General features: G+C 40.3%; 8 protein-coding genes across 12 annotated transcripts in view; 4 read left to right on the plus strand and 4 right to left on the minus strand.

Moving 5' to 3' along the window:
• The window catches only part of LOC127763809 (protein FAR1-RELATED SEQUENCE 6-like), a 4,757-nt gene extending 2,464 nt beyond the window's left edge, over nt 1-2,293 (plus strand). The window contains exons 3-8 of one of the 2 annotated variants that reach the window (XM_052288603.1): nt 1-877; nt 1,000-1,041; nt 1,148-1,261; nt 1,480-1,548; nt 1,633-1,804; nt 1,922-2,293. The exon at nt 1-877 is cut by the window's left edge and continues 1,151 nt beyond it. In XM_052288603.1, coding sequence (XP_052144563.1) covers nt 1-877; nt 1,000-1,041; nt 1,148-1,261; nt 1,480-1,548; nt 1,633-1,767 — 1,237 coding nt within the window. In that variant the 3' untranslated portion in view covers nt 1,768-1,804; nt 1,922-2,293. The remainder of the gene's footprint in view (nt 878-999; nt 1,042-1,147; nt 1,262-1,479; nt 1,549-1,632; nt 1,805-1,921) is intronic. The other variant, XM_052288604.1, reaches the window with a different exon arrangement.
• Nucleotides 2,294-4,242: 1,949 nt separating this feature from the next.
• LOC127762685 (uncharacterized) lies at nt 4,243-12,691 on the minus strand. 2 transcript variants are annotated; one of them, XM_052287153.1, is made up of 15 exons: nt 12,525-12,691; nt 10,961-11,622; nt 10,542-10,854; nt 10,103-10,249; nt 9,922-10,010; nt 9,739-9,831; nt 8,759-8,885; nt 8,009-8,073; nt 7,743-7,914; nt 6,539-6,757; nt 6,319-6,366; nt 6,056-6,202; nt 5,417-5,499; nt 4,826-4,941; nt 4,243-4,727 (listed from the first exon to the last, which is right to left on the minus strand). In XM_052287153.1, exons 2-15 carry the CDS (start codon nt 11,557-11,559, stop codon nt 4,642-4,644), a joined length of 2,304 nt encoding a protein of 767 aa, XP_052143113.1. In that variant the 5' UTR covers nt 11,560-11,622; nt 12,525-12,691; the 3' UTR covers nt 4,243-4,641. The 2 variants fall into 2 exon arrangements, with proteins under 2 accessions (XP_052143113.1, XP_052143114.1); XM_052287154.1 differs by lacking the exon at nt 12,525-12,691 and adding an exon at nt 12,378-12,515.
• Nucleotides 12,692-14,194: 1,503 nt separating this feature from the next.
• On the minus strand, nt 14,195-19,489 carry LOC127761060 (integrin-linked protein kinase 1-like). Its single transcript, XM_052285270.1, has 12 exons — nt 18,782-19,489; nt 18,427-18,501; nt 18,207-18,311; nt 17,765-17,847; nt 17,097-17,217; nt 16,739-16,818; nt 16,562-16,624; nt 16,340-16,455; nt 15,503-15,588; nt 15,186-15,310; nt 14,544-14,675; nt 14,195-14,422 (listed from the first exon to the last, which is right to left on the minus strand). Exons 1-12 carry the CDS (start codon nt 19,283-19,285, stop codon nt 14,401-14,403), a joined length of 1,512 nt encoding a protein of 503 aa, XP_052141230.1. The 5' UTR covers nt 19,286-19,489; the 3' UTR covers nt 14,195-14,400.
• A 4,171-nt stretch (nt 19,490-23,660) lies between these two features.
• Nucleotides 23,661-28,692, plus strand: LOC127762915 (acetolactate synthase small subunit 2, chloroplastic-like). 2 transcript variants are annotated; one of them, XM_052287447.1, is made up of 12 exons: nt 23,661-24,074; nt 24,198-24,420; nt 25,280-25,363; nt 25,479-25,547; nt 25,627-25,710; nt 25,796-25,954; nt 26,575-26,661; nt 27,045-27,149; nt 27,226-27,348; nt 27,427-27,579; nt 27,895-27,960; nt 28,386-28,692. In XM_052287447.1, exons 1-12 carry the CDS (start codon nt 23,857-23,859, stop codon nt 28,467-28,469), a joined length of 1,455 nt encoding a protein of 484 aa, XP_052143407.1. In that variant the 5' UTR covers nt 23,661-23,856; the 3' UTR covers nt 28,470-28,692. The 2 variants fall into 2 exon arrangements, with proteins under 2 accessions (XP_052143407.1, XP_052143408.1); XM_052287448.1 differs by having other exon boundaries at nt 23,663-24,074; nt 24,207-24,420.
• A 2,586-nt stretch (nt 28,693-31,278) lies between these two features.
• On the minus strand, nt 31,279-32,589 carry LOC127762916 (acetylajmalan esterase-like). Its single transcript, XM_052287449.1, has one exon. It carries the CDS (start codon nt 32,587-32,589, stop codon nt 31,378-31,380), a length of 1,212 nt encoding a protein of 403 aa, XP_052143409.1. The 3' UTR covers nt 31,279-31,377.
• A 264-nt stretch (nt 32,590-32,853) lies between these two features.
• LOC127761243 (outer envelope pore protein 37, chloroplastic-like) lies at nt 32,854-36,423 on the minus strand. The gene is made up of 6 exons (XM_052285509.1): nt 35,857-36,423; nt 35,512-35,601; nt 34,860-35,030; nt 34,683-34,777; nt 33,746-33,866; nt 32,854-33,187 (listed from the first exon to the last, which is right to left on the minus strand). The coding sequence occupies exons 1-6, from the start codon at nt 36,355-36,357 to the stop codon at nt 33,056-33,058; spliced, it is 1,110 nt and encodes a 369-aa protein (XP_052141469.1). The 5' UTR covers nt 36,358-36,423; the 3' UTR covers nt 32,854-33,055.
• A 5,111-nt stretch (nt 36,424-41,534) lies between these two features.
• Nucleotides 41,535-42,900, plus strand: LOC127764248 (uncharacterized). Its single transcript, XM_052289102.1, has 3 exons — nt 41,535-41,744; nt 41,947-42,069; nt 42,379-42,900. Exons 2-3 carry the CDS (start codon nt 41,976-41,978, stop codon nt 42,519-42,521), a joined length of 237 nt encoding a protein of 78 aa, XP_052145062.1. The 5' UTR covers nt 41,535-41,744; nt 41,947-41,975; the 3' UTR covers nt 42,522-42,900.
• Nucleotides 42,901-50,392: 7,492 nt separating this feature from the next.
• Nucleotides 50,393-54,507, plus strand: LOC127764437 (uncharacterized). Of its 2 annotated transcripts, none has more exons than XM_052289318.1 (6): nt 50,393-50,599; nt 51,852-51,883; nt 52,538-52,729; nt 53,549-53,599; nt 53,976-54,046; nt 54,131-54,507. In XM_052289318.1, the coding sequence occupies exons 1-6, from the start codon at nt 50,547-50,549 to the stop codon at nt 54,137-54,139; spliced, it is 408 nt and encodes a 135-aa protein (XP_052145278.1). In that variant the 5' UTR covers nt 50,393-50,546; the 3' UTR covers nt 54,140-54,507. The 2 variants fall into 2 exon arrangements, with proteins under 2 accessions (XP_052145278.1, XP_052145277.1); XM_052289317.1 differs by having other exon boundaries at nt 50,396-50,599; nt 54,136-54,507.
• Nucleotides 54,508-69,289: the final 14,782 nt, after the last annotated feature.

Here is a 69,289-nt window from a genome sequence, read left to right on the forward strand (position 1 = left end):
CTCATGGGTTCCTGTTTTTCTTAAAGAAACATTTTGGGCAGGAATGTCTGCTACACAAAGAAATGAAAATATCATTCCTTTCTTTGATGGATATGTAGATTTGAAAACCACATTGAAGCACTTTCTTGGGAAGTATGAGATGGCCTTGCAGAGCAAATATGAAAAGGAGGCCCAAGCAGATTTTGAGACATTCCATAAGCAGCGCCCACCTGTGTCAAAATTCTATATGGAAGAGCAACTGTCCAAGGTATACACCCATAACATCTTCAAGAAATTCCAAGATGAAATTGAAGCAATAATGTACTGCCATGTATCTTTCATTAATGTTGATGGCCTCATATCCACATTCGATGTCAAGGAATGGATTTTCCTTGAAGATGGTAAAAGGACTATGAGCAAGATCTTTACAGTGACAAATAACACAGATAAAAATGATTTAACTTGTATCTGTGGAGGTTTCCAGTTTAATGGAATATTGTGTAGGCATAGTCTCTCAGTCCTCAAGTTTCAACAGGTTCGTGAAATTCCTCCACACTATGTTCTTGATAGGTGGAAAAAGGATTTCAGACAGTTGCATGTGATGGGGCGTCCTTCAAGTGATGTTGTTCCAAACAATCGTGTGGATCGATTTGATTATTTGTCAATGAGATGTCTGCAGCTAGTTGATTCAGCAGTCCTATCAGATAAATATCGTCTTGCTTTGAGATTGGTGAGGGAGATGGAGAAGTTTATGTTAAACAGCAACACGCATGATGATACACAACCAAGGATCAAGTCTCGCATTCCTAAAGCAAATAAACCAAATACAGTGGTTGGTCAAAATCTGGTAAACGTTGGCACTTACAATGGAAATGATAGGCCCAAAGCAACAACAGAGGTATCTGTTCAACCTGTAGTTAACATTGTAAAGATGCCTATTATGTTGGAAGCATTATGGTAAATAACTATGAGAATAATCATCTTAACCCACTGCCTATCTGATTGATCTTTTTTTGCAAGATGCAGGCTTCTTCATTAACACAGGGATTGGATGTCCAGAAGGTACTACATTTAGCTATGGCATGAGTAAATTTTGGTGCATTATCCTCTTTATAGGTGACATTTGTTAATAAGGATATTGATTTCTATTTTTTTTTTTTAACTATAGGGAGGAGCAGAAAAGGGCATAGTTCCTGCTGGTTACATTGGACTGCCAGCTAATGTTCAGCAATTCGTAGGCAGTCAAACAGCGATTCGCCCAAGCATTGTGTATATGGTTCCGGTATGTCAAAGTTACAAATGACTATATCTGCTCAACTGTGCCTTGATAGTATCTACAGCACCAGAGGACCAAATTCTAGGATATTTGGTTGCTTTTCTTGCACAAACATATGTGGATTCATACAACTCATCTTTATTTGTTAATGCATAAGCCCCAAGTACTCATCATTTTTCAGGATATGTGCTGTGAAATTGATTCTTTCTTATTTAATTTTTCAGAGTGGTGTTGACCCACAGGCATTTGGAAATGGTGTTCTGATGCCTGTTGTGTACCAGCAGATGTTCCAGGTTTGTATATTTTTGTGTTAGGACTTGAGAAGTTAATCCGTTCGTCTTGTAGGATGATTTCACGTTTATCGCTGGTATATCTAGGTACCCCAGCAGCCAAATGGAACCATGCCAGATACTTCAGCAAATGGAAAAAGGAAGCGGCCTCGTGCCCAGAAGCCAACAGAGGCATCTGAACAGTCAAATGGAACCCCGGCAACAGGACCCACATCTGGGTAGATTGAACAGTTTCTCATTTAGTCAGAACTCAGAACAGGTTTTCTTGAATTCTCACCCCTGTTAACCTTCATTGTGCAATCGTTCATTGAGTTTGTTAGAATCTGATAACCACATTTGCCATAACGTTCACATATTCTCCATAACTGCATCCCAGGTCTTTGTAAATATGCAGAGGAAGTGAAGAGTTGCCTAGAGAACTTCAAACGGATGCTAGCACTAACAAAAGTACATCAAATCCATCTTGGCTGTGATCTGAAGCCTTTGTGCTGCAGAGATTGAGCACGGCCAAGCCCAAGCGCCATTCTTCATTTGGATCATCCTGGAGTGAAGTCCAGGGTTGAAAAATAGCCTTCACCTCATTTGACTTTAGTTGATTCCAGCAACATTAGCCGATAATGTTTTTGTGGCTCTGCCATGATATACAAGTTCTGAAATCTCGCTGTCGTTTCCATGGTAATATGTAAATGATTTTTTGATGGACTAACCTGGTCATTAAGACTTTAAGAGGCATTACTTGTTACCATCATTTGACTGGATTTTTTTAGTTCGGAGGCTTAAAGACTCCCTTAGCATCATGCTAGCCATCTCAAAATATAGCTAAGCTAAAAAGACATACTTCAAGAAAGTAGCCAAATCTCCTCTAGCTGGCCAAATTTAGTCGTCCTCCCTCGCTAGCCAGTAGCCACTCTTTCCAACAGAAAGAGGGGAGAGGTTGAGTGGTTGACATGCAGGTCCCACTTAGGGCATCCATGTGGATTTCATCTGGATTATTTGCAAACTGAGGGAGCGAGGTTATGATGCTTATGTTTTCAAGCTATGGGTCCCAACTTAATTCCCATATACTCGTATATCTCAAACATTGTGAAAGGTATCACCAGTGAAACTTTACCGAAACAAGTATGCCTCACCTTAATACCTTATGATCCCATTGGACTATATAAATCGGTAATGCCCTAAGGGCATGCGCAATGCTTATTGGCGAACGTGAATACGATAGACACCATAATTCTCTTAAAAATTTAAATAGATCTATTTTTTTTAAAAAAAGTTTTAATTTCGTAGTAATATGTAATTAATCATGCGCTACTGATCACCACGTTTTTCCGAGCCATACAGTCTAGCCAAACTGCGCAGTCGAGTCAGTCGAGCTAGCCCTAAACTTACGTGAGCACGGATGCCCATGCTCGAGAGAACATTTTCTGCCCATTACCCACGACGCAGACACGCAGTGATGGTCGGGTGCGACTGCGGCGGGTAGCCAAGGTTGTCAGGATTAGATATTATCATTTCGTTTAAATTAATATCGTATCGTAAAATCGTATCGTAGTATCGAGATACTATGAGATTTTTATTTTTAAGTTTAATTAATATTTATATTAATTATATATAGCCATTCTATATAAAATAAATATAGTAATGATATATGTCATGCAAATAGAGATATTTATCAAGAGAAACCATATTGGTTTTGATATATTTTACTGACTTTTATATAAATTTGATCATATTTATTTACATTATTTTCAAAACACGTTATTTAAAATAATATTTTGTAGTATCGTAGGGATTGTAGAATCGGGATACCACATAAGATTTCGTAGGATAATGTAGTAATGAATAGTAATATCAAGATACTATGAAGATTAGGATACTATGTGGGATCGGTATTGTTTCGACTTTTAGAATCGTAGTATCGTAAGATACTAGGATACAAATTGGAATACTAATGACCTTGCGGTTAGCGACAACGATTGCAGCATATCTAACCTATTCTATATCCAAATTCGTTGTACTAGAATATGTCACGTCCTAGTACTTATTGGTTTTTTTTTGACATGACACACCCTAGTGCAACAAATCTGGACATAGATTTATTATAGGATATATCACATTCTATTACTAGATTAGCTCCCTAATATAATAAATCTGGACATACTCTATCCGAATTTATTATATTAGAATATGTCACATTCTACTGGATTGACTTTTTTTTGGGACATATCACATCCTAATACTAAATTGACTTTTTTTTTTTGGAACAGGGAGTATGTCCAACAGGTGGAGATCTAACCGACGGCGCTGGGCAGCGGCTAGCGGCAATTCCGACTTACGTTAGACAAGGAGTGGTACCTGGTACAAGAAAAAAAAAATCACATCCTCCATGACAAATTTTAAAAGGCGCGTGAATTGGGTGACAATTTCTGAAAGACTGATGGCAAATAGTGAAATCCCTCTGCCAAATTTGCTTCAGCCATCTCTTGCTCCTACAAAGCAAAATGAGCTCAGCAGGAATTTTCTCAGCCTGTGAACCGAGATTTCTCCCAAATTAGAGTGAATCTCATGCTTCTCCGCCCAGCGCCTGCAAATGAACTACACACTAACCATGCATAGCCCAAACAAGGCCAACGGCCACAATTTGCACGTCCCGGCAGGGAGGGCGTCTTACAGTGTAATTTTAGACAATAGACAAAGTCATAAACTGAACCAAACATACATTTAACAGATACTCAGGGGTTCAAAATAGATCTAAAATATGGTGACTAGAGGGTAGCATCCAAATCCAGCCAATCCGTATTTCCACTTCCACAGCAACCAGTTGAAATTTCGGTTGCAATTTACCTGCCGATCTAGAGCGCTGAGCCTAACTATATGAAAGTCCACATCTTTACAGCAAGCTTCCCTGGCAAATCACGGGCCACTGATCAAAGTTTGCTACTCTGCTCAGAGAAGAGATGCACAAAAAATGGCCGCGTCGCTTTTGATTTACACACGACACAGCCATGAAGTAGCTGAGATACTAGAAAGGTTTCGCCTCGACTGAAATGATACGGTATCAATCTCAACAGGCCAAAAAGCTTCCAGACGCATTTCCATCTACTGCCGTCCTTCTTCCTCATCTTCATTGTTTTCATCTGTTTGTGATGCCAGCTTCACAATGTCTTCCACACGGATCTTCCCATCTGTAGCATATTAAAAAAGACAGAGGACCAGTTAGGAAACAGCACAAACAATTGTGCATGCACTATCATCAGCAGAACATAAAAACATCAGGGAGGACCTTTGTCTTTAGAGAGGTTGCTGACAAGCTCTTGGACGCCTTCCTTTCCTATTGTATCCTTCAGATAAGCTGCTGCTGACGCTACCTCCTCAGGAGTCACCTTGCCATCAAGATCCCTGCAAACAAAATCCACAAGTTGTTTGTAACTTCCAAGTGCAACCTGATGTCCTGGTCAATAACTCTTTACTACAAATCAAGTAAACATCAAGCTCCCACATTATCCAGGAGAAGCATCTGTGCAAACAGAACTTAATTTCAAAACATTTTTTGCTTAATGAGGGAAATACGTCTCATATATTCATTGTACTGAGGCACATGAATCGGCCAAATTATCCTACAACTATGATTTTCACACAGCTATAAACAGTTGAATTGGTTTATCTGAGTTGTAATTCACTTGTAAGGGCATGGCGGATAAATTATAATAACAGATGGTAGTAAGTATTCGTTCTCATAACAGGGAAAAAGGTGACAATAATAATTATTTTAGCAAGACAATATTAATGAAAATTCACTAGATGTGGAACAGCAAAACACACTAGTTGACTAGCATGACACAGAAAAAAATTCAGTACACAGCAAGGGACATACCTATCAAGAATTTGCCATCGGTTTCCAATTTGTGCATCCACGTCATCAATCTCCTTTTCTAATTTCTGGAGCATAGCATCAACCTAAAATACAGAACGATTGTCAACGACTAAACCGCAAATCATAAATATTATAGGACGTATTGATCAGCAATAGTAGTTCATTGGAGAAACATCTCCAGCATCAAAGGTGAAGTTCATACATAAGTCAATCAAGAAAGACAAAAGTACATAACATGTAACAAGTCAATCATGGCAATAAAAAAAACCAAGACTAGAAATTTCAGAATGAGTGCTGGCATATCATTCTTGAATCTGTATATCTGAAGTATAACACAGTTGATGTTAGCTATAGTGTTTTGTTCTCAAGCTGGCATATGAAGGGGGAATAAAATTATGCAGATTCCATCTATAGAGGAAAACTTATCAAAAAACAATAAATCAAAGTTTCAAGTGATCCTCTTTTTAGGATTTACACGAACTCCTTATATTTTCAAGCAGAGAGATTTACACGAACTACTTATATTTTAAAACAGAGATGAACCTAATATGCATGTTACCTGGAGGGGGGAAGGGGGGGGGGCATTTCAGTCACGGTGGTAAACTATGAATTTGCATGCAGGATGAAAAGTATCAGTACCTTCTCAATCAGCGCCGATGAGACCTTTTCTTCTTCATCAACCTCAGCAGCCTTGTCCGACTCTTCTCTAGCAGCCATGTAAGCTTTCTTAGCTTCCTCTTCACCTTCTGTACCCTCCTTTTCAAGCATAGAGTTATACAGTTCAATCTGCATTCAACAAAGACCAAGAGTTATTGAACCCTCCCAAGTATTTGCAACAAAAATGGAAGATAACTGCATGAACAATTGTCACTCTAATATCACTTTACAAGTTCATATTATACCTCTTTGTTGACAAGGCTGAGGAACTCTTGACGCTCCTTGCTAACAGACTGCAATATAAGGAAGTCAGAAATATGGCCTGTTGAATGCTCATAATTACAGTAAAAGAAATGCATAATTATTTTCTATCATATAAAAACAGTAGTGGTTCAATAGAATTATAAGGATACTAAAGTCAGTGTATAGTTACCAAAAGAAAGTATGGACTAACTAGGATCATACCGATGCAGATGCCAGTACAGCCAGTGCTCGACTAAAATTACAGAGCTTTTCCTTATCGTGCTGTTTTGCTTCTCTCAGTTCTTCTTCTTCCCTAGCAGTAGGACCAGTCATTTCCTTCAAAGCCAAATCTTCTTCAGCAGCCTTTGGTTCTTTGAGTTTGGCCTTTTCTTCTTTCTCTTGTTTCGCTTTTTCTTCTTTCTCTTTCTTCTTCTCTTCCTCCTGAATATTTTCATATCAAAAGCATTAACAATTCAATGTTAGCAATATTATCCTGAAGATAGAACAATTGGGCTACAGTTCAACCTAGGGATTTTAGAAGTATCACGCAGAACATAAAATAATTGGGATACTGTTTAGTCCTACTTCTAGCAGTATTTTGCTGAAATGAAAGTAATTTGTTTCAGAAAAAGGAAAAAGCATGTTCCTTCCACAATATTAAACTAAAGTTGACACATCAGATTACATCAACAGACTTATGTTCTTCTCAAGATAAGTGTAAATACAGCATATTATAGTTCTTACATCCAATGGATTAGCTGATAAACAGAAACTTAACAGTCTAAATTTGAGTAAAATTTGTAATGACTCCTCCAAACTTCTTAATATGGGCACATAAACAGAAACTTAACAGTCTAACTTTGGCACGTGTGAAAACACACGTCACACAAGAATCAGTTAATGCATCACAATTTAGATGCACTATCGTATATGTGTTGTTTTCTCCAATTACTCTTTTTTCAGTCATTCTTTTTTTTGTTCTTCACAAGGAAAAGTTTGAATAGTATAAACCATGTACTGTTTCTGATATATGCATTACCAAGAGGATATGGAAGATCCTATGAGGTTCAAGCATGAAACCTAGCAAGGGCACAATAGAACATGCAATACTAAATACTAATACGCCTAACATTCACACAAATAAGAATCTGAGAATGCAGAGTGCAGATGATCCATCAGTTGTCCTATAAATGGATGTGTTTCTGAACTAGGTCAAATACAATTTAATATAAATTAAGATATGGTACATAAAGATTAAACACAGGAAGCATTTTTAACAGAGGGCAGTTCTGCATCGGCTGATATTTGTACAATCAAAGTGATTTACTGATTTCATAAATGCCCCAAGAATAACTGTTTAATTTGCACAAGCAGAAGTGAAATATCTTATGTACATAAAGAAAGGACCATATTATGTATACATCACCTTGATAAGTTCTTCCTGCATCTCAAGGAATTCCAGTTTTCTCCTCCTCTCAGAAACCGAATCTTCAGATGGCAATACGGTCCCAACTGTATCCACGACTTCATCTGGTAGAGAAGATAAGGTTGCTACAACAGCCTCCTCAGGCTTCATTTTCCCAGATACGGTAAAAGCTCTAACATCACCAGATATGAGTTAGAACCAAGCACGAACAAATCAAACAGCAGTATCATAGCAAACGAGAAATATGTGATATCAATGTATGTTACCTTGAAAGTATGAGAAGAGAGGATGGCACAGCATGATTAAGTGAGAGATCCAACCAATCTCGGAGCTGGACAGGAAGCAAAATTACTAGTTTAGAAAAATATTCAGTTACAAGATAGCAGTTAGTTTTTTGTAACACACAACAGTAAGGTTAAAAGCTATGTCATCAAGTTTTTTATGTGCTCAATTCAAGGTGGAAATGCAGAAGCTAAGTGCTAGTTACAACTTTCCTTCATCTGCCTATCAGACCTAACAGAACATTACCCAAGAAGAAATAATCTAATGAGATCATATGTCTCAAACTAATAAGTAATAAACTAAAGAATGAGAAAGTAACAACTAGGACAAATAATTTTGCACAGAACAAACATATATTCTTTTGTAGAACAAAACTATAAGCCCGGCATGGAAATTGATGGATGGCTCTAATCTATGGAAACACAAAAATGAGTACGCCGCATCACTAGTCATTCTTGACACAAGAATCAAAGGTGTGTTAAAATGACCGAAGTTAAGCCTAGACATGTGCATGAGATATCATTATCACGGATATGTTGTTTGGACTAAATGGACAGTGGATGGAAGAAGGTGTGAACTAATTCGTCCCAAAAAGGAAGAATGGCATATAATGTGAGAAAGGAATGAATGCCAAGAGTGACGTATAGGCAGCGAGAGTAACAAATAATTCCAGCAAGTAAAAGAGTGAATAAATTGTGTGGATATGCATATAGCGGAAACAATGCAAAACCAACCTGTTGGCGCATTTCTTCTGTTGACAGCAAACCTAGGTGACCACGTTCACGACAGGCTTGCCGAAGTTCCTCTTCAGAGAGAGACTCAACACCCTCAGCTTGAATCATCTTATCGTCATTCTTAATGCTACATATAGAAGAATATAATTACAAACCAAAAATAAATAAACTCGGTCCCAAGGGGAAAGACCTCCCCCAGGGCATTTCAATACACCTGAAACCGGGGGCTGAGGAAGGCCACGAAAGCCAGTCCCCCCCCCCCCCCCCAACCCCCAACCAAAAAAAAAAAAAACTCAGGGAGACGCCCCCTATGGATCAGGAAGGTGGGCCCTCACTACAAACAATAACCAGATATTTCGCCCTACTATTATGGAAAATGCAAACGGCAGCAAAGTAAATAGCAAAACAACTAGTGCATTGAATAATAAGATACTGTTAAAATATCTTATCTGTACAGCAAATAATCATAGTTGTTAAACCTGAGAAACTGTTCGAGTCAAATGTATGCCACAGCCACTTAGGGTACATAGATCTTGAAAAATACAAACAAATACAAATTCTGGTGTTTACTAAGTTTCAGTTGCATATCCAGCAAAAAAAATTACTGTTTATTTTCTTTGCATATGAATTAGGTGCCGTAGACTTTTGCTTGAAATCACTCCTTTGTTTTACAATTTGCAGGCCACCCACCTCTGTTCTTATATTATGCAATTATGATAAGAGACTACAAGATTGCAAAAATCACTCAGTATTGCCATTTGATGGTTGTCTTCTAAGCTTTATGAGAGAAAGTACTAAGCAATAAGCTATCCCCAGGTATCCATCACTCGCTGTATTTCAAAATTGACCATTCCAAACTTCCAGTCATATTTATGTCAAACAGATTTAAGACACCAAATATGCAAATCTAATTGGCACTCCAGTTGTTAAGTTAAATATTTTCATACATGTCATATAATCTTCTCGACGCAAGTACTTACTCTTGCAGTTTTTTGCGAAGCATGAACCTCAAGTAGTGGTCAGTACCGAAAGGTCGAATACCCATATATTTGCACATGTTTACCAAGCGTGGTCTGCAGAAAAATTGAAAAAAGAAATATCAATCAGCAATCAGCTCTAGTGTAATGTGATGATGAACTTACAAGTATATTAAGAATGGTAACCTGCTCATGTTATCCAAAGTCAGCTCATCATTAAACAGTTTCGCGAAGTTCAAGATTTCATCATTTGAGACATGTTCACCTCTCCTAACCTAATTACAATTTAAAGTGAGTTATTCGACAAACAAATTCAGAAAATCGTCTAACCTTCTAGTGACAAACAACGCATGTATAGAACTTATACCTTGTTCAAAAATTCATCAAGATCTTCGGCTGTTTGTTTTATTTCTCCACTACGTGATGTTTGAACTTCCTTTGCCATTTCTTTTGCAGTATCTTGCAAAAACTTGGCATACTCCATTCTTGCTTTCAGTTTCCTTTTCAACGCTTCCTGCACAGATGAGTGAACTACATTCTTAAACCAATCGATTTGCACTGCAATAGTTTTTGTGGTTCCAGTATAGGTGGTACGAGGGGACACCAAATTAAACTCGAGATGCAAAAATCTCTCATTAGCAAACATGGAAGATGCATACAACCTCCTATTGACTTGTTACCATAATGATAGTACACATGCATTAGTAAAGTATCAGTAAGACAACACCAAGTAGAGAAAATCAAACGCCTAAACAATATTGATCACATTAGCATATTATGTAACTCAAGTTGTTACACTGACATACCTCTTCTTTCATCTTGTCTTGGAAAGTTGAGGGAAGCATATTTGGAAATAACTTGAGGAACACTGGAAGTAAGAACTCCATGAATGGAACAATGATGAACACAGCAAAAGGTACCAGCCTGAAGATATCTGCTGTCGTACGGGTCAGTTGTTGTCTCTCTCTTCTTGAAAGGTTCTTTCCACCAGCAAGTTTCACCAGTAATCTTGACGAAATCCTCACATCTGCCCAGAGTAGCTTTGTCCCTAACCAGTAATGCTGCAGCGTTGACACAAATTCATCCTTCCAGTGCTTCAGCTTTGCAGCCCAATCAGCTCTGAACACATAAAAAGAAACAAATGTTAATAAAAGAAAGGGAAAGGGGAAATTAATATTCTTGTCTTAAAATTATGGGCTGGAGGGCAAAGAGAAGGAAGTGAGACCTGCTCATCGAAGCAACAGCTCGGAGAGCAGGACCAATACCCAGAAGCCTCGCCCAGAATTTTCGTACAATTGATTGGCCAGCCTTTACAGATTCTTGTACCTGCTTGGCTTTGGCTTTAGCTTTTGCACTGCTTAGGCCTTCCACAGCCTGATCACATTCTTCTGGGGATGCCTCCTTTTTCCTTTTGTTCTGTTTCTGATCCTCACTCTGTTCATCTTCAATATCCAACTTAGGTTGCCCAGCTGTTGCAGTTGAGGCTGTGCGGACTGACTGCAGCAAATGTCTAGCACCCATAGGCAAACCAAATTCCTTCCTTCCAATTCCATAAGCAGGTAGAGAAATCCCATGGGCTGGGCGCCGCAGAAGCCCATTACCAAGGGCTAGTAGATCTCCCTTTATCAATTTCACACCATACTGCCCTTGCTCCCATTTGGAATCCCCAGAGCTTTGCTCAAGAAATCGCTGTCCGATTCTTGATTCATCCTCAGAACCAGATCTTCCATGTTGGAAGGTAGAGAAGGGGGACAATGAGAGGGTAGGTGCGTTAACATGATCGAAAAGATACTTCCTTCTTCTGATGACCGCCCTTGAAGCCATACTTAATTGCTTCACACCTTTCCAATTAGAAGGCCAAGGTCATGCCTTTTTGGGACAAAGACCCTGAAATAATCCAATTCAAGCATAAACGTGTGGATTATCCACAAAGGGAAAAAAGAAAGAAGCAGCACATATGAGTGAACAATATTCATTCCAAGAATTCTAGCTTAATGTTTAAACAAATTTTGCTACTTTCCCCCAAAGGCCCTACATTTGCTGGTTTCAACGATGAAATAAGGATTATCCAGAGTTCCCACAATACTGCACGTGGTGTGTTGAAGTGGGAGTTTAAATCAACAAGATAGCTATCACCAGAAATTCACTTCAAGCATCCAAGGGCATCTCAGCACAACACTAACATCGGTAGAAGTTTGCTAGAATCTAACAAATGTAAAGAATGGAATAGGAATCAATTCATTGAACCTAACAGATAAGAAAATTACTATCGCGAGCTGGAACTAGGGAACCAGCTACTCCCATGCTGCTAGAGTACAGATACAGGGAACCCAAGTAACACAGTAAATTAAAGACCACTCATTTCACAATTCCTGTGAAGGCAAATAATCGAGGGAAAGATACAGTTCTGGTAGCTACAGAGAACCAACAACCCAGAGACAATCCAAACACACGGCACTTAGGATCTACCAGTGTAGCGCTACAACATCATGGAAAAAAATAAAAAGAACTTTTAGGAAAAACACTAATTCGTTTGCATTGATCAACACTGACAAATCAATCCTAAGATGACCAGAGCCAAATCACCCAAAAGAAAAACAAAAAGAACGCGACACCGATGAGCAAAGAGCGAGCTCACCCACCCGGCTCCCGATCCACTCCACCCAACGACCTACTCGCGGCTCAAACGCGAATCCCCCAGCAGAGAAACCCAGGGGAAAGAAATCAAAGAAAAACACGCCCAGGGATCGTCTCGAGGTAAAGCGGGGGTGGAGAGTGAATCGGCTCACCGCCGGGCGAGAGGCGCGCCGCCGAGCCCGTCGAGCTGCTTGGATCGAGGAGGGGTTAGGGTTTTGGAGAGAGGAGGAGGAGAGAGAGGAGAAGAGGAGGGACGAGAGAGAAGAGCAGCCGCTGGGTATTTGGAGGGGAGAAGGGGAGACAAGCCGTGAGAAGAAAGAAAGAAAAAAGTGCAGCGGCCGAGAGAAGAGAAAAAATTCCGAGAAAATAGGGAGAGGGGGAAATAAAGTTTTCGCGGCGCGGCAGCGAATGACATGTGGGGGCTGTCTAAGATGCAGATTTAACATTTTTTTTCTAAAATTGTTGAATTTATTACATCCGTTAACTTCGTTGTGCACATGTTTCAGAAAAACCTTTCCTTGTCACATGTTTAACCATTTGTCTTATTAAAAAATTTAATTATAATTTATTTTGTTATAAGTTAATTTATCACTTAAAGTACTTTAAGTACGATTTATATATTATACATTTACATAAAATTTATGAATAAAATGAATGATCAAATATGTGTTTAAAAGTTAATGGCGTCATCTATTAAAAAAGAATAAATTATATATATATAGCTTGTCTTAAAATATTGGATAAATCAAATTTTTAAGTTTGGAATAATTAAAACTTTATTAATTATGTGGTATTTTTTTCTCATTTTACATATCCATATTTAGTTATGTCTGTCGAAGGAGAAGCCGATTCTAATGCGGAGAAAAGAATCGGCATGTTTCCATCGTTTGTCTTTCAGCTTATAAGCAGCTATCAAATTTTGAATTTAAATATTTAATTTTAGAGTTGGTATATTGGAGTTTTTTATTGCAGTTTATTTTTTATTATTGGTTTTTAAATCGCTAAGTACACATGTATAAAAGTTTTGCCCGTAATTTATTTTTCTAATAAGCCGTTTTATATCTTATCAAAGGTATCAGAATCTGCTAGGGTAGGCGCGTACTCCTTCCAGCAACTCGGTCACAATATTTTGCTCAGCTTGTGACCTGCAACTTGGAATTACAGTATAAGTTTTGAAAATTAAAATAACTGTAGAACTTGGAATTTGTTACGGTCTTACTATTTTTCCCCCGGTTTTATGCTCTGTATTTTGTATTTGATGAGGTGCCAATACGAGCAGCCTATTTGGTGGAGTATATGCTTCCGCTACCTTTTCTTTTTTAGCACACATTATTGATAGTACTCCCTCCGTCTCTAATATAAAAGATTACTTGCACTGTTTAAGCACTCGTCTTATTTAAAAAAATTTGAAATTATTATTTATTTTATTTATAATTTACTTTATTATCCAAAATACTTTAAGCACAACTTTTCATTTTTTTCACATTTTTTTAATAAGACAAGTGGTCAAACAATACGACTCCTAAGTAAAATATCAAAATCCATTATATGAGGGAGTAGATGATAACTCCTAAGGTATAATCCTCAAGTACTTCAGTATCTGCTTGCCCTCCTGCAATGGAGCTCATGGATATATCTAGTTTTTTTTTCCGCTGCAGAGTTACATGGTAATGTCCTCTTAACAATTTAAAAGAGGTTGATTAGACTTCTTTTTCAAACTTTTTACGATGTTATAGCTCACGAAATTTGTGTGGAAGTTTCAACAAATATAAAATGTAATTAATCGGCAAGGGGGGCTTTGAGGAAATGCTTGCGAGCAACGTTGAACGTTCGGAAAATTAACACATTATTCCAGTTAAAAATGATATAATTCATAAGAAAGTAAAAGCGGGCTGATTATAGTTACAAATATTTTTTGGAAATACAAAAACGTGAAAAATGACCACTATCTCCTCGACAACTCGATACAATTTTCACTTTTGTTTACTCACATATGCAAAAAGGGCGGAAATCTTGACGGCAACCAGGCTATCTCTCTGAAGCTTGTTTCCTGTATCAGGTGAAAACGTGAGAACCAGGCAGATTCTGATGGTAGAACAATCAGGGGAAATAAAAAAGTTCAAAATAGTTTGGAGATGAACTAAAGTTTGAGAGCTCGGAGAGCTGTATACCATGGTAACTTAAAAGTGTCTCTCCACCGAGTCTGCTTAGTAAAACTCGTGGATATCTTGTTCAGGCGTACGATTATCTCTTCGAACGTCGGCCTGACCGAAGGTGTTGGATCCCAGCACTCCTGTATAAGCCTGCATGCAACGAACCACCGTGAGAGGCAAATGGCATGAAGACAAAATGAAACATAGGCGGTTTTGCATTGAAAAGAACACCGTGCTTGATGATGTTTCAGGTGCTAAAGTCTAAACCTCCATAGTACAGCCGAGTTGCTAAGAAAAAAAGGTGAAGGAAGCAGCTTTTGCAAAGCGACATCGTTTGCCTTTTGGCTTATCGAACGGAACCAAAAATTTGATTTTTATAACCTAATTTTAAGTTGATTTTAAGATTTTTTATCATATTTATATTGGCTTGTAAATCGCTAAGAGAACATATATAAAAGCTTTACCCATAAATTAATTTTTGGATTGACAATAAGCCGTAAAACGACTTATCAGCGGAGTATAAGCCAAACGATTAAACTCGGTTGCGAATTTTGATCGAGCAGAAACAAAGCTCATTGCGAGACCACCAAGGTAATAATACAGTGCATAGAAATTACTTCTAATTACCAGTGGAAAAGCTTATAGTAAAGATTCACTCACTCTCTCAAATCATCAGGATAGTATTTGGGTTTGTTCTTGAACGGTGGTCTCATACCCTCCAAACAAATCATTTTCGCCGCCTCCTCCGGTGGTTTTGGGTGGAAAGCATGAGTTCCTTCAATCATCTGAATCATAAAAGTCCATGCAGAAAATGCCATTTTAAAAAGATGCCAGTTCAAGTAAATATCGGAGTCAAATCAAACCACCACTGTGGATTTTTTTTTTCTTCTCTTTCAATACATTCAACTGTGACAACTCTTTAGCATATAGGAGTACAAATTGATTCTGTTGCGTGTAAGATGAATGCTTTTACATACCTCATAAAGAATGAGACCAAATGCAAATACATCTACACTTCTGTCAAACGTTCCATTTCTGTACATCTCAGGAGCGGTGTATACACCTAGGCAAAATACGGTATGAAGATTGTTGAGTACAAGATAGAACACCAAGTGTTCAAGTGACTCTTTTGCACATAATAGAAGATAAAATACAAAACATGCACACAGCCCATAGTAAACCGATTCTATTACAGGCCATGGAAAGTTAGTTAAAATGATACAAAACAATACAGGGAGAAAAACATTCATAAGTCTTAACTTCACGTAAAGAACAGATGCAGCTGCAACGGGGCCAATAAAATTGACTAAAGGAATGTAGCTCTTTGGAGCAAAGGCCGGGATGTTACTCATTCCATTATCTAAAAAAAAAGAATATGTTCCGTCTAAAGGATTAACATCATAAATAACTTATAACCATTTAACCAGGTTTTAAAGTACATTTAATCGGTTATAAGCTTCATGCACGTATAAAGGGCCCCCTTTCTTTTTTCCAAAATGCATAAATGCATATATCCATTTCAACGATATTCCCTAATAAGCCGTTTGGCTTATTAGTGAATATGGGCAACTGATGAGGCTCTAGAAACCACATGTTATTTTAAAGAAGTATAGACCAATAAGTAACACGATTAGTCACTCCGCAATCAAATGTGCACTTTTGTACATCGCCTAGGAATTTTAAGTAGTACAATATATTGCCAATTTGCCATAGTTTCTGACACTAGAATATGCCCAATATGTATGAACTGAAGTCGATATAAACTGCCAATGAGCAATTTCAGGGTGTAGCATCAAAACAAGAGTTCAACATACTGTTAAATTTTGATGTCGTCTGATCCATTTGTGGATTATCTTCTGAGACTTTAATCAGACTACGTGAGCCAAAGCCTGCCACTTTAAGTTTCCCTTCATCATCCCGCACAATGCTTCTGCAACCTTACCAAAATATCATAACATACAGTGCACAAGTTGAAAGACAGTATGGTTCAAAACATTGAACCAACCCAATGATAAAATTAATTTAATTCAGCTTACTTTGTTGACAGATTGCCATGGATGATTGGCTCTGGCTTGCACTCGTGGAGATAATTTAATCCCCTAAATGAGAAAAAACGAATGCTCTCTCAATTTGTAGAAAAACATAAAATCAGGTTTCCAAAGCTAGCAGACATGAGCTTCATTTTACTCTATTGAATATGTCTTCTGACATACCTCGCAATGTCAAGGGAAAATCTGATAGCTTTGTAAGGCTGCAAGCGACCTTTTGTTTCAAGATAACTGGCTAAATCACCCTAATCCGAAAAAAAAACAGATTTAGTCATTGATGACAAAAGAGGCATACTGTTCAGGTAAGTTCATAGTACTCTTATCAAGATTATGTGAAAATTGTCCATAGACTGCCAACCATTGCACCAAGGAAATTATCAATTTGAAGGAATATGATTAGGAAATAATTATGTGTAAAAAGACAATCGTTGCCTCCTCCAGTTGAATCAATCATAACAGGAAATAATTGTGTGTAAAAAGACAATCGTTGCCTCCTCCAGTTGAATCAATCATAACAGCTTACCTTTTGATGATACTCTGAAACAATCATCATTGGTACATTTTGTGTAACAGCTCCCACAAATTGGACCAAATTTGGATGGCGGGCCTTCTCCAGTAAAGTAAGCTCGTGTTTAAATTCATTTCTGAGTTGATATAGCAATGAAACTTAGAGTTAGAAGCATAGCATGAAAAATAAAAAAAGAAAAGCAAAAAACACCAAGTAGACAGATCTGGAAAATAGGGAACCTCTATTTATCATTTAAAACTATTTTAGTTTAGGTTACACACTGACCATATGAAAATAACATCCATTATGATATCAACAGCAAGCATCACTTCGATAACAATAATATAATTTACTCTTAGTTTTGTCTGTGAAAACAAAGATTGTTGGTCAAGTTTAGTGAACAAAAATAGCATGACGTCACTGAGTAATTGGAATTCCACACTGATATATCCAACAAACTGAAACAACAAATCACTGCACTTGTATGGTTATAATAGTCTAAAAATGCTTTTATGTATATGCATCAGTAATAAAATCCATGTGTAAAAATGTAGTATGCATGAACGGTATTTTTAATCACATGAAGAGAAGATGTAGATCATGGACTCATGGTAGTGAATAGTTGGCTGCATGAGGCATAAATAAGGTACAATAGTAAGGAGAATTACGGAGGCAGCTAATACATGCTATTGGCGTCTGAGAAGCTGTCTTTGTCAAGTATCTTAACAAACACTTTGGATCCATACCACCTGGCAACATAGTGACCCTGTAAAAAGTTTTATGGCAAGTAGGATTTGTCAAGATTCTGTGAAAGTCATAAGAGAAAAAAAGGGCATGTGCATTTGCATGAATATGAAGAAGAAAAGACATGGACCATAATTTAGAAGATAGAACTCACAAAACAATCAACTGATGAAAATACTAAGAACCATCACTAGATTGAGTTTCCATGGGGAGTGGAGCACAATTTATTAATCATTGTAAGTCCAGATATAAATCAGGTGTCATACACAAACACATGCCTTTTAAGTATCATAAGCCTTAGCACTTAAGTGGAAGTTGATAAATACCAAACATATGAATAAACAAATTACTGGAAAAAAAAACAGGGGAAGTTGAGCGTGCCTTTGTAACTTCCTCTCCTCTTCTGAACTCGAGTTCAAGTGGGTTCAGCTCATACTCCGGAACTTCTTTGGGATTTGAAACTGTCATCGGGGTCTTCTTTTGTTTCTAAGAAGCAAAAAAAGAAAAAAAAACATGACACTATATATGTTCTGTATATATGTATCAAAGCAAGTAAGCAACAATCAATTGCTTCAGGAGTTTAAGTAGGTGATTATAGTACCGGAGTTTTTGCTCCTCTTGCTCTCAGAAGGTTGTAGACTTCAAAGTGCCCGTAATGCTTCGCGTCTGCCGCTGGCTGAACATAAGAACATTGCACGCATCATTTATGTTCGATCAGTCAATCGACTTATTCATGGATAGTGCCTACGTGCCTTACACTTCGCTAGTTGCAGTCTTGCAGAAACAAAATGAATACTCGATTACTAGTAATGTTTGATACTTTGATCACACAGAACGAACACTAGAAAATGTTCAGTAGTACATGAACAGTCTTCATCCAGATTCCAGAACTTAGAACAGAGCACCATGGATAGCAATGCGAGGAGAGGAGAGAAGAGAGAAGGATAGTGCAGTACCGTGCTGCCCCAGCGGTCGCGGGCGTTCATGTTGGCCTTCCAGCTGAGCAGCAGGCGCACCACCTCCCCCTGCCCCTCGCAGGCGGCGATGTGCATCGCCGTGCGCCCGTCGAGGTCAATGCTGTCGACGTCCACCCCGTCCCTGAGCAGCTCCTCCACCCCGGCCACGTCCCCCTGGCACGCCGCGAACAGCAGCCGCATCGTCGCGTCCAGGTTCTCCGGCACGGCCAGCATCGCCGCCGCCCCCGACCCATCCTCCGCCGCCCCGCCCCCCTCCCGCGGCGTCGGGTCGAGCGACGACTGCCTCGCGAGCCCGAACCTCGTCGGCCTCGCCCCTCCCCCTCCCGCTCCCCCTCCTCCTCCTCCTCCACCACCACCACCGCCCACCGCCCCCGCCCGCCGCGGCGTGTACACCGGCTCCAGCGACAGCTGCCGCCACACCCTCGCCGCCCCCGACGACAGCTGCCGCGATATGCTCCTCTTCAGCTTCGCCGCCGCCTCCATACCCCCCCGATCACCACTCCTCCGAAGAATCCCGCGGCCGCGGTTGGGATCTCGCGCCGTGGGGTGGATGCTTTTGGGGATTGTAGAGTGGGGTTCCACGAACCGAGCGTACTACTACTGCTACTAGCGGAGGAGGATTAGTATACGCGGAATTCCATTAGCACTCGTGAATCGTACTACTACTAATCATCAAGCGTCCTTGTCAGTGGAATGGAACTAGAACAGTGGGAAGCATATGATGAGAGAAGGGGAGAAAACATCCCATTAATTAATACTCCCTCTCTCCCATAATGCGAGAGATTTTCAGTTTTTGCTTATAATATTTGACCGCTCATCTTATTCAAAAAATTTGTGCAAATATAAAAAATGAAAAGTTGTGCTTAAAATACTTTGGATAATAAAGTAAGTCACAAAGAAAATAAATAATAATTCTAAATTTTTTAATAAGATAAATAGTCAGTGCGATTAAAAACTCAAAAATCAGGATCTGGAGGGAGTAAAATCTTCCGTGCCGGTGAGAGGTTGAGGGTGGGAAATAACCGCCGGGATATTGTTTATTCCGGTGTGGGGGAAAAGGCGCGCGCGTGGTTGGTGTTTTTAAAATTTATTACTGGTTGGGTTTGGGGGTTGGGACGAGAGGTATCACTGACGGGTGGGGCCGTCTCTGTTGTGGGTGTCCTGTCAGTGGGGAGTGGGTGGATTTGGTGGTGTTTATTTGGTTTCTGTCGGTTCGTGAGAACACTTGCCGACGACTATTCAGTTTTTTTGTTTGTGTGTTTTGGTTTGGGGTTGAATTATTGTTGCGTAGCTGGAGAACCGGAAGGGTGGTGGGCTGTGTGATGACTTGTCTGCTGAAATTTTCAACACTTCTCGTGCAAGCCTAGACTGATTCTTATAAAAAAAATAATAAAATTGTACCAGTTTATAATACATAGCTCGATAATTTGACCTTTTTTAATTACTTTGCTCTAGTGAACGAAAGAGACTGTTCTGAAATTATCAATCCGTTATCCGCACTTTTCTATTTTTTAGAAAAAAAGACACGGTACAAACGTAGATGTTGACAACATACCCACACCGCATTAAATTGATGTAGTACTTAGCTATCCCTTCACGAATCAGGAGAACATTCTGTGTAGGGAAAAAAAAGGTTAGAGATGACATTGATGGCCTCATTTCCTTTCGCGGAATCTCCTAAAAGGAGAACAGTTGCGCAGCACGTATAATGGCTTCTGTAGTGGTGTGATTGTGTCCAATCCTGGTTTGCTTTATTTAGGGGATCTTTTAGTTTCCGGCGCCTCAATGGCAACAGTGTCCTGCCCCGTGTTTGGATTGGCGATTGCGTCGAGTACGTTCGTGCATAATCCGGTCGGTTGAGATTTTGAGATGACACATTCTTTTTTTGTGGCATCTCACCAATACCTGATAGCGTATGAGCTATCGAAAATATCCCGTCCCCTGCTGGATTCGGATTATCATATCGCATCCATGAAAGCTCCACCAAACGACAAAGCTCAGGATAATGGAGGAATAAATAGCATAATTTCGTTCAGAATTTTCTTTTACTGTTTGATCGATACGCTGCCCCTACTTGCAGCCCGACAGGTGGGCCCCATGGTGGGTGACACAGTTTGTTCCCTTCTGGTAGTTAGCTTCTTCTTGCTTTCCTCTAGCTCAGGATAATGGAGAGAAATTATTAGCCGCCAATGACATGCCACTCCACCACATGTGGTTAGGAAATACTCTTACATTTTTTAATATATAGTGTCGTTAATCTTTTAAGTTATATTTGTTCGTTCGTTTTCTAAAAGAATTATGTAATTATTATTTATTTTATTGTAACTTGTTTTGTCGTCAATTGTTCTTTAAACATGAAAAAAATTCTTTACATTTGCAAAAAAAATAAATAAGATGAATAATCAAACATCTATTAAAAGTCAACAGTGCATATATTAAAAAACAAAGATACTTTCTCCGTCTTATAATATAATAATCTTAAATCGGATGTATCATAGTATAATGAATCTAGTTTTGAGGGTGTAATCCCATAACAACTGGTGGTACTCCCTTCTGTTTATATTTGTTGCACTGTTTTATTTCATCCGTTTTATATTATAAGCCATTTAACTTTTTAATACAAACTTTTTCAATAAAAACAAATATATTATCAAAATATATTTAACTTTTAATTTAATGAAACTAATTTGATGCTGTAGACATTGCTTTTTTTACTATAAATTTGATCAAATCTAAAGAATTTTGATTAATAAAAGAATCGGACAACTTATAATATGAAATAGAAGAAATATGTCATATTTGGTTTAAGGTTGCTATATTATAAGATAGAGAGAGTGTAATAAGTACAACTTCCACCTCCGGAGCAGGGGACGCGGGGCTATGGGCCTGTTTGGCACAGCTCTAGCTCTAACTCTATCCCTCTTGGAGTTGGAGCTCAGCCAAACAGTTTCAGTTCCACCAAAACTAGGAGTAGAGTTGGGTGGAACTCTCTCACAAAATATACTAGAGTTGTGGAGCTGGGTTTAGACAGCTCCACAACTCCACTCCAGACTCAACTCCTGAAATTATATTTAAAAGTTGGAGTTGTACCAAACAGGCCCGATGTCGGCAGCGTGCGAGCGAGAGCGTCGCTGTCGTCGATGGCGATGGCGAGTCGCAGTGCGCTTGCTTGCCCGGCGCGACGGGCGGGTTCCGCGCGCGACTGGAAAGCGCTAGCTACTCGATCAGATCGCACGATCCTCTCTTCTCGCTGTCGCTGTTGCTGTCGACGCGATACGATATAGTAAATGTACTAGTACTAGTATTATTGTTTCGTTTTGCCCTCGCGTGGTGGGAGATCAGCATGCAGCATGAATGGGAGAACCGCCCTGGTGTTTCCCTCATTTTGACAAGTGCACCAGTGACCAGTGCATTGACCAAGTGCGCTTCGTACGATCGAGATGGCGACTTCGCGAGCGGTGGATGATGATGCGCGTACACATGCATGCACGGCCTTGCACGACAAATGGCCCGCCCACCCAACGTTCGCCACTATACCGCTCTGGCCCGAACGGGCAAATATGATGGGCTACACGTGCGCCACGTTACCGTTGCAGGCAATCAATACCTTTCCGGCCCAGTTAGGCAGATATAATGGGCCTCGTACGTCGCGATATAGTTTCGACCCAAATGCAAGGGGCTACAATGGGCCTCAAGTATGTCGCGATAACGTTTCGTTCCAAATACAATGGGCTGAATGTCCGTTGCAATCGCTCGTGCTCACCCGGGGTCTTTTCCCCTCTTTCCTCCGGAACGATTTCGATTGGTTCCGGTTAGATATAAGGGTATACATGTGTGCGTGTTTAACAGTACTACATCATATTTCCCGTGTATTAAGATATAGTGTCTCCAATTTAAATTCTAACGTGTGTTAGAAACACGCGTGTGGGTGCGTGTGTTGTGATGTGAGCATGGTGTGTGTTCGTGTAAGTCCTAATTTGCAACTTAAAAAAAGATCCGGTGATCTCTCTATTTTTTGTTTTTTTTAGAGTCGCGTGGAGGGAGCTCTTGGCATATGGTCTCGGGCCATCTCTCGGTTTCATCTAAAAAATGGCGTGCTACGATTTACGAGAGGAATCGATGACAACAGTACTCACATGCTCCACGATCTCATGCTTAATTTTTTTCCTCACAAAATAGTCGCTAAACACACGAGAAACGTGACAGCTCCCACGCACGTAAACAAAAACAAAATCGTCCCAACCACTTGGATGGAGTAAAGCAAACGCCGCCTCATTGCACCACGTAACGAATCGATTGACGTGCGCGCCCAAGAAAAACAAAACTACAAAAAGCAACTCCGAAACACGTGGCATCATCTTTTGGCCGTACCGCTGGCACCTGGCATCATCACATGTATATATCGACCCTTCGCACATGCGTGATACTACACTTTCACCTACAAACCCGAGCGGCTCGGTGACACGTACACGGTACACCCTCCAAACCCATAAGAAAAGAAAACCTCGCAAATTCAGCCGTTTCGACGCATCATCATGAGTTGGATGGGTTGGGTCTTTTTTATTTTTCGAAGATAACCATGTTGACCCATAGAGAGCGTAGACACGGAGCCGAATTGCCGAAAGCCTCCAAAGCAAAAGCAGGCAGCTGTGGGAGCCGCAGCCGCCGGGGCCGTCGACGTCAGACCAAGATACCGAATATCGGTCGGTCCCCCTGCCGCTGCCCGGCCAAGTAGTACCCCAACGCGAACGCAGGGCCACCCGTGACCCATCGCGAGCGGATCGCGCGGCGGCCGCGCGCGGCGGGTGGTGTCACGCTCGCACTCGCACGCCGCACACGCCGCACACGCCGTCTCCCCCCAAAGCCAAGCGGCGCGCGGCCGCGCGGGGGCCAGCCCAGTAATTTTCCACCAGCCGCCTTCGCCCCTCCACTCCGCATAAACCCTACTAGTGCTACCATGGCTTAACCCAAAAACTAAACCGAGTGCCCCGTGCCCACTGTCACACAATACAGACCAGCCCCCCGTCACCTTCGAGCTCGAGCCAAGCCAAACGATGTCCGTCGCCTCCCCGCACCACCTCCGCCCCTCGCCGCCGGCGCCGGCATGCCGTGCTGGCGGCGTCCCCGCGCGCGCCGCGGCGGCGCTCCGGCCATGGTGCCCGCGCGTCCGCCGGGCCGTCGCCGCGGCCTCCTCCGGCGGCGGCGGCGGCGAGGCGGTGACGGCGGTGAGCGCGGCGGCGGTGGGGGCGCCCGCGAGCGCCGCGAGGGACACGTGAGTTATCCAATGCCGTTCTCCGCCTGAATTCGTTCCGTGTGGTGTGTTTGTTGCGGTTGCTTGCTCAACTGATTCAATCAATCGGGGTGGATTGTATTTTTCTTTTGTTTGGGGGGGAAGGGAATGCAGGGTGCGGCGCCACACGATCTCTGTGTTCGTCGGCGACGAGAGCGGGATGATAAACCGGATCGCCGGGGTGTTCGCCAGGAGAGGGTACAACATCGAGTCGCTCGCCGTGGGGCTCAACAAGGACAAGGCCATGTTCACCATTGTCGTCTCCGGCACGGACAGGGTGCTCAACCAAGTCATCGAGCAGCTCAACAAGCTTGTCAACGTCTTGAATGTGAGCCCCCTTGCTCCAAAATTTGTTGGGGTCATGTGAATTTGATGCTTAAACCAATTTAGTTTGCCATTTATAGATCTGATAAGCTTCCAGCCCTCAGTAAGATTCTTTGACAGCGATTGGTGTCAGCAGAGTGAAGATACCAATGTTGAATATTGTTCTATAAAGAGCGGAATTTCTACGTATCAACTCTGTTTATATTTTATAACGTGCCTTGCTCTTGAGCATCTTTTGTAGCTAGAAATACCAAGGGCAGAAACCTTTTATCCTAATCTGGTCAAAACATTAGCCCTCTTTATTGAAAATCTTCTAAGAGTAAGAATAAATAACTCTTTTCCGTGAGTATCTCACTAACTATATTGAATGTCAAACTTGCATTTTATCACGTACAGACATATTCTGGTCAATGTAATGTGCTCTATTTCTCTTGTCTGCACAATTTATGCAATAAAGTCCGGGAGCAGAAAAATTAAAATTCAATGTTTTCATTTGTAACCAAATAACCAGGTTTTCTATTATAACCTAAGTATTCCTGAGTATCTTGGGCTTTTCGTTGAGTACTTGAGTTATAGCACAGTAAATGCTACTGTAGCATCTGATAAGTATAAATATGTGGATACTGCCATGTGACCTTGTTTAAAATAGTTGCATTGCATTTCAATTATTGAAAATGTTCATTGCTTTCCCTTATCTATCACATAGTCTCTCTCTCCCGTGTTCACACGAAACATCGCACTAACCATTCCTCACCTATGTACAAGGTAGTTAAGTCTGGAACGCTGGATAGCATGGTCATTTTAACCTCTCTTTCTCTTGATTTTATACTCTCCTTAATTCTTGTGCCGGCTAAAAATTGCAGGTGGAAGATCTATCTAAGGAGCCACAGGTTGAAAGAGAGCTGATGCTTATAAAAATTAATGTTGAACCAGATCAGCGTCCTGAGGTAACATGTGCTGTTGACTTGCTATTTGCATAGTGTAAAAACTTTGTGTAGTGAATTAAGCAACAGGCATGTTGGAACTCACTCGTACTGCACAAAATCTTGTTATGATTGTCAGGTCATGGTTTTAGTTGATATTTTCCGAGCGAAAGTTGTTGATATTTCAGAGAACACCCTTACCATCGAGGTAAAGACTCCTGATTCCAACAGGTTTACATACATATGATTGTAGGAATTCCTTTGATGTGTATTTGATCAAGTTGTAGGTAACTGGAGATCCTGGCAAAATTGTTGCTGTGCAAAGGAACCTCAGCAAATTTGGGATAAAAGAAATTTGTAGAACGGGAAAAGTATTTTCTTGACCATTTTCTATTTGCATTTATCATGCATGCATACATGTGTTATTCACAGTGCTGACTCTTTTTTCCCCCTCAGATTGCTTTGAGACGTGAAAAAATTGGAGCAACTGCCCGCTTCTGGGGATTTTCTGCTGCTTCTTACCCAGATCTCATAGAGGCATTGCCCAAAAATTCTCTTCTTACTTCTGTAAATAAGACAGTCAATGGAAGTTTTGATCAACCATCCAATGCTGGGGTATGTTTCTTGTACTTTAAATAGAAAAAAAATCTCATGAGTCCTTCATCTAGTTCTATTTTATTTTTACATAATTTGAATAATTAGCTGGTTATGTTGAGAGTGCATTTTACTCGGTACGAAAACAAATGCAGTTGAACCTAGATGTTAGCCAGTATTGGTTCCAGAACAATGTAATGCTATAAGCGATAATAACTTAGTGCATAAACACAATTAGTATGCTATAAAGGTGCCATATCTCTGAACTTATTCCATATTTCTATTTAAATATTTACCTTCAGTCCTGTGAGGTGAGTTCACTGAAGACAACATATTCTTTGGTGGTGAAAAGCACACTGTGGAGTAGAATTACAGGTGGCGTTCATGTTGGGGTTACTGAAATGCATATTCACTAGTACCTTATGTCATTGGATGAGACCTGATGATACATAAGCAGGCACCCCCACACTAACGTTGTTCAACTTTTGGTATAGCATCTGTGCATTAGTCATAGCATAAGTTATATGCTAATATATTTGATGGCCAGAAATGAGTAACATAACAAGTCGTATATGCCTGTCTATTGCAATATGTTACTGATTCCTGTAACATTTAGTCACTTTTACTATTTAATTGTTCAGGGCGATGTCTATCCTGTGGAACCTTATGAGGGTTCATCCATGAACCAAGTACTTGATGCTCACTGGGGCGTCCTTGATGATGAAGATGTAAGTTTCAATATTATCAGTTTAGATAAAAGCATTATTCAGTCAGTGTTAAGTTCCATATGAACCTTGGCAACTATATCCAAACTTTATTTGAGACAAAAAAAACTATGTCTAACTTATGTTGTATGTATTCAAAACCGAATCTAGTTCCAATGTGACTACACTGAGTTCACATTTTCCATCTTCACAATCAGCAACCAGTCATATATATATATATATATATATATATATATATATATATATATATATATATATATATATATATATATAAATGTATATAAATGTCTCTGTAGCTTTAAGCTGTTCAGTGTTAAATATACATGTTAATGTATACAAAATTAAGGATGCAGGTCCTAAGCTAAATATGATTTTATTTGGTGCAGTCAAGTGGACTTCGATCACATACTCTATCCATCCTTGTCAATGATTGCCCTGGTGTTCTCAACATTGTTACAGGGGTCTTTGCTCGCAGAGGCTACAATATACAGGTTTTCTTTTTTTCGAATAGTTATTATCTCGCCGTCATGCCTGATTAGTTGTTAACAAGACCATACTACTGGTCAGAGTCTTGCTGTAGGCCCAGCTGAAAAGTCAGGCCTTTCGCGTATTACAACAGTTGCTCCTGGAACAGATGAATCCATTGAGAAGTTAGTTCAGCAGCTTTACAAACTTGTTGATGTGCATGAGGTAAATCATATGCAGTTTTCAAGAGCAGTCAATTGTGGTAGTAAAGTCGCATTAATTCAAAAAATATGATTTGTGCAGGTTCAAGATATAACTCACTTGCCTTTTGCTGAAAGAGAACTTATGCTTATCAAGGTTTCTGTGAACACTGCTGCTCGGAGAGACATACTAGATATTGCTGAAATCTTCCGGGCAAAATCTGTTGATGTTTCTGATCACACTGTTACGTTACAGGTAATTTTAATTTTATGGCTAATGTTGCTTGTGATTGTTAAACTTTTCTTTATTAGCTTAATCAGCTTCATTTACGAAGAACACCGATCTATGTACAAATAACAAAGTGCCGGCATATAATTTTACCCGCAGCATTGTTATAGGAATTCTAGTGTTTTGTCCTAATAAGTTGTGTTGTGCTTTACTGTTTAGCAGCACAGAGCCTGCAGAAACACTGAATGTTTAGCTGAACCACAACTGTCATTTACTCATTTAATGCCCATTCAAATTATTGTGGGACTTCTGCATACTTGATAACTTGCCGCGATTGTGCAGCTTACTGGGGATCTCGACAAGATGGTTGCATTACAAAGGCTGTTGGAGCCTTATGGCATCTGTGAGGTATATTGAATTCTTTTTGTTCTTTTCTTTCACCTCATCCGTTTGTTGCTCATGTGGTTATGTGATGTGAAATGATGTCAACAGATTATCTGCGCAAATACTGTTACCGTATTAACACACATTGTCTCAAAAACTCATTCTCCACACGTAATGGATACTTTTGCCGAAGTGAACACATGCTTTTGACTACCAAAATAATTTTAAATCATTTGCCAACATCTGCTTTATGTCTTTAAATATGATATGCTAGGTTGCTAGCCGTCTCCTTTCTATCTGGGACAACGGATCCGTATGCTTTCGCACCCATGCTCGCGGCGTTTACTTTCCTCACTATTTTTTAGATAATGGATAGAAATCCGATCTCTATATCCACATGTAATATACCCAGCTTTCCTCGCTAATGCATATTCCGTCCATGACCACAGGTCGCCAGAACAGGGCGAGTGGCGCTGGTCCGCGAATCCGGTGTCGATTCCAAGTACCTTCGTGGCTACTCCTTTCCGTTGTAATCCCAGGTCTTGTGAGAAGAAAGGACAGTAATAAAATGCTTGGTCGGTTGGTTGCTACCTGTTACAGCAGAGTGTTGTAGTAGAGTGTTGTAGTCAGATTCCGTTCGTTCAGTTATGTTGTTTGTTATGATGCTGTTCTTTTGTTGTTGTTTACCTTCCTCTCTGTAATGGGCCAATCCGCTGGCTTGTTGTCCAATAAAGATCATGATGCAAGAGTTGAGCCTATGTTTTCTACTGACAGGCAAACCAAACGTGCACTCAGCCACTCACCATGTTCTGGAATAAAAATTGAATCCAGCGCTTTGCACCGTGTAAAATGTTCGTAATATACCATAGAAAAAAGTTTAAAAAATCATATTAATTTATTTTACAGGTTTTTTTAAACTAATACTCCACCTAATTAATCATGCTCTAATGGGCCGATAGCCTTGTGTACTACTGGGCCTGCAGGTCCAACAAGGCTGTCGGCCCAGTGGCCCACGGCGATGAGATGGGAAGCGGGGAATAGGGAGAAGGGAAGAAGAATCCGGATTCTGTTGCGGTGGTTGTTGGAAGTTTGGAGCTCTCGGGTCGGGATCGATCGATTGATCGGAGAGGGAGGGGAAGAACTCCGGAGGGGGAGGAGGAGGAGGAGCACCGATGACGCGGGGGAAGCAGAAGATCGATGCGCAGCGGCGGAACGCGGAGAAGAACCAGAAGTCGAAGGGGTCCCAGCTCGAGGCCCGCGCCGTCGGCCTCAAGGTCATCTGCCCCATCTGCAAGGTGACGAATGAATCCGTCTCCTCTTCCCTTCCTGCTTGCTAATCCAACCAGTAGCTTGTAGCCTGCCGTATTCGGTATTCCCTCCCCAGCCCTAAGGCTAGACCGCTAGATTGGATGGATTCATGGAGGATTCGAGGGGATGGCTGGATCTTTAGCTTCTTGTTATCGTCTCATCCACGATCCACCCAGCCCTATGCTCCTATCCCATGCGATCTGAAAATCTCGAGCCGAGTGATCGATTTTGTCCGTCTTCGTCTATAGTCCCCGGATGCACCTCAATTACAGGGTAAGGAGAGACAGGGAGTTGATGTGGAAATTTCATAGGGGATAATTTTCTATTATTGTAATTGTTCTAACTTCGTCTCTCTAAGCACTGCATCTAGCCTGCCTGCCAAGGGTGGAACTAGTATGATTACATTACCCTAGTGATGTTCTTTTGGGAGATATTGCTGCTGTTATATTGTTTGTCCATTACCATTTCTATGATAGTCACCGATCAGGGGCGGATCCAGAAACAAAAAGTTGGGGGGACTCAACATACTGAGTACACCGATATAAACACATAATCTCAGTATTAAACTATGCTAAAATGCTATTATGAGACCTTTAGCACCTCCTATCTTATCAACTATGATGAAAAAATTAAGGGGGGGGGGGGGGGGGGGCTTAGGGGGTATCCATGGGTTTTGTGGGTGTAGGGGGGACTTGAGTCCCCCCTACACCCACGTTGGATCCGCCCCTGCCTCTGATGAATACTGTGTTATGGTTGAACAATCAGGAAGGGTTGGGGAATATAGTTCTAGGCAAAATTTGTAGTTGGATCAATCATTTATTCTCAGTTTTGGTTGTATTATACTGATGAGTGTGTAGTCGAGAGGTAGGTCCAAAGATGAGCATCTGCAAAGGAGAAAATTGCATCTCAGTGTCTGTACTGCAAGTTTTTGGTTGGTGCCTATTAGTACCACATTTTTTCCCCTTTGGGAAAATATCACACTGCTCATATCTTCCATCTGAACTATTTATGTTAAGTTCTGCTAATTGTTAATGTTGTTGTTGTGAATAGTATAAATACCATTATAAAGCCTTCTCTCCAGTGAGTTCTGATTCCAACTGATGAAGCAGCCCCCTTCTGTCCTCCACCACTGGTTGGAGTAACAGTGAAGGCATCATCCTACATCTTTTTTTATCATTGGACAATGCTGTTCCCAATTTGATAAATGGTATAGATGGAAGATTTGAGCAATCATATTATTTCTTTAAGGTGAAAAAAATTGTAGTATTATTTGGTACCAAGCGAAAATATGTGGTATAAATACATTTTTTCGTAACTGAATTAGAATCTATTACTGGTCACTGCTTGATCTGACCTACACCATGTTGACTCATTTTTGCATGCGCACGCACATGTGGATGTGGTATCAACTTAATGAAACATCGCTTTTCTTTGTGTAGGTTCAACTGGCCAATGAGAAACAATTGATTGATCACTATGGATCAAAGCATCCCAAGGAAAAACCCCCTAGCCCATCAGAATAATTTGTGTTGGCCCTGATGCAGAAACATAAGTTCTGCTTGCTCTGTCCGCGAGATTGTTCGATCTGCCCCATACTTGGACCTCAACTGAAGTTTTACTCTACAATGTATGCATTTCCTCTTGTTTCTGGCTAGAGCCGTCATAAGCTTGTGCTTTCTATGAGAAGTATATCTTTTGATATCATAATGCCGAATCCCGAATGTATATCCCAACTGCATGTGGTACATTATCGGATAAGAGGATGTTGAATTGTCAATAAAGCTTATGAAAAGTTTGACAAAAAATGAGCATATATCTGGGCCTCGAACAGTCGAACCTATGGTTCTAAGCCTGGTGCTCCTGTGTAATTTCATCACGTAGATCCAAGGAATATAACAGCTGACTAGCATACTCATTTATCCAAGGAATATAACAGCTGAAGTGTTAATTCTTCAGTAGTACATTGTGGCAATAAACTATGATGTTACATTGCATAGGACAATAACAATCCATGCGATTAATATAACCCCAATTCTCATACATTGTGTACAATCCATCGTAATACTACTAAACTCAGAAAAATAAATACTTCCAACTCAAAGAAATGTTCATTCTTCGGTACTACATTGGCCTCTACTGATGCGGGAACTTGACGGGTGCAGGGGACGCGAAGCCCTTGTGGTACAGAAGCTCGGCCATGACGCTGTACGCGCGCTGCGTCAGGTGGACGCCATCCCAGCTGATCCGCTCCTCGGGCCTCGCGCACACCGCCGTCCCGCCCGCGCCGCACATCCGCTCCATCTCGAAGTTGTACTTGCCGCCGCCCGCGCCGCAGCACGCGTTGGTCAGCGCCGCGCCGTCGAACCCCATCTCGCACGCGCGCTCCAGCATCCGCACGTACGCGCCGAAGTAGTCGGCGTACGCGACCGTGGCCTCCGGGTACGACCGCCTCAGCTCCCGGATCCCCTGCTGCAGCAGCACGTTGTGCATCTGCGCGAACAGGTTGAGACCCACGAGGCACCCGTTCCCGTCGTACGCCGCGCGCTCCGTCTCGTCCACCGCCGCCAGGTAGCTCGGCGCGCAACCCAGCGGGAAGTTGCCCGGGATCACCACCCGCGTCGCGCCCATCTCGAGCACCTCCCTCGCCGCGCCCACCACGGACCGCACCACCTCCGGGACGAGCACCACCGACTCCACCACGCCGGTCACCATGCGCCCGACGTCCGCGGCGCTGCGCCCTCCCGGCCGCGGCCGGTTCGCGGCGAAGGCGTAGTTGTAGTCGTTCCCGCCGATCTCGCCCACCATCACCAGCGAGCTCGCCAGCTTGTCGCGCACCTCGGCGGGCGACTTGGTGGTGGCGCTCATGAAGTCCCTGAACCACTGGAGCTGGACGCTCAGGGAGCTGTTGGTGTGCGGCGCGGCGACGCCGATCCTCGCGAGGGCCGCCGCGTCGAGGGCGGTGGCGCCGGTGACGGCGAAGTTGACACCGTGGGTGAAGTCGGCGCCCTTGTCGAGGTACGGGTTGAGCAGCGGCAGCCCGAGGTCCTTGGCGAGGTAGTCGATCATGAGGTACCCGTCGGAGCACCGCCCCGTGGCGCCGCCGATGGCCGCGCCGTAGGGAGGCGCCACGGTGTGCTCCATCATGGCGCCGGCGGCCGCTCCTTCTCGGAGGTAGTTGCCGGTGTCCGAGATGGAGTCCCCGAAGTTGTAGATGGCCGTGATGCCGTCCACCACTCCCGATGGCGACGACGACGCTGCCTTTCCCGGAGCCGGCCTTGCCTGGCAAGTGCCGACGAGGAGCACCACCAAGAACGCGACGAGGAGTGGATGAACCCTACTCGCCATGGCGCTCTAGGTGCAAGTGCGCGCTGTACGTACGTGTTGGCTAGCGATGCGACGCAGCTGTTGGTGTTTGTGGATAGTCCGTGGCATCGCGCGCGTCCCTCTATGGCTCTATTTATGCCTTAGGCTCTCCGATTTCGATGTCGACTCGGAGCATCGGAGCAGGACATCAAGAGAGTATTCGAAAACGGATTCGGAATCGGAGTGAAGATCCGATAGCACTCCGGAAAAGTTAGCCCAGAACTTCGAGTAAAGGGGTGAACAATCTTACATGGAAATCAAATTGCTTATGTGCGGAACGAACGATGGCCGTTATGTACAGCAGGCAGAATTACATGATGAGAATTGGAAAGGCTTCATGGATTTTTTTTTCAAGCCATCCTATGCAGCTTACAACAAAATGTTGGCCAAATCCCGAGTACCCAATACTGGTATCCCCATACAAATGGAGTATATAATGTAGCATATGCTACAGATCCCATCTTTTCTTCACACGGAACAGGAAGGTGGGATTGCGGAAATTGTCCTGAGGAACTTGAAGCATGAGCTGAAGTTTCGTCTTCATTGGTGCGGTCTTTGCCTTGCCGTCTTCTTGACCCACCTAGCATCCAAGAAAACGAAACTCACGAATTGCTCATAAAAGTACAGTACATTTGAGCCATCAGAAGGCAATATTAGCTTCAATGGACAAATCGTCTAATGATGCAAAGTCAGGTTTTGCATGTTTTAGCCATAAAAACCAGCACTTCAACAAAACTGTCGTAGTTTAAGAAATTGTCAAAACAGCTGTCAAAGGATAAATGCCCCCCATGAAAGGCATAAAGATACAGTCTACAGTCAACACAACATTGCTTATATTAATTATTGATCATTAAAAAAACATATATCTGCAACACTAGCGCGCGCACAGCAAGCATAGATGGCTAACAATGGTACAAATGGCCATAAAAAAGAACTTTGGTATATGTGCATTTTCGGGGTTTCAGATTTAATAAATGGAAAGTTTTGTGTGTTTAAACCTTTCGTCTGGACAAGAAAAAACTTCGAAATTTTGATGAGATCACTAAAAGAACCCTATTTTGTATTCTCTAATTCTCTTGCTCCAATAGTAATGTAAGATATGCAGATATAGCAAAACAAGGCGGCTGTAAATACATACCCAAACTGAAGCCCATCCAACTCGCACCTCAGAATCATAACCAGCTTTCACTTTGAAATCTTTACCAACTGTGCGCTTATAAACAGCATTCCAGTCATCAGTGGTAAAGTCATAACGATAGCTGAAAAGGGGAACCCAACATTAAAAAGACACATTGGGAAAGAAGCTAACTACCAGATGTCAAAGATTATGCATGAAGATGCAAAACCCTTTTGCCTCCTTGGGCATAACTGAAAATATCCTGGTCCAAATTTTAAATTGGCCTTATGCAGTCGATACATCCCAGCAACCATATTAAACTGTAATGTTAACACGAATATAAAGGAAATTGAGCAATTGATCAGCCAATGAAAATTTACAATTCTTGATTTACCAATGATGCTAAGCAATCACCATATCCTTCAACACTTTGTGAAGAAAAAAAATGCCAGACAGATAACTTTGCAGTTGAAGTATGTAAAACTCATGAACACCATTATCATTCATGCAGAATATCTTGCTAACACACAGGAACTTGTAGATATGCTCATAAACATGCTTGGTGGTTGCAAAATCTTGACATGACAAGGTTATCCATAAAATTTATCCGAAAGCCATGCTCAAGCAGGACATCACATAACGAAATCATGCTACAACATGTGGTACACAATTGTAACAAGTCAGATTTCTAAACAGTGCAAGTATTTTCAACTTTAATGAGATAAAATATCCGTACAGATGTAGTCATTGAGGTCGAAACACCTCCAGTGTCTGTTATTTTCAGTTCTGAAACTTTATTGATGTTCTCACTAATGAGTGTATAATTGTCAAGAAAAATTTGTGGAAATTTGCAGCCTACAAAGCATGAATATGTGGTGGCTAAAAATATCAAACCAGAGACAATTAGAGACAAATGACTAATAGATCAATAGGCATGGCAACAATCCCAAATGCTGACCTCAACTTATCAGAAGGACCAAACCGCCTTTTGAAGCCTAAGGATACAGCATTGGAAGGCAGGGACACGCTGGGAATTAAAGTTAGTTCATTGTCCTGCCATAGAGAGCGTATGATTGAAGTCAAATTAAACAAATAGTCTGGAAAACAAACCAAAGTGAAAGATTGTAAAAATCACCTTATAACAATATCTCAGATTAATATCGTTTTCACTGTACTGGGCAGTAAGAATGCCATCCAAGAAATCAGATTTTGCAATTCCATAAAGGGATAACATTTTCTCATCCGCTTCGTTTCTCCTCTCTTCAACTGACACTTGACCAATAGGAAAGTGGAGGGTTGCTCTCGGCTGCGTACAACAATCAGGATTTTATTCTACATGTAACAGGGTTTATATGCCTTATGCTAGTAAAAAAAACTAAATTAGCATGAATTCTAGTTGCCAAAGATCATATTCTTCTACAAACCCTCAAAATTGAAACTTCAGGATATATGATCCATTGGATGCAGGAGAAATATACATAGAAGAGCCTAAACAATATGAAACATACAATATGAAATGACTTTTGAAAAGTGGGGCGACTAGTCAGCATTTTTTATAGCATAGAGTTCTGCCTGAGGGATAAAAGTGATCTGTAAGCCCATTCAGAACCAATGGCTAAAGTGCATTATCATCACGATATAAAATTATATATATATATATATATATATATATTTGTAAGGTATAGCACCGACTGCAAAACTGATACGATTATGACCACTGAACCTTGACAGAACTTTTATCAAACAAACAAACCAAAAAGATCAAATCCATGAAACTTGGTACTCACCAGACCATTGTAAGGCACCAAGGATGATAGCTCAAGTTTATAAGACGGATCACCCAGCCTAGTGATCACTGAGACTTCTCCTTGTCGCTCCTGAAAGTCAACAAAAAGTCCCATTAGAAAGAAAGAAGTATTTAGGTTCCAGTACCACAGCTACATGTGAAAAGCTGATCAATTTTACCGAGAAACTGTCTAAATGAAAAATTGAGAACCCCTTTCTCGCGATTAGTAAATTAACAAAATGCACACATACTATATCATAAGCAACGGAACAGCTGAACAACACTTGATGGGTAAATGCGGGTGACTAACGATTCAAGCCAGAAAAAGAAGAAGTGTGCCATTTACCTTGACATCGTGTGAGCCGCGGAGCTGGATGGCGCCGCCGGGGAGGGAGCCCTGCCCGCTGAGCAGCGCGTTGCGGGCCTCGACGTCGTACAGCACGGAGAAATTCTTGGCGATGAGCCCGACCACGGGCGCGACGAATAGCTGCCGCCGCGGGTCGGCCTCCTCCCCCAACCCCTGCCCCGACGGGTCGCTCTGGAACGACAGCCGCAGCTTGGCGAGCCCGCCGGCGACCTTGCACGACACCTTGTGCGCGAACATGGCCTCCTCGCTGTCGTACTCCGTGGTCACCCTCAGCCCCGGCCGCCTCCACCGCGGGGACGGCGACACCACCTCCAGCGGGGGAGGCGGCGGCGGCGGAGGAGGAGGGGGCGGCGGGGGCGGTGGGGGCGGGCAGAGGAAGGTGAAGGGGCAGCGGAGGCTGCGGAGCCATGGCGGGAGGTTGAAGGGGTTAGGGTTTTGGGAATTGGAGGAGGAGGAGGTGGTGGTGGTGGTGGTGGCCATGGGGGTGGCGGCGGAGGAAGCGACGCGGAGGGGCGGAGGGAGTGGTGTGGTGGGAAGAATCGAATGGAGGAAGAGGGAAGTGGGAATTTTTTTGGGGGTGGGGTGCGGGAGGCTCTGGAATCCCTGGCTCGGGGTTTTTTCCGTTTACAACCCTGGACTACTGGGTTATTCTGTTATGTATTTCTGTGTCTGTATGTACAGTGTTCTACTACTGCAGTTGTATTATTACTCGACTGAACAGTAAATGTGACTGTCAGTCTGTTAAGTTCAGTGGGGACCCACTCATTACAACATGCAGGAAAGGCTGATGGCTTTTTTAGCCAATATTTTGAACTTGAAAGTAGAATTTGGGTGGTTCCAACTTCTAACAGTGTGAAGTTTAAACAGTGATCCCTTGTTTGGTCGTATGATTTGTCAACTCTTTGGTTGTGCAAAGACCAACCACGTGGACTCTTGTGTCTAGGCAAAATCACTTGAGGATGTGTTCGGCTGTCCTATTTCAACTACGATACAGCCATGTTGTACAGTAATTTGTGTCATTGCAAGCAGCTGTGTGGGTGCATTGCAGCAGTCGAACACACACCCTGAGATTGTACTCCCATCGTCCTGAGATTGTACTCCCATCGTCCTGTATAAAACTTAGGATACATCATAATATAATAAATCTGAATAGAATGGATCACATCCCGTTCTAAATTTGTATTTTTACTAGTTAGCAACATTGACCTTTTCTCGAAACTTTTTAAATTTTTCTTATGGATAGAAATCAAACTTCTACCTTTTGGATATTTTCTTTTAAAAAAAGCATTTTAATTTGCCATAAAGCATGGAAGTTCAAACAATTAAAAACACGTGTTACTTTTTTTAAAGCTCATCTTTCAATAATTCTAGCTTTGCTTGAAACTTTTTTCATCCAGAACTACAATATCGGTTATTTTTCACCCTCGATTTTTAAAACCAAGGAGAAGCATTGACGGTGATTTTGGTTAAGGTGTAGTATGCATGACTCCACCTATTAGAGTTTAAATCATAGGAAACATAAATGTTACTCTCTCCGTCAGATTCGTAGTGCTAGAAAATATTCCATCCGATTCTAAGTTCTTATATTTTAGAACAGATGAAGTGTGCATATAGGGTTGTGCTTTTGATACTCATTTGTTTCAGGTTATAAGATGTTTTGACTTTGGTCAAAGTCAAACTGCTTCAAATTTAACTAAATTTATAGACAAATATAATAATATTTATATTATCAAATTAGTTTTTATTAAATTAATAATTAAATATATTTTTATAATAAATTTATTTTTGGTCCAAAATATTACTATTTTTTCTATAAACTTGGTCAAATTTAAAACAATTTGACATCTTATAACGTGAAACGGAGGGAGTAGGTTTTTAGTGAGGCTATCTTTTTAGAAAATGGGACAAACGTGGCCTCTACGTCCGATCGGATGTACACAGCCAATTTTAGGCTATGGATGTGTTGTTGATCTTTGTATGTGTTAAAGTGGTGCATTCAAGGATATCTAAGTAAGGTACATGGTGTAGTGGTGCGCGCGCGTATATGCGTCTTCTAAGTAGTTGTAAAAACAAAAACTTTCAAAAACTAAACAAAAAGGATACCTTTGGGACATATATTTTTTACTCCGTTTTGTTCGTAAGTAATCTTGGACAAAAGAACACCTTGAATTGGCCGATGTACGAGCCTGCTCTTGGCCAAAACGTGTAAATTATGAGAGGTTTATGGTATTGACCACACATGTATCAATTTACATTGGAAGCTCCGTTCACATAATCCTTTACAGGGTGAAAATGTATTGTCGATGAAACAAAAAATGAACACAATGTGCCGCGGTGCTCCTTGCTTTGTCTCGATCAGTCTCCGGTGTTGTGAACTTGTGATACCACAGCGTTATTATTGGCCGAGGGAAAGATTTACCATGTACTAAAACATATCCAGGGCATCGAACGTACTCTTGCTCTACAAAAATCTTGTGTGGAAGATCGCCATTTCTACTGATGACCTGGAACTGATCGTCATACCAGGTACTACTAGTACTCATTTTTCCTGCAATCAGACACGCATAAACACGGAATTGCTGACGATCAGCAACATCAACAGCCGCTGTTCCTTGCAAACCTATCGTAATTAAGCACACGGAGATGGCGATTTGCAGCGTCGTCTTCAGAGACACACACTGCAAGTCTGCAATGCAAATTCAGAACTACTCCTAACCAGCAAGACGTAGCTAGTTAACGACAGAGCCACGCAAAGAGAACGCGACCGCCTTTGCTTCTTCATAAGGCGGAGAGGGAAAAAGAAAAACACGAATCTGATAACGAGATCGAGGTCAACGGGAGCAGAGATCGAAGAAGCATACATGACAAAAAGGAACTCCTATTGCAGCCTCACCTCAAATGAACCAGAGAATCGACGAAACCATGCATGCGTCTCACGAACTTGTTTGCTGATGGTCATCTAACCACGCGTGCCCAAGAGCCAATAAGCCGACTGCTGCATCGTCACAATTATTCTCCAATCTCCAGGCATGCACGGGTAGCTAGATGACCAGCAACAAAACAGGTTCATGGATAGCAATAATCTCACCTGCACACCACGACCACCCCTAGTATTCTACTAGTAGCAATTAGCAAGCCCAGAGCATAATCTGGATATATTGTCAATGAGAAGAAACTGGAGCTGGACGCCTGGAAGACTGGAAGATGGGGCGAATGAGATGAAGCTGCTAGTGCTGTATTGAAGCGAAGGATATATTTTGGATCGGGTAGGTGCGTGCACGGAAGGGATGATGGTACGTTGATGCCAGCGAATTAGAGGCATATTCGCGAGGAATAAACCGTCCCCCGCGGAAGCACGACGACATGGAAGCATCAAGTAATTAAGCAGGAGACAGTCAGCAACATGTATGTACGTGCACACTCTGTAGTGACGCTGACGCTGTGCCAATGGCTGACTGTACTGCCTCTGCTAGGTGGAGATGATGAGCGTAGATTTGGATTAACGGTCTTGGTAAATTAGCCGTGACAGGGAGGAGTTGTACCAGCGGACGAACGCGTGGATTTTGCGGTTGTCCAGTCATGAAAAAAAAAGAATACTCCCTCTGTACTCATAAAGGAAGTCGTTTTGGACAGTGACATGGTCTCTAAAACACAACTTTTACTTTTTGTTTCTATAAAAAAATATTTATTGAAAGTATTATATGTATACTTTTATGAAAATATTTTTCAAGACAAATCTATTTATATAATTTTTATATTTTCAAACTTAATAATTTGAGAGTTATTTATGATTTATATTTCTAAGGTCTGACTTAAACATTGTTCTAAACAATTTTCTTTACGAGTACGGAGGGGTATTATATATATCCAGATATACTCCTTTAAAAAAAAATCCAGATATGAGCGATGATGGGGCAGCAGAGGAAGGGGACTGTTCGGAACGGATGAAACGCTCGCAAAGTTGTGGATAATTTGTAGGCAAAATTATTCCCCTCTCGGACTGTTCTACCATGTGTACAACCATCCTCGGGGCAGCATCGTGGACTTGTGGTGAGAGAGGCCTGCGGCGCTGTCGACGAGGGCCACGTACGACTCCACGTGACCGGCCCACGGGGGAAGTCGTAGGTCTACCGACGCAATGGGCTGCTACCCCGTGAGATACAGGCGAGAGGCCGAGAGCCAGCCCAACCTGCATGGCCCGCGCGAGTCCCTGACGTCCCCCGCGGCGCGCGGCGCTGGTGTGAGTGTGTGACGCCGTGACGGTGTACGCCGCCGCAACGGATTCCACCCGGCGCAGCGCGCTGCGCAACCAGACCACGCGCGGGCGCCGCACGCCAGAGGCCCAGAGTCCAGACGCCCGCCTGTGCCGATGGGTGGAGTGGAACAGAAGAACCAAAGCTCCGGGAAGTATTTTCTACACGGGTCAGTACCTAGATGGTCCTGTTTGGTACAGCTCCAGCTCTAGCTCCATCTCTCCTGGAGCTGAAGCTCAACTAAACAGTTTCAGCTCTATCTAATATGGAAGCGGAGCTGGGTAGAGCTCTCTCACAAAATGAACTAGAGAGGTGGAGCTGGGTTTAGGCAGCTCCATAACTCTACTCGCTCCATAACTCTATTCCAGACTCAACTGCTGTAGCTAAATTTAAAAATTGGAGCTCTACCAAACAGGCTCTGCATGCAATTTATAAATAAACAGTTATATAAAAATTTATAAATTTTGATAAGATAGCTTATGATAATATAAGACACTATACAAACATAAAAGTCTAAATTCGATCTACACATGAAGAAACAAAATAACAGAATTTTTTTTGTCGTACAAGTATTATTCATTACCGATGTTACCAATTATTTTTTATATTTTTATAACTATTCAAGTCACGAGCAAATAACGGGTGTCATGATAGCTGCTGCAGAGAACCCTGTCAACCGAGCTCTGCTCGTCAGCCCGTCCGTCGTGCTGCTGCTTTTGTCTGCTCCCTCCATTCAAAAAAACTCAATCTAAGAGTAAATGTGATTTGTCCAGATTCGTTACTTTTAGAAGTGAATGTGATTTGTCTAGATTCGTTATTTTAGGAGTGGATGTGATTTGTCCAGATTCATTATTTTAGGAGGGTCTATACTGTGGTTGAGTTTTTTTTTAAGATGGAGGGAGTACTTGGCAAGGCTAGCAAAGTGATTCGCTATATGTAGTTATGAGCTGATCATTAATTGATTACATGCTGCTTGCATTAAAAAGGGCGATATGTGAGCATTTCTTTTCCTTCAATCTACGTCAAGGTCACTGCTCGTGCTCGGCATACGCCTCGGAGGGTGGATCGTGGTTAAAGCAGGAATTTAGTATACTACCATCACAAAGTCTAAGCACATGATTTTCTCCAAGACAAGATTTGCTATGGGGATAAGAATACGAGAGCAATACGCAAAATGACAATATATAACGCAGTAGGAGTTCGTTAACGTCAATAGGCGGTGCTGAATATTTTTTAATGTCCAGTGACCAGAATACAGCGGCGCCCCCTGTTTTGCCCTGGTTTGCCATGGCTGCTAGGCTGTCACTGCTCAAAAGCAGAGCGGCGACGACGACCAACAATTTGTGAAGCATTCCAAGCTATAAGTTTCTCTATCATTTAACCACATACTGTTTCATTAGTCTATGGCACTGGCTACCTGCCTCACAAGTCACAAATTTCAATTTTCAAAGGACTATGATACAGGCAAGTTGGCTTTGCTAGCTAGGCAGTATTAAGATGCCAAACCGCCACATATCTAGCTCCTTACATACACGCAATTAAGGTCAAACATTTTGCTCTCTACTGCTTCCATAGTTCCAAAGACATCTCAGGAACGAACACTGTTTGCTCAAGGTGACTGTTCACTTCCTATGCTTGCCGTTCCAGTTCTTGTACATACAATGCTTTAGATTTCTCCTAGTTCACGCATACTCTTTTTTCTGCAATATGTACCAGTGATTTATCAGTTTCTTTTTTTCTGTCGCAAAACTGAACTGGAGCAGGAAAAACAAAAACGAATCTTTAACATTCGATCACTATTTTATTTCTTTTGCAGGGCTAGGTAGCTGCTGGTGATCACACAGCATGGCGACCAAGTACATCATCGGATCAGTGGCTGCATCCTTCGCATTCGCCTATGTCTGCGAGATCTACATCGCGGAAGGAAAGCTTCTTGGAGGTGAGCTAGCTTAATTATCTTCTCTGACCACCGAGATCTCCTTAGCTAAGCTGCCTAGCTAGCTTAAGTAGCTTGCAGCTTATGTGCTCTTTCTCTTGTGTTGGCGTTTATTAGTTTGTATTTACTTCAGTTTATTTGTGTTTTATGACTTGTTGAGGCGTACTCGTGATTGAGTGAATTGGTGTAATAATTGATTGTAGCTCGTTAAGCAAAGGCCGATATTCTATTCCATTATCTAAACAAAGTAGCTTGCAGTTCATCAGCATCTAACCACTGCTTGCTTGCACATGTGTTTCTTGGCAAAACTAGGCACGACGACTCGGACCATGGCGACTGACGAATGGGGGAAGGAGACGGACAAGAAGTTCCAGGCGTGGCCGCGGACGGCCGGGCCGCCGGTGGTGATGAACCCCGTCAGGCGCCAGAACTTCATCGTCAAGTCGTCTGAATAAATCTTCTCCTCATCAGCCCTCGCTAGCATTCTCTCGGGGAAGAAAGAAAGCCAATATTGTTGCGCGCGTGTGCTGATTAAGCCCGTGCACAATTCACCTTCTGTTTCAGACTTTCAGTTAAAGCAAACTAGCATGTATTTTTCCTGTTTTTTTTTGTGTTAATTTCCGGTGAGAAATCAGCTCGAACCGCACGGTTAAATGCTATAGCATCGCGACGATCCTCGCAGTTTGTTTCTGATAATATGATACTCCGTAGAATAGTAACCTCGAACAATTTGTAGTATTTATGTTCGAACAGATTTATAATTTGTTTTGTTTGAAGTTGCAAACAGGATATTCAGAGAGACGCATCAAAATTCCATAAATTAAATTCAGTATGCCCGGCACACTTTTGTCGTTCCTTGGTGCAATTTGAAAACAAGGGGTTTGGAGCATCGGTTGCTATAGGCCTATAGCATTGCCGGTGAAAATAAGATGACTAATTACTCAATGATTTGTACTCAAATGATCGACCAGGAATTGAAGGTAGCAATGTAGCATGCATATTGCAAAATCTGTAGTACATTATATTGAATTATTTCTTACAAGAATACATATAGCCAGAAGGGCTGCCTATTTCCAGTTAGTAAAGGAAGCAGATCCTTTACTAACACGTAGATTCATCTACGTTAGAGGGGCGTACTTCGCTTCATCCGCGTCTATTCCGAATCCGACGGCGACGGCGCGATTTCCTTTCTGTTGGTACGTCCAGCTGCTCGGTTCTCTATTGTTCGGCCCAATAGCGTTGCCCAGCTGCTCCCTTCGGCCCATTTGCAGACCATGCGGAGGGAGGTAAAAAGGCGCGTCAGTGGAAGGGATTGGCGGCAAAGCGAGCGAGAAGGAACACGCTCACGTGTTTTGGCGCGAGTGGCCGACGAGCAGCGATCGCCATACTCGGATGGAACGGTTTTGTTAAGTTTTGGCGTGAGTGGAGGAGGTGATCGCCGGACAGGAGCTTTCTGTACTTCAATCTTGTAAGTCTAAACCCTCTCTTATGCCCTCTAGGCCTCTACTTCTCATGAATGGCTCACTGAATCAAACTTCCACCATTAGGTTGCTTTGAAATCGATCAAGTTTCCCTTTTTCTCATGGAAGAAGCAGCTAGTTGAAAATCTTGCCGAGGCCTGCCATCAAACAATGTCAAACAGTCATGCGATGGAAGCACATAGGTGTGTAATACAATTATACAAGGCCATGGACAACATATAATGTGTGCTAATATGTAATCAATGTTTACAGCATGGTTTTGGCGATTTTTGGTCAGCATATCTATGCACTAGTTTCATACTCATTAGTTTTTTTTTAATACAGAGATAACTTGATGCCTGGTTTGGTACCTCGGGTTGGCATGGAATTTACAAATTCAGATGAGGCTTGGGCATTTTGGCTTAGCTACAGTGGGCAGAAAGGTTTTGAGGTTAGAAAAAGGTATACAAACAGAAGCAAGTCGGATGGCAGTGTTACATCATGTAGATTTGTTTGTGCAAACGAAGGTCATCGATTGCAAGACAAAAGGGATCATTTAACCAAGTGTCCTCGAGCTGAAACTAGATCCGATTGTCAAGTCCACATGAATCTCAAAATGAATAGAAAGAAGGGAAATTATATAGTGTCTGATATGATATTGGAACACAACCATGCACTACACTTGCCGGAAACCTTACATTTAATGGTGTCACAAAGAAAAAATTCAGATTTGCAAGCTTTTCAAATTGAAACAGCAGATGATGCAGGAATAAGACCGAAAGCGGCACATGAGTTGGCTAGTCGCCAAGTTGGTGGATCACTCAACCTTAGCTACACCCTCCGAGATCACAGGAACTATCTACGGACCAAGCGACAATGGGAGATGGCATATGGCCAAGCATGTAGAATGCTTAAGTATTTTCAAGACAAAATTGCCGATAACCCATCATTCCAATATGCATTGCAAATGGATTGTGAAGAACAAATAGCGAACATATTTTGGGCTGACGCTAAAATGATCGCAGACTATGCACGTTTTGGTGATGTTGTTAGTTTTGATACTACTTTTGGAACAAACAATGAGAGTAGGCCTTTTGGTGTCTTTGTGGGGTTCAATCACTTTAGAGAAACTGTAATTTTTGGTGCTGCTCTCATGTATGATGAAACTTTTGAGTCCTTCAAATGGTTGTTTGAGACCTTTCTAAAAGCTCATAATGGACAACAGCCTAAAACAATCTATACCGACCAAGATTTGGCAATGGGAAAGGCAGTTGCAGAAGTGTTTTCAGAAGCGTGGCATGGATGATGCACCTTCCACATTATGCAAAATGCAATCAAACATTTAGGTGGAGTGAAGAATGAGGAGAGAAATGAAGACACAAGTGTTCTGTCAGATTTTAGTGCATGCATGTATGAGTACGAAGACATGGCAGCATTTGAACAAAAATTTGACATCATGAGGGCAAAAGTGAGCAAGCAAACCTGGTTGGATAGTATATACAAGTTGAAAGAAAAATGGTCCGAATGCTATATGAAAGATGTCTTCACATTAGGAATGAGAAGTACACAATTGAGTGAAAGTCTAAATAATGACTTGAAAGACCATTTTAAATCTAATTTTGATATCATTCGGTTCTTTAAGCATTTTGAAAGGGTGGTGCAAGGAAAAAGAAATACTGAACTAAATTCAAAATTTGAATCAAGGAAAAAGTTGCATAAAATCTATATGTGGAGGCCACCACCTATGTTGGTGCAAGCTAGCAAGTTGTATACACCTATTATATTTGAAGCTTTTCAAGGTGAATATGAAAAATCCTTGGCAGCTTGCAGCAAGGAATTGGATGGTAACAATGAATATCTATAGGAGATTTCACCTATGAGGAGGAGTACAAAGTTATCGGAGATGCTTTGAAGCAAACAGTTCAATGCAGCTGCAGACGATTCGATAGAATTGGGATATTGTGTGCCCATTCTCTGAAAGTTCTTGATTTGATGAATATCAAGTCATTACCACCACACTACGTGCTGAAGCGATGGACACGAGAAGCAAGGAGTGGAACTATACAAGACAATTTGGGGAGAAATATAATCGAAAATCCAAACATGGATGCTATGCTTCGCTATAGGTTTATGTCCCACAAATTTCTCAATTTAGCAAATCGAGCAGCCAACTTCCAGAGTGCACCATGTTAGTAGACAATGCACTTGACATCCTTGGTAAGCAAATTGAAGACACAATCAGTGCATGTACAAGCATTTCTGAGGATCCATGTACAGTTCAGACAGATGTTAGTCCACCAAATGACTTGTTGAGTAATGCACGTCTAAAGAAAAAGGAGGTCAAAACAAGAAGTTCAAAACGAACAAGAGGTTGGCTCGATAAAGACCAGAAGACTAGGAAAAAGAGAGGAAAAAAATGAAAAAACAAAACAAAAAAATCAATGGTATGTTGCTGAAGAACAATTATGTTTCCAGTGTTATCATTCTGTCCATTATTTCTCTAAACCCTCGAATTTGCTTTGTTTGCAAGATACAAGAGGTTAGGGAAGAGGTAGGTGATGCAGAAGAACAACTTGCAGATGATAGTGCTCCTATGGATAAATGGAAGGAGCCTGAAGATTATGAGGCCATTGATAGCTTCACTCACTGTTGACAGTAAGTTAGTTTACAAATCTAGAGGAGATAATGTTTAGAAAAATCTTAATTATTTTTGTCTATTTTACAGGGACCAATCACAAGTGATGGTTTTACTGAAGAGCTTGTGTCCTGGTGAAGTACTTATGTTTTTTAGTCATTTTGCAAGCAAGAAAACAAGTCTATCCTGGACAAGTTAGTTTGTATGCATGTTCAGTTGTGCTCTTCTTTTTTTGGCATTTTGCAAGCAAGCAAAAAAGTCTGTCCTGGAGAAGTTAGTTTATAAGCATGTTCAGATCTGCTCACAAATTGACAGCACAACAGTCAGGTTTAGCCTTCTTTTGCCATTTTGCAAGCAAACATTCTGGAACCAAATCTGTATCTGTATAAAAACTCAGCCATCACATATGTTCAATGCAGCAACAGCAACACAAGTGACATTCTTGATTCTTCTGCTATACTGAATCAATCTCTTTTGCCATACCAAATTGACAAACGCATCCAATATCAATTCATATAATTTCTCAATCAGTTTTGAGCCACATTGTGAATTCAAATCAATTTACAACATCAATTCATATCATTTCTCAATCTCACTCTTGGCTTCTCAAGCTGCTACAGCGGCTTGTGTTGCCATCGCACTCCTACAGATGCCCATGGTGGTGGTGGCCGCCCTTCCTCCTGCGGTGGTGTGGGCTTGGCAGCAGCAACCCTCCCTCCCACGGTGGCGCGGCAGTGGCCCATGGTGGTGGCCTCGAACCAAGAGGCGTTGAGGCCGACGTCGTCGATGGAGACGGCAGACCTCGACATCCATGGAGGGGCAACAGAGTTCCCGCACGGGGAGGACGCAGGGCTGAGGGTAGGCGAGAGCGGTTGAGGGTACCTACTCCACTCGCGCCAGCGCCGGTGGATAGGAGGCGACGAGCGGCGGCGAGAGGTGGTCGGCACAGGAGGCGGTCGCTGGCGTGAAGGACCGAGATTGGGGATTTTCCCTGCTCTGCTTTTCGTTGCTCTGTTTTTCCCCTTCGGCCTCCGCAACTGACAACTGGGCCGAACGCTGGACAACTACCAGGCCGAAGGACGACGAAAAAGGAAATCGCGCCGTCGCTGTCGGATTCGGAATGGACGCAGATGAAGCGAAGTACGTCCCTCTAATGTAGATGAATCTACGTTAGAGGATCTGCTTCCGTTAGTAAAGTAGGGGAGTGTTAACCTATATTGAATCTGGAAATAGGCAGAAAACCTCATGTGCTTAAACAAATATAGGTCTCATTTGGAATGTAACTTACCTACGTTTTCTTAACACCATGAATGTGTTTTTATTGGAAAAGTTATAGTTGAGGGAACTTAGTTAGAAGTAAGCATCGGAGCATGTATTTTTAGAGATTTGCTCTGGTCCAACAAAAAGTATCTCGAGGTACCAGTATCTTACGGTACTAAATAGTTTTCGATCGTTCAATCTAACAATGTTCATCCTGTCTAGCTAGATCCAACGATCGGAAACAATTTAGTACCGTGAGATACTGGTACCTCGAGGTACTTTTTGTTGGACCGGAGCAAATCTCGTATTTTTATGGTAGAAGCTTTCAGAAGGTGTTCTTGCATAAATGAAAAAAAGAAAAGGAAAGAAAAAACATTGAACTAATTGTAAGTGTAGAAGTTGTGTTGCATTACCTATTTACCTTTACTATGTTGAAAGTGTAACAAAATATGTACATTCTAATATATGAATGTGCGAAACATGACTATCAATGAATTCTCAAGTGTTGAAATCCAGGAGATTTGTATGGTAGATCTATTGGATCCACCAATCAGATATACTCCATCTAACACCCATAAATACAATTGAAAATACACGTCAACATTAATGCATGAAAAATCATAAATGCAACGAGTGTCTAAGATCCTACTGTGCCTCTCTCTATATAAACTCTTGCAAAGGTCTAACATATACAGTAGAGTCCAGATCGAAGTAATATTCTTCTAACATGTCCAATTGTCCACCATGAATAGAAGGCAGTGACGTAGCTAGGATTTAAAGTAAAAGTGGTCCATCTATATGTAATATGTCAATTAAAAGGGTGGTCCACTATACAATTATTACTATATTAACTAGCACATATACTATAATTTCAAATTTTTAGGTGGTCCGTGGACCATGGTGCCACCTAGCTAGCTATGACCCTGATAGAAGGATGGGTTTCTCATAGGCTGTTGTTTTCATGTCTTCCACCTTGCCATCTGCTCTCTAAGATGTTAACTTTTACTAAACTGCAATTTTAACTTTTTGTTTATGAACCCTTTGTTTGATATGTGTTCAATAATCTATTTCAGTTTTGGATCATTTTGCGAATTTGATGAAATTACATGCTACAAAGTTGAGTTCTACTAAGGGAATATGTATAAGCTTACATGCATATTCTGTGGTTCCCCTCGCTCTTCGTACTACTACAGGACTAAACCAAATGGTTCATCACAATGTTGTGAACGATACTTTTTCGGTGATATCAAAATGACATTAGAAGCGATCAATTGGTGGCCTTCTTGCTTGGTCAATATTGAAAAAAAATTATGATGTTCAGGATTGAATGTAATAGTCTAATACTATTAGATGCCATGAATGTGTACAACAATATATTAATCAATAAATTCTCAAATCTTGCAATCTACAATAAATGCAAATAGGGATATGTACAATAAATCTAACCATCTAGGAATCCTCCAAAACCATATACTTTGTGCTATCTAACACCATTAATGCAACTGCAATATATATCAACATCAATGCAGGGAAAAACATAAATACATTGAATGCCTAAGGTCTATTGTGCCTTTATATAAACTCTTGCAAAGTTCTAACATATAAAGCAGATTGTGTTATAGATCATCTAATATGGCCATGAGAAGGATGGGGAACCCATTGACTGCTGTTTTCTTGGCTGTTATGGTCATGTCTTCCACCCTATGCAGGTACTAGGGATATATGCTCTCTAAGACTTTTAACTTTCATGTCACTACACTAACTTTCATTGTATTAATATTTGTTTCCGTATGTGTTAAATAATCAAAATTTGGCTTTGGATCATTTCATCGTGAAACATGAAGCCGATGAAGGGACGTGCTACGACGTCATGTTCTGCCGGGGTGACGTGTGCAAGCTTAGATGCAGATACCTTGGTTACCCTGACAATGCTCCGTGCTATTGCAAGAGTAAACCAGATGGTTCGGCACAGTGCTGCTGCCAACGATCATCACTATGATATTGGAATGGAACCAGTGATTAATGGTGGCTTTCTTGTTTGATCAATGCTATATATGATTCATGATTAATGTAGTAGCCATTGATCCCTACTTGCTCTTGCATATGTAAATTGGCGATCAAACAAGTATTTTCAGGTCTCATGCATACTCAATAAACTCATGATTTCTCTCTTTGTTGTTTGTTACTACTTCACTGAAATTTCTAAACACCTTTTTTTTTCCTTTGGGAGAATTTGTGATTGATTACTACTAGTTTCTCGCTTCGTGCCCCTTCAAAATTACACCTCGAGGATCCGTAGAACATAGGAATAGATCGAGTAATCTGTAGAAGTAGAACATGAGCTTATCTGTAATTGTCCATACGTGATATGTATATTTCGATTTCAGTGTTGATTCGTCGATATTGAAATTGGTTTTGCAGACTTGTGTAGATTGATGAATATTTTATTTAAAAAAAACAAGATGGATGTATTTGGTGAAGATGATTTATCATTTGAATGAGGTTTGTAACTCTGCCATGTTTGAGAAGCTTAAGATTAAGATCCTGAGAAACCAGTTTGTAAGAATCTAGTTCATTTTTTTAATTCTACAAAATCTGGGCGATAATCTAAAATATTTGAAATTAAGCCTATATGTACCAAAACCAAGATGAATTTGGGCACATCGATACGATGGACCTGTTTACATTTGGATTGGGGATGAGATGAGCAAATCCGGCCTGGCCCATATTCTCTTGTGGGCTCGTGCAATGTTGGGCCCTTACGGCCTGCCTTTACGGGAAAAAAACCTATCCTTCCTCTACAACATCTAGTAACTTCCACTGACATGTGGGGTCCACTCGACGGCGTGTTCCCTCGAGCCCACCTGTCAGGGACGGTAGTTTCCACACCGAGAGACATTACCGCGTTCAGTGCGCAAAGCACTGCCACTTTACACACTGACAAGATGGGCCCACGTAGCAGCCACACCCACCCATTTCCTCCTCCCTTCTTCCTCCTTCCTCTCTCTCCTTCTCTCTCTTCTCTTCTCTGCATCTCTCTCGTCGGGAGGAGAAAGGAAGGAAGAGGGGGTAGGAGGAGGAGGAGGAGGCCCCCATCCTTCCTCCCTCCCCCGCGCTGAGCTGCGATGGCGGACGGCAACCCGGACGGCATCAAGAGATACACCCCTCCCGTGCACAGGTCCGCCTCGTTTTGTTCCTTCTTCAATCCTGAGCGTTTACGTGAGCTGGGGGGTCTCGTAGGTGATGAGAGGTGTGGCGTTTCTTGGTTGGAATCTGGGGAGGCCGTAGTGAAGAATCGCATTGGGAGAGCGAGTTAGGAGGAGGGGCGGGTTGCTTTGCTTGAATCTTTTGTGGGTGAGCTGATTTGGTTGGGGGGCGTTTCTTGCTGATTTGGGAGGCTTTTGTCGAGGAGCTTGTTCGATTGGATATTTGGATTTGGGTCTTTTCTGAGCGTTTTTTTTACTGGGTATCATGCTTCGAGGCTTGGGGGCATTTCTATGCTGATGTGGTCGGGATCATTGGAAGCTTGGTGTGTTGCCGTTTTGCTTAGATTTGGGCGGTATATTAGATTTTTTGAGCTGCTTTGATGGGCTTGATCTGTGGTGCCACGTACAAATCTGTGTCCAGTGTAATTCGAATATCGTTTTCTTTTATTTGGTGTTCTATTGGACGTTGGCTTTTTGTGAGAACGTGTGGGTTTTAGTACATATATGATATATCTTTTTGTCGCTTGCAAGCTGCCGTTTTTAAGTTTTGTGGTGGTTTATTGGCTCGCTGGTCTCTCTTTTTAGCCTTTTTGAGAATGAACAACCTTAGCAACTAACTTTTATCCTTAAAAGCATATTTATTTTAGAAAAATCTTTGTTCAAGCTACATGGCTAATGGCTTATTTCAGGGCATGTTTAATGCTGACCTAACTACCTGTTTTAGCAAGTGAAGGATGACCCATGTTTCGAATTTGGGTTAGCGGATTAAGCTAACCTTGCCTAGCAAAACTCTGCCAGTCGGTCAGCTTGTATAAGTTTAACGCATGACTTCAACACAGGGCATATAATGACTAGCATAAAGACTATCATACTTTAGTTACTGTACTGCCAGATATTGAAAATTGCCCTTTGATAGGTGATCGCGTAATCACAATTTCACAATTATAAGTGGAGTTCACAATGAAGAAGTAGATTTGCTTAAGACATATTGTTCAATCAGTCTATCACCTTGTTGATTTGATTAGTTGATAACTTGATATGGCTTCTTTGTTCCATCTTTGTATTTATGAGCTAAATATTTATTTTGTTTGAAACCATCAGTTATTTCTTGAAATATTCTGTTGTCTGCAGTCTAATGTTAGTTATTATTTAGTTTTAATAATCTTGCTACATATCATGCATAGATATGCTTTCTGATGGCTATCTTTACTGAATATGCTTCAGGAACCGTGCTAACAATCGACGCAAGTCTGGAGGTAAATCACATTTACCAATTGAATCAGTTGGATTTCATGATGTTTTGGGGATTTATTATATTTTCCTTTATTACTTTTTTGGCTTGACTGCTATATAAGGTCTCCAAATTAGTTGATAAGGTCTTATCCAGTTGTTGGTTGTTATGGTATCAAACTTAATTCATTATTCCTCTAGTAGATTTCTATGCAGTGAAACTGCCATGTTTCTTTTCCACAAATGGGCTGAAAAATATGTGCCTTACACCGACCATGTTGATAACTACTCTATATCTATAAGGAAATCCTTGCAAGCAAACATCCTTGTATGAGCCCCTCTACTCCATTGTATTAATGATGCCAATACTCTGTACAACATGCAACTTCATGCATCTAATGCAAGCTACCTGCAATCATAATCCCCACAATCAGTCATTTACAAGTCAAATGTGTTTTTTACTCAGAGTTTACTTATTATGTCCAATAGCTGTCCAGAATCTTCTAACCTTGACATGTCTTTATTTGATTATTCATATTTCCAATAATTTTTTTATGGGCTATCTTTTCCTTATCCATGTGTTTTTTTAATGATTTATCTGTATGTTTAAGCATAACAATTTAATTTATGAGGTGATTTTTTTTTGGCTGACACTGTAACACTTTTGTTATACCAAACAGATAGGGCTGAGAAGGCTAGTTATTTGTACAATAATGATGGAGAGAAGAGCCATGCTCCTTCATTAAAGAACCTTCCACCAATTATCCCTCATGAGACTTTTTTCAGCAATCCTCAGAATGATTACAGTCAAACAAGATTAATACCCTTGGAGGGATGTTGTGCCAGTGAGGCTGCCCAGCTTCTCAATGACCGTATGTTTCTCAGAGAGACCAAGCTGCCCTTTTAACTGCTTGTAGAATTTCTATGATATAAGTTCTTATCTTTTTGACTTTCTGGGAATTGTTGCATGTTATTGTGGTAGTGATACATTATGTCTACAGTAATAACATACTACTCCCTTTGTCCCAAAATATAAGCATTTTTAGCATAGTGCTAAGTCAACCATTTTTAACTTTAACTATTAATAGCAAAAAAATAAAAAAAAATCAATAATGTGAAATTGATGTTACTAGATTTATCATTAATCAAACTATTATTATATGCAACTCTTTTTATTTAAAACATTTTATTTTTATAGATATTGTTGGTCAAAGTAGCATCTCGAAGACTATGTCGTGGTCCAAAAATGCTTATATTTTGGGACGGAGGGAATAAGTAGTAAAAGCACATGCAGTATATTACAGAACCGCCCATTGTTTTAATAAGTTTACACAGGCTGATAATCCAATATTCAGATACTATAAGTTGTAAAGAAAAATACGTGGAGCACCTGTTGTGATTTATTTTGGGGTTCTCTGCATGTTAGTAACATGGAAGAATATTCAAACTGTGTACCTACTGCTTATCCTATCTTTTTTGTTCATTAATCATACCATCAACTGTTCTCTTTATGTGCAATTGTGCATATGCCACCGGTAATTTACCGGAAGTTAGGCAACTTTTAATCAAGGATGGTCTAGGCATATATAACAAAGATGTATTCCTACAGTTGCTGTACTAATTTTGAACCAACTTTATTTACAACCATTCTTCTTATGTGATAATAAACCTTTGCTGCTTTTCCCCTGTAGGTTGGGCTGCAGCAATGAACTTGTACAATGATCAGTCATATGATTCCCCTGGTGAGTCCTTAAGCAAATTCAGGCCGCATGATGGGAGATTTACTATGTCATGAATCATGGTAGAGGAATCTTTAGATCTTTTAGGATCAATTTCGACAAGACCTGGCATACTATCCTAGACCTATGTTTAATTTAGATTACCATTTCATAAGTTATGATAGAAATATGGAGGTGAATATAAAGTGTTGGCAACAGTAGTGACGCCGCACAATTATGGTGATAGCAATTATAGTATTGTATAGCAATTCGTGATGTTAATATGTTATTATGAACACCATCAAGTACCCTGTGCACTCAAGTGAATTTTCATGTCAGTTGTACCAACGGGAAGCACTAAACCAAAGTAACCTATTAAATGCTGTTGATGTTTTGCCAGATAAGCCGGTGATGTACTCTGGATCTAGTGGATCATCATGGGGTCATGGTCACATGAAACTTCCTCATCAGGTATATTGAACCTGCGATTTTGTCGTACTGTTCTCCTACGTCTTAGTTTCTGTACTCTGATTCCTTTTCTGTGGTCATTGGTAGTACAGATGAACTTCTTTGAGGAGTTGCGCCGTGCCCTAGATGAGCAACCAGTCACAGGACCGTCTGTCAACACCTGGAACTAATCAAGCTCAAGCTGCATTGGAGTGCTAAGATTTACAAAAAAGCAATCTATTGCCAGTTCGCTGTGTGTTGTATCTTGTACTGAAACTGTATGCATGATGTGACTATAAATGCTTTACTCTAACTTGCAACTCCTTTGGTTTATCTCAAACAGAAACGGCAATCCCGCCCATTTGTAACCTTATGGATGGAAAGCCAGCCTGCTGTATCATGTGGAGTACTTTAGCATGCAGAAGTGCAGAACCAATGCTATATATATATATCCCTCTTAAGGGTGAACTTTTGCAGTTTTGTCAGATTTGTTGCTGCGAAAGCATTTTTTTGAGTAACCTTATTCATACCTATTTATTTAAGTGAAGAATGCAATTTGATGTAACAGGGCAAAAGGCTCGAATATTGGCTTAAAGTGAACAGATGTATGATAAATACACAACACATCTATTCACCACTGAATTTTGTGGAGCAGCATCTCCAAACAGTCATTGCAGAGAACAGTAAATAAGTAGCACAGCAAAATGGATCAGCTATTAGTGAAGATGAAAAATGTCGGTTTTAGGCAAATTAACATCCACCTGTTGTCCGCTTGAATGATGTTTAAAGTAAACAGAGAGGCCATGCATCTCAATCTACAAGGAACGAGATTTTCGTCGATAATACAGGTTTGTGACTTTGTATAACTACACGACTTGAGCCTGCATGGATTTGATAACGCTTGACAACGGGTGCCGGTGGGCCGAGGGGAATTAGTTCCCTTCCATCAATTCGTGGCCTGGTCTGAAATTCATCTCTAAACCAAAACATAATTCTATAGCATTGAAAATTTATGACTTGGGTTTTATATTGAAAGTTCTCGGTTCACTTTAATAGCATTGAAATTTACATTCGTTTTAATTTTTAGCACTCTGTCAGGAATTCAGTCAAGTTTCATACTTATTTTATTTTATTTTTGTCAAAGAACATATGCAAAATACCGATAATGCCCTTCTATTCTTTCATCTTCCTCCAGCCTTTCCGTTCTCCCATCTTGCGCTCTAGATCAAGCGATGACCGCGAGTGCTCATCCTAGACTTCAGCCGCCGTCCTAGAGCTCATCCGCCCCAGCAGCCCTCAATCTTGCCCATGCCAACACCCTCGAGGCCGACACTCGCCTGCGGCCGCCGCCCTCGAGAATGCCCAGGCCGGCGCTTTCGAGCAGCGGAGCTCGATCGCCATAGGCTGCCATGGCGATGCTCGTGTCTGGGCTTGCCATGCTCATGCTAACACGTCACCATGGCCACCGGCAATTAAGTTCTTGTTCCTGCACACACACTGATGTTGAGGCGGCGCAGATTGATCGAGCACGATGGGTTGATGGCAGTGACACCAACAGGGGCGCCAAGAAGAACCTGGTGAGCAGTTGAGACGATGCAGGTTGCATTCGCATCATCGCCCCTGGCGTTAGTGGTCAGCCGCTTGCCTCTACTAGTGAGCACTGAACAGCATCGGCCTGGCCGATTTCAGCGTGGGCGGACGCATACCTTGTTAGAAGTACATATATACGTTAGTTAGAGATAAGAGTCAAATACAAAGATAAAGATATGATACAATTCTAGAGATAGAATCTTAGAGATAAAATAGAGCCCTAGAGATAGAATCCTAGAGATAATCTAGAGATAAATTTGCTCTTACTTGTACTGTACTCCAAGTTTCTATCTTCTATATACTCCTATATATCTTATGAGAGAGGCGATATAATAGATTAGAAAACAACATCACAATTAGATTTTCCACATACCTTGGAACTTGGAAGAGTGAGAAACAGAGAATCATCCTTCTGTACAGTGTGCATATTGAACTGAAGAATAGCAAGGAGTTCGGAGGAGGAAGAAACAAATGGAGAGGGTGACTGGGAAGTGTAATGGTAGTTTTTGACGAAGTGCTAAAAAATGTAACCGAGGTAACTTTCGGTGCTATAAATCTAAAATCGTAAACTTTCAGTGCTAAAACTGGACATAATACTGCCAAGGATCCCGATTGATCCGCTTTTAGCTAACATGGCAGAGTGGGACCCACATGTTAGTGAATAACACTTCTCTTCCTCCTCTCCTCTCTCTTCCCCTCTCCCCTCCATATGGTAGACGTCGACCACCGCCCGCCGGTGCCGCATGGCCTCCTACACTCGCCCTCCCACGCCACCGGCCTCCGTCGCCTTACCACCCGTGGCTCCGCTATCACCACTCTGCGCGTGTCACCCGCCACAACGTCTCCCTCCTACCCCGCAGTCGCTCCCTTACCGTCCGCTGTCCTCACTCACCTCGCCGCCGCTGGGGTCTCCGTCCTCCCAGGCCTCTCTAACCCCGAGCTCTTCCGCGTGGCCTCTAGCTTCCTCCGCGACCTCTTCACGATCGACATGCCATCTGGACGGGTTCCCGAACTACCGCTCCCCTGCTGGGCTCCGCCTTCTCCGCTTCACCAAGGAGGAGGTCCCCACCGCCGTCGCCACAGCGCTGCTGGTGCTCCCCGGCAGCCTGGTGGGGCGTTGCTCCCCGCCTTCCCCTCCTCTCGTCCCGCTCTATGGTTGACGGTGCCCTGCCTCACTAGGAACCCGGTGTTCCATGTCTCCGAATCCCTTCTTACTGTATAGTTGTAATCCACTACAAGCATTAACTTCTCTAAAGCAGCCTCTACGTGAAGCCACGTCATCAACATCTTGCAACCATCGGATCAAGTGCCATCTTCGTTGGTTCAACACCCATGCAGAAAACTCTTGTTGATTGACCCAACCCAACGTTTTCCTCCGCCGAGGGTATCAGGACCGTCGTGGGACTGCTCGCCTCCTCAAAGTGCTGCACTGGCGCAACATCAGGAAACTGCCGGCGGCGTCTCCCTTTTCACCGCAATAGCATTTATTTTCATTCCAATGATGCAAACACTGAAACACATCAACTTATTTGATCAAGCTCGAACAGGGCAATTGATCGCCATTCGCAGCAGTGCACATGTATTGTCTATTTGACTATTAGCTTATTTATAACATTTGTTGAAGAAACATCTGTCTTCCGAATGTTCTCAAAATTGGCCTGACAAAATTGACCTTACCAATCCATTCATATGTCTCAAAGTTGTTCAGTATCTTCCTTGTGGTTTTCGAATTATGGACCAAGGTTGTGCCCGATCGACGAGCAAAATCTCAGATGATTCAACATTTTCCGTGTGGTTTCCGAATTAGCTAGCTTGCACTATACGTGCTATTTTTATCACGTTTGCAATAAAATGCATCGGTCCAGCTCACAACAAAGTCATTTGTTTTCAATAGACAGGGAGACCCAACTCTACAACTCAATTATAATTTCAAAATAAATGATTTAAAGTCCAAATAGCACGTCAAAAGCATTAATCAAATAGAACTTTCGAAAATAAAGAAATCCAACGAAAAGCATATGGTTTAAACGAAAGGATGGAAAATGAAGCATCAAGGGAGAAAACTAGAAATGTTTGATACAATGAAACCATGATTTTCATAAAGGCATAGATGTGCAACAAAATGCATGGGTGCAGCTCACGAAAAGTTAAATTTTTAAAAAGAAAATCAGAGAGATTGAAGTTAAATTTTTAAAAAGAAAATCAGAGAGATTGATGGGTAACCTTTTGAGCTACCCTAAAGGAACCAAGATTTTATCCCTCTAGATTGGGCTACACAAATTCGACAACCAGGTTACCTACTGTTTTTAGGTTGGGACTATGCAGTGTTTTATGAATTTTTAGACCATGATGCAAAGACTCAAAAAATTTAGCCAAAATTCGTGGAGTCTACTGGGTATGTCTACAAGCTACTGTTAAAAGATAGCATGATTATCTTTTACGGTTTGGACTACATAAAAAGATGAACGCCGCTGTCTAAAGATTTCAGAACACGGTTATACACACTAATTGAGTTTTTACCCTATGATACAAAGGTCCAAAAATCATACCAAAATTCATGATGCCTATTGGGGTGATCTACATGTTCCTTGTAAAAATTCTCAGGTCTATCGTCTACGGTTTAGCCTAGGCAAAATTAACAGACTGACTCGAAATTCCAAAACACGATCAACCGACACAAAGAAACTTCATTCATGTTTTAAGTTACCTAAATTCCTCATCTTTTGTTTACATTAGGTTAGGGTGGTACAGAGGCTATGTGAATTTTGGGTGGTCCATCTAAGCAAACAATCTACAGGTTTAAGCACAACAATTTTATCCTTCACAAACTACCCATTCTAGACCATGTCAGTAAAATTTGAAATGTCGGAAGAGAGGAGTTCAAAATCTACCAAATTCATTTTTTTGGTGCAGAGATAACATAAGGAGATGGAAACCATATCATGTCTTTCAAGATTTAAATTTTATCCATCCATTTTCAAATCCTATAACTAGAGGCTATTTTTAACCCGATATTTTGCAAATCCGTACTTGTACATAGGTGTAGATTGCAAATGGATTTCAAAACTTTTCAAAACACTTTGGAACTGATTTTTTATGATTAATAAGTGTTTTCAAGCTCATTTTCACTTTAGTACAAGCTTTCAAAAGGTCTCGGTCCTATAGAGCAAGATAAGAGTTTTCAAAATCAAAATAGAGACATAGAGAAAAGTAATCTCTAGAGAGGGATGATATATAAGGTTGAATATGATTTTCACAAAATAATTTGTAGCCGAGAGCAAAACCCTCAAAATAATTTTAAGAAACCATTCTAAACGACCAACTTAAGGGGTTCCTATAGTCGGTATTAGCTCTGGTACCATGCCTGTGGAGGACACCCGAACTTTACATTATATCTGCCAATTGAAGTGAACAATTCAAATCAAGTAGCAGGCATAATGTAAAATCCGAAGCCTCAAGTAAAGGATATAGGAGACATTGCTGGGACTTTAGGTTGCCAGTCAACTTCAGCCTGAGATGTGCCCGTCAAACCACACGAAGGCAACGACCAGATGTGTTACACATTCAGGAGACTTGACGAAAATAGCTAAAGCTCTACAACATCCCAAATATCCTAAACCCTTACTCATGTGGAACTAGTTCCTAGGATATGCACTAGCTTCACACTTTCATCTTAAGCAATGATACACAAAAGAAAATACAAGACAAATAAAATTCAATTACAACTACTTTAGTTATACATAGGCCGACTAGCCAAATAATCAGAGATTCGCGGAAGCTTGCCTACCCAAACCACAAGCAAACCGACTAGGGGGTTGACCCCAATTAGAATCTAATTCCTAGAAGAAGCGGTTGAAACCCGCATCACTCAATAAACACTAAGCATACAACCTACAAAAATGGATACTCTAGTATAACAAGAGTCAGTACATCATTAGAAATAATGTACTGCCAAGCCTAAAGCAATTCTAATATATTACATGCAGGGAATATATTCAAGGAAGGCTATATGTAGTTAAATTTTAGCGTAAAGCAAGTTTTGGTTCACAATTCCTTTCAAAGGAGTTGATGATTCAATTAACAAAACAAATTCTATAATTATATCATAAAGAACATCATAGTACCATCATAAGCATAGCTGCCTTCCTTGGCAAGGCATAATATCATCATCACACGCGCACACACACTCAACACAACACATTTCAAGAGAGAAAACTAGAAATGTTTGATACACGCAAACCATGATTTTCATAAAGGCTTGGATGTGCAACAAAATGCATGGACGAGAAATGAAGCGTAACGAAGAAACCAATAAATCGTTAGGGACAAGCAAACTATGATTTGCATAAAATCAGTAAGATGCAATCAAATGTAGACGTCTAGCTTGCAACCAAGATATTTTTCGATAAACAGGTAACATAACTATAGAAATTAAATTAGTTATAAGTCTACTATTAAAACGTCGGAGCACAAAAAAGCCGCAAGGATTAAATACAAGCAAATATTTTCTTTTCACAAACTAGTGAGCATAAGTTCATACAAAATTTCACAAACTAAAATAAAGCTTTAAAGTCCAAAGAGAAGTTCCAAAAAGAGAAAATTTGTAACTTAAGAAATCAAACTTAAAGTACCAAGTTGAAACTTAATGTTGAAAAAAAAACCGTTACGCAAGAAACAAAAGTAAGATTCAACGAAAGGACGGAAAATGAAACATCAAGGGAGAAACCTAGAAACGTTTGATACAAAAAAGCCACAAGGTTTAAATGCAATCATATATTTTCCTTTCACAAACAAGTAAGCATATGTTCGAACAAAATTTGTTCGAAAGCGTCAATGGAGAAACCAATAAATCGTTCGGACAAGCATACTACGATTTTCATAAAACCAAATAGCATGTCAAAAACATTAATACAATAGAACTTTCGAAAACAAAGAAATCCAACGAAAATAATATGGTTTAAACGAGAGGATGGAAAATGAAGCATCAAGGGAGAAAACTAGAAATGTTTGATAAAATGAAACCATGATTTTCATAAAGGCATAGATGTGCAACAAAATGCAAGGGTGCAGCTCACGAAAAGTTATGGATTAAAAACGAAGCGTCAACGGAGAAACCAATAAATCGTTCCGAACAAGCAAACTACGGTTCTCATAAAATCAATAGGATGCAACCAAATGTAGATGTCTAGGCCGTAACCAAGATATTTTTTTCGATAAACAGGGACACGAAACTCTTGAACTTAGTTCTAAGTCTACGATTAAAACGCCAGAGCACAAAAAAGCCGCAAGGTTTAAATACATGCAACTATTTCCTTTTCGAATATGGGTCAGCCTACTTAGGAATTCATATTATTTATGTGGCTGTTACGATGATTTAGTCTCTGGTGGTGGTGGTATGAGAACCTATCCTTGTTTGGTTGGTGGAATACGATCTAAGGTGTCATTGCTATGTTGTTTTCTGATAACAATACGATATTATTGATTTTAAATGTTCACAAAACTTTTTAAGAATACCAGATTTAGAATCTCTAATGGCAATTAGGATGTAACAAGGTTCAAGTCTTCATGGTCTACGGTCATGATCTAACCTTGTTGATCTCACATTCGATAAATTTAAGTTTTAGGACAGCAAGTAAGACGGTTGGGAAAATAAGGATAAATTGAACAAAACTTTGGGTTACATCTTAGGGGTTGGCAATATTTGTTCTACGGGTGCTAGTTAGTCATATGCAATCTAATCTAAGGTGTTCTAGGAATATTTGTCAAGTCATATTGGATGCATCAGGACGGTCTCATTATGTGCATCCATAAACTTGGGTCATGGTAGAAAACGGGATGCTAGATGGCATGTATAGCAATAACTTTTCTTTTTCTCAAAAAGGCAAGGATGTATGATATGATATCATGATGAATGAAATGATGCGATGCATGTATGAAATGATACAATGCTTATGAAGATAGTTTGTATTGCATACATGCCATAGAACAATCCTTTTGGGAAAATTGTTCATGAGACTATTGAGCCTACTCAAGGTTTTTCATGGGCATGGAAATAGTTGCAACTCTTTATAGGCTTTAGGCTAGGATAAGGTGACAAAACTAAAAATTTTTTACTCAGACTCGTAACAAAGTTCTCCTTATCTAGGAAAGAGATGGTAGAAGTTTTCAAAACCTAAAAGTCAAGTTCCAAAACCATGTTTGTGAGTTGCTACGATGTGCAAATCTTGCATGCGACCGTAAAGGGGCACAAAATTTGCACATTGAGCCATCTCAACTTAAATTACATAGTTTGCTTACGACTTGTTCCTTGTATGATATTTCCATTTAGGCTTGTGGGGGCTTGCAAAGGTTACATGATTTGTCTCTGGTTTGTAAGGTCATGGCACTCTATCCCCCTTAAAATAAAATAAAATAAAATTTTGCAATGGGGTTTATCAAAGAAATTTTAATGGAAGAGCTAAATAGGTCTATGTGCCCATATGCTGTACTATCCAGTCCCGAGGCGTAAACTGAAGCAAAAGACTATGCTAGTTGGGTGATAAATTAGAAAAAAAAATTATATTCATGATCCTAACAAAGTTTTCTCCAATCTGGGTAGGAAAGGTGATTTTTTGGACAAATAGACTATTTTAGAGAAATTGGTCAAGACAAGTGATGCAATGCTAGAATTTATCGGTCTACTATCTTTACGTAATTTTTAGGTCAAGTTCTAAAGGTTCAAAAGAAATTTTTAAAAAGAAAATTAGAGAGATTGATGGGTAACCTTTTTGAGCTACCCTAAACGAACCAAGATTTTATCCCATCTAGATTGGGCTACACAAATTCGATAAACAAGGTATGTTTTTTTGATAAACAGGGTAACGTAACTATAGAAATTAAATTAGTTATTAGTCTACTATTAAAACGTCGGAGCACAAAAAAGCCGCAAGGTTTAAATGCAAGCAAATATTTTCTTTTCACAAACAAGTAATCATACGTTCAAACAAAATTACAGAAATTACCATTTTAGAAGTAAAATAAAGCTTTCAATTCTAAAGAGAAGTTCCAAAAAGAGAAATTGTAATTGAAGAAGTCAAACTTAAAGTATCGAGTTGAAACTTAATGTTGAAAAAAAACCGTTACGCGAGAAACAAAAGTAAAGATTCAATGAAAGGACGAAAAATGAAACATAAGGGAGAAACCTAAAAACGTTTGATACAAAAAAGCTGCAAGGTTTACATGCAAGCAAATATTTTCTTTTCACAAACAAGTAAGCATAGATTCAAACAAAATTTTGGTAATTTACGTTTCAGAACTAAAGTAAAGATTTAAAGTGCAAAGAGAAGTTCCAAAACGAGAAACTTTGTAATCAAAGAAATCAAACTAAAAGTACCAAGTTGAATCTGAATAATGAAAAAAGAACCGTCCCGCAGGAAACCATAGTAAAGTTTTAAAGTCCAAATAGCACATCAAAAGCATGAATACAAGAGACTAATAAATCGTTCAAAACAAGCAAAAACTGCGGTTTTCATAAAATCGAAAGGATGCAACCAAATATATACGTCTAGCCCGCAGCAAAGATATTTTTTTTGATAAGCAGGGAAACATAACTCTAGAACTTAGTTATAAGTCTACGATTAAAACGTCATAGCACAAAAAAACCGCAAGGTTTAAATGGTAGAAATATTTTCACAAACCAGTAAGCACAAGTACATACAAAATTTAGGAAATTGAGATTTCAAAACTAAAATAAAGTTTTAAAGTGCAAAGAGAAGTTCCAAAAAGAGAGTACCAAGTTGAAATTCAAGTGTGAAAAACAACCGTCCCTCGAGAAACCAAAATAAAGTTTTAAAGTGCAGTTAGCGTGTCAAAAGCACTAATACAAGAGAACTTTCGAAAATAAATAAATACAACGAAAAGCATAATGTTTAAACGATAGGATAGAAAATGAATTGTCAAGGGAGAAACCTAGAAATATCAAATACAAGAGAACTTTCGAAAATAAATAAATACAACGAAAAGCATAATGTTTAAACAATAGGATAGAAAATGAATTGTCAAGGGAGAAACCTAGAAATATTTGATACAAGGAAAACTTGATTTTCATAAAAGCTTCAAGGTGCAACAAAATGCATGGGCCCATCTCAAAACAAAGTTATTTGTTTTCAATACACAGGGAGACCCAACTATACACACAACTATAAACTCAAAATTAGCATCAAAATAAAATAAAATGGTTGGTCATAGCACAAAAAAGCCGCAAGGTTTAAATGCAAGCAAATATTTTCTTTTCACAAACAAGTAAGCATAAGTTCAAACAAAATTACAGAAATTGCCATTTTAGAAGTAAAATAAAGCTTTCAACTCTAAAGAGAAGTTCCAAAAAGAGACTTTGTAATTGAAGAAATCAAACTCAAAGCACCGAGTTGAAACTTAATGTTGAAAAATAACCGTTACACCAGAAACAAAAGTAAAAGATTCAACGAAAGGACGGAAAATGAAACGTCAAGGGAAAAACCTAGAAATGTTTGATAAAAAAAAGGCGCAAGTTTTAGATGCAAGCAAATATTTTCTTTTCACAAACAAGCATAGATTCAAACAAAATTTTGGTAATTTACATTTCAAAACTAAAATAGCATGTCAAAAGTTTTAAAGTCCAAATAGCATGTCAAAAGCATGAATACAAGAGAACATTCGAAAATAAAGAAATCCAACAAAAAGCATACAGTTTAAATGATAGTTTAAATGAAAGGATGTAAATTAAAGCGTCAAGAGAGAAGCCTAGAAACGTTTTATACAAGGAAACTGTGATTTTCAGAAAAGATTGAACATGCAACAAACTATAAGGGTCCCAGCTCACAAAAAAGTTAGTTGTTTTCAATAAACTGGGAGAGGTAGCTCTACAACTCAATTAAAAGATCAATATTAACGGCAGAGCAAAACAAATCAGTTAGGGCTTAAAGCAAAAGAATATTTTGTTTTTGTAAACCAGAAAACAAAGTTCAAACAAACTTAAGAAGATGAACCGTGACAACAAAAATAATTGGAAACTCCAAAAAGGATATTTAAAGAATTGATGAAGAAGAAAGTTTCAAAATCAAGGAATCCAATTAAAAGTGGTACAACCAAATTACGATTTTCATAAAATCAATAAGATGCGACCGAATGTAGATGTCCAGCTCGCAACCAAAATATTTTTTCGATAAAAAGGAGGCGTAACTATATAATTTAATTATAAGGGCAAAGTTAAAACGTCATAGCAAAAAAAACCACAAGGTTTAAATGCACACAAAAATGTTCTTGTAAAAAACTATTAAGCATAAATTCAAACAAAATTTAGGAAACTGAGATTTCAGAACTAAAATAAATATTTAAAGTCCAATGAGAAGATAAAGAAAGAGAAACTTTGTCATTGAAGAAATCAAACTAAAAGTACTAAATTGAAACTCAAGAACGAAAAAACAACTGTCCCTCGAGAAACCAAAATAAAGTTTTAAAGAGACTAAATAGCATGTCGAAAGCATTAATGCAAGAGAACTTTTGAAAATAAATAAATCCAACGAAAAGCTTAATGTTTAAATGATAGGATAGAACATGAATCGTCAAGGGAGAAACCTAGAAATATTTGATATAGGGAAAATTTGACTTTCAAAAAAGCTTCAAGGTGCAACAAAATGCATGGGCCCAGCTCACAACAAAGTTATTTGTTTTCGATAAACAGGGAGACCCAAATCTACAACTCAATTATAAGAGCAAAATAAATCAATTAGTCCTCAATGCAAAAGAATATTTTGTTTTTACAAACTAGAAAACAATGTTCAATCTTTTCACGAACTAGTAAACATAAATACATACAAAACTTAAGAAATTGAGATTTCAGAACTAAAATAAAGTTCTAAAGTCCAAAGAGAAGTTCCAAAAAGATAGTACCAAGTTGAAATTCAAGGGTGAAAAAACGAACATCACTCGAGAAACCAAAATAAAGTTTTAAAGTCCAAATAGCATGTCAAAAGCATTAATACAAGAGAACTTTCGAAAATAAAGAAATCCAACGAAAAGCATAAGGTTTAAACGAAAGGATGGAAAATGAAGCGTCAAGGGAGAAAATTAGAAACATTTCATACAAGGAAACCATGATTTTTTATAAAACCTTCAAGGTGCAACAAAATGCATGGGTTCAGCTCTCAATAAAGTTATTTGTCTTTGATAAACATGGAGACCCAACTATACAACTCAATTTTAAGCTCAAAATTAACGTAAGAACAAAATAAAACGGTCGGCTTCAATGCAGAAGAACATTTTGTTATCATAAACCAGAAATCAAAGTTCAAACAAAATTAAGGAAGACAAAATGTGACAAGCGAAAAAATTGGAAACTCCAAAAAGGATATTTAAAGTATCAATGCAAAATGAACGTGACAAAGGAACACCAAACTCTAAAAATCCAATCAAAAGTACCAAGCTAAAGCAGAAGAGTTCAAATAGAGCTTCAGTCCAAAATCTAGAGAATGTATTTATGAATAAAAGGAAGCACCAACTTGTAAAAATCCAAAAAAAAAGTAATAAGGTAAACATTTATAATCCAAATACAAGTGTCTAGGAAGAAACCAATTTAGTGTTTTTTTGGGGGAAAACGAATTACAAATTAAAAGGGTCACGCGTGAACTAGAATATCATATTTCTGAGTACCAGATTTAAAAAGACCAAATCTAAATTTCCTGAATCCCAATAAAAGTATCAAGGATGATACCAAGTAATGACAAAACAAATCGTAATTTTTGGATAATAAATTAGAAATACCAAATTAAAGCTTTAGAATGCTGATAGAAGTGTAAAGCAACAAATGATTAAAAAAAGAAACATCAACTTTAATAAAAGTAGGCATATAGAACTGAATATGTTTAGTCCAAATAGAAGTATCCAGTAAGAAACAAATAGTATTTGTTGGGTAAAGGTAAAAAACACTCAATACCAAATTAATTGCCATGCAAGAAACATATTTCAATGAAAAGGAACTTCATAAGTACCAAGGTAGAGTCTCAAAATCCAATTAGAAATGCAGAATTAAAGCTTTAAAATACAAGCAAAAGCATCGAACACACAAAAGTTAACATCAAATTCTGAACAAAAAACAATTGTAGGTTACAAACTGAACATGTATATTTAAGTTGAGATTCTTCCACCTAAATTTTCAAGGTGGTAGTATTGTCTCTAACATTATTTGTGGGCTCTTGAGATTTTAATTGAATTAAATTGGGCCTAGCCCATTTATTCCACAATCCCCACCAAATTTCATGGCTCACAAGAAATATTCTTAAAACTGAACATGTTTGTTATACCAATGTTTCGGTGGAGACTTTTAAGTTGAACTTCCACCTAGGAAAAGAGCTACACCAGATCACAACTGAACAATGGACTATACATTGAATTGTCAGTTTTATACGATCAGGTTTCACTCGAACCCTTAACTGGTACTAGGCTGCCGTTTGCATCCCCTTTGTTTGGAGCATATAAGTCATACTCCAAGCCTTTTCATGTGTATATAAAGATCACCTAGATCTCATAGACTGTGACTAGCAGTCAGACTCATATAGGTATGTTCCTTTTAAGATGTTCTGTAGGTATCTCTGCTTTACGAAAAGCCACTCAGATCACATTGAGGTATATACCATCCTTTCATACAGAATAGGAGAGAAGTACATCATAGAGATGAGCCCATTTCAGGGTCTCTCTTCTCAGTTACCCAATAGTTTCTTTCTCCATCCTAATTGACAGGATCTCCAATCACAAAGGACAGGTTACCACTATTAGGCAACTCAAGTGGGTCTCAAACCCATCTCCCTCGATGCACTGTCTATCACGTTGCGTGATAGTCCCTTAGTGAACCGATCAGCTAGATTTTTAGCTATCTTGACATAGTCCAATGCTATCACTCCGGAGTTTTTCTGCTTTCTGACAGACTTCAGTCTTCTTTGTATATGCCTAGATGACTTCATGTTGTCCTTTGAACTGTTTACTTTAATAATCACTGTTTGATTATCACAGTTCATCAGGATTGCTGGTATTAGTTTTTCAACCACCGACAAGTCCATCAGGATCTAACGAAGCCACTCGGCCTCAACTGTTGCAGTATCTAAAGCTGTGAGTTCTACTTCCATTGTTGACCTCGTTAAGATCGTCTTCTTTCAAAACTTCCAGGAAACAGCGCCACATCCAAGTGTGAATATATATCCATTTGTGCCTTTATCTTATTAGTATCAGATATCCAGTTTGAATCACTATAGTCCTCCAGTACTTTTGGGTACCCGGTGTAGTGATCCGACGTCACCGTCGACGGTGCGAACATCATGATGTTCCTCCTCCGCGCCTTCACAGCGGAGCCACTCCACTGCGCGCTCCTTCAACACTAGCTCTCCACGTCGATGGCCTCACCGGTGCCGTCTCCCACGTCGTCGTCCACCACCCACAGGAGCCTGGACTGTGCAACCTAGCAACCGGGAAGGCTCGACGCTGGATCAAGTTCTGGACAGACAAGGAGAAGAGAAGGGAGAGGGGAGAGAAAGAAAGTGATAGCCAATGACATATGGGGTCCACATGGGTCTCGTACTGACTCAGCTTGCCAAGACACCTAAAATCGGTCACAATACTGCCTAGGACATTGGGTGATCTGATTTTATAAATTGAGGGACTTCTTATATCTGGTAATTCGGTTTAGAAATGAATTTTGGAAGAAGCTAGGGGAAAATTTTGGAGAAAATTCTCTACATACCCCTGAAAAAGTTTCATAATCTCTTCTATACCCCTGAATTTTGCCTCAAACTCTATGTGCCCTTGAGTTTTTATTTTAATATCTTATATCCCTATTTCGTTAGTTGACCGTGAGTTGACTTTTACATTTTTCTAAAATGACCATGTCGCCCATTTACCATACTTACATGCTATCTACTCCATAATTCACAATGTGAAAAAATTGTAATTCATGATAAAATCAAATGGGGCATAATTATTTTTTTGTAAAACCTGTAAAAGAAAATTTAAATTGTTTAACATTTTTTTTTGACAAATCCATATGAGTTTTAGCTAGGAATTATGAACCAAAATTATTTATTTATTGGATTCAAATTTTGATGAAAACAGTGTACCAATTTCATAAAAGTTAATTTAAATTTATTTAAAATTTTAGATTTGTTTTTAAAATTTATTGTCAAATAATTATATTCCCTTTGGTTTTTTACAAATAGATCTTTTTCATATAAGAATTGTGTTTTTATCACTAAACTAGCACATAAGTATAAGAGAAAGGTAATATAGTCAATTTCAAAAACATTTAACGATCAACTCATGGTCAACTAACGGAATTGACATAGAGAAGATCAAAGTAAGAAGTTAGGGGTATATAAGGAACGGGACAAGATTTATGGGCACACAAGGGGAACGGGATAAAATTTATGGGCACGTAAGGGGGTTAAACGAATTTTCGAGGGTACAGGAGAATTTCTCAAAATTTTGTGGGGTCAAGGTCGTCTCCGCTGCAATGGCGGTCAAGCCATGAAGGCGGCGAGAAAGACCGCCACGCCGTGCGCGACGGTGCCAGCCCGAGAAAAATCAACTGACGAAGCGACGACGATTCCTTCGAAAATGTAGCACGAGAGGTTCGGAGATCATATCCACAATCATATTCCAACCGAGACCAGCTGC

This window comes from Oryza glaberrima, chromosome 2 (assembly GCF_000147395.1).
Source record: "Oryza glaberrima chromosome 2, OglaRS2, whole genome shotgun sequence".
NCBI classification, from domain to species: domain Eukaryota; kingdom Viridiplantae; phylum Streptophyta; class Magnoliopsida; order Poales; family Poaceae; genus Oryza; species Oryza glaberrima.

Excerpts from the sequence above, each read along its gene's own strand:
- LOC127761060 (XM_052285270.1), bottom strand. The coding sequence starts at position 19,285 with ATGGAGGCGGCGGCGAAGCTGAAGAGGAGCATATCGCGGCAGCTGTCG. Across the intron at positions 18,312-18,426 it reads CAAGAGGAGCAAAAACTCCG|AAACAAAAGAAGACCCCGAT; the intron begins GTACTATAATCA and ends TTTGCTTCTTAG. Across the intron at positions 16,456-16,561 it reads CATGGCAATCTGTCAACAAA|AAGCATTGTGCGGGATGATG; the intron begins GTAAGCTGAATT and ends GTAAGGTTGCAG.
- LOC127762916 (XM_052287449.1), bottom strand. The coding sequence starts at position 32,589 with ATGGCGAGTAGGGTTCATCCACTCCTCGTCGCGTTCTTGGTGGTGCTC.
- LOC127764437 (XM_052289317.1), top strand. The coding sequence starts at position 50,547 with ATGGCGGACGGCAACCCGGACGGCATCAAGAGATACACCCCTCCCGTG. Across the intron at positions 50,600-51,851 it reads TACACCCCTCCCGTGCACAG|GAACCGTGCTAACAATCGAC; the intron begins GTCCGCCTCGTT and ends AATATGCTTCAG. Across the intron at positions 53,600-53,975 it reads TCAGTCATATGATTCCCCTG|ATAAGCCGGTGATGTACTCT; the intron begins GTGAGTCCTTAA and ends ATGTTTTGCCAG.
- LOC127761243 (XM_052285509.1), bottom strand. The coding sequence starts at position 36,357 with ATGGCCACCACCACCACCACCACCTCCTCCTCCTCCAATTCCCAAAAC. Across the intron at positions 35,031-35,511 it reads TGGTGCCTTACAATGGTCTG|CCGAGAGCAACCCTCCACTT; the intron begins GTGAGTACCAAG and ends TGTTGTACGCAG. Across the intron at positions 34,778-34,859 it reads ATCTGAGATATTGTTATAAG|GACAATGAACTAACTTTAAT; the intron begins GTGATTTTTACA and ends TCTCTATGGCAG.
- LOC127762685 (XM_052287153.1), bottom strand. The coding sequence starts at position 11,559 with ATGGCTTCAAGGGCGGTCATCAGAAGAAGGAAGTATCTTTTCGATCAT. Across the intron at positions 5,500-6,055 it reads CATCGGCGCTGATTGAGAAG|GTTGATGCTATGCTCCAGAA; the intron begins GTACTGATACTT and ends TCTGTATTTTAG. Across the intron at positions 4,728-4,825 it reads CAACCTCTCTAAAGACAAAG|ATGGGAAGATCCGTGTGGAA; the intron begins GTCCTCCCTGAT and ends AATATGCTACAG.
- LOC127764248 (XM_052289102.1), top strand. The coding sequence starts at position 41,976 with ATGGCGACCAAGTACATCATCGGATCAGTGGCTGCATCCTTCGCATTC. Across the intron at positions 42,070-42,378 it reads GGAAGGAAAGCTTCTTGGAG|GCACGACGACTCGGACCATG; the intron begins GTGAGCTAGCTT and ends TGGCAAAACTAG.
- LOC127762915 (XM_052287447.1), top strand. The coding sequence starts at position 23,857 with ATGTCCGTCGCCTCCCCGCACCACCTCCGCCCCTCGCCGCCGGCGCCG. Across the intron at positions 25,711-25,795 it reads AAATTTGTAGAACGGGAAAA|ATTGCTTTGAGACGTGAAAA; the intron begins GTATTTTCTTGA and ends TTTCCCCCTCAG. Across the intron at positions 27,150-27,225 it reads GCAGAGGCTACAATATACAG|AGTCTTGCTGTAGGCCCAGC; the intron begins GTTTTCTTTTTT and ends ACTACTGGTCAG.